Genomic DNA, 72089 nt, shown 5'->3' with positions numbered 1-72089 from the left:
ATATTTCGCTTATAATCGCTTATAATAAATAGGGGTAATTTAGTAATTTTTGCGCTATTATTTTAGAAATAATCTGTCATAGGGAACCCGAAAGGGGCGCTGTGGGGTGCTAACACCTTCCCCACGCGTAACCGACTCCCTTACCCGACTCTGGTTGTAATGGCCGAAGTCGATTTTTGAATCGATTGCCTTAAACCTCTTTTTCCAATGTTTTGAGTAAAACATTGGTGGCGACTCCATGAACCCTTCCTTTTATGAAAACCACTAATCCATAGAGGGTCCCGCTTGGGATTAACATGGATTGGTGAGCCTTTTAATAAAATTGCTCGTTTGACGAGGTCTCAGTTTGAGAATAAGTCATTCTAGCAATCCATATTTTTAAACAAATAAAAGAGTCCAATCATCCATCGCGAATGCCGAAAGCCCGTTTCGGGCCGGTGGCGACAAGCATGACCAAGCATTTCAATTACTTAAAGATCAACTTACTAATGCACCCATTTTAGCTCTACCTAATTTTGAAAAGACTTTTGAGTTAGAATGTGATGCATCAGGAGTTGGCATAGGAGCTGTGTTATTGCAAGGAGGACACCCCATTGCATATTTTAGTGAAAAACTAAAAGGTGCCTCCCTCAATTACCCTACCTATGATAAGGAGTTGTATGCCTTGGTTAGAGCTTTACAAACTTGGGAGCACTATCTTGTGTCCAAAGAGTTTGTCATCCATAGTGACCATGAGTCACTTAAATATTTAAGAGGTCAAGGTAAATTAAATAAGAGACATGCCAAATGGTTAGAGTTTCTTGAGCAATTTCCATATATTATTAAATTCAAGAAAGGAAAATCCAATGTTGTAGCTGATGCTTTATCTAGGAGACATACCTTGCTTGTGTCTCTAGGAACTCAAATTCTTGGATTTGATAATATTAGGGAATTGTATGAAGAAGATCTTGAATTTGGTGTTAATTATAAAAAATGTCAACAAAAAGCTTTTGATGGTTTCTATATGGCTGAGGGGTATTTATACAAAGAAGGAAGATTGTGTATACCCCAAGGATCCATTAGGAAACTATTAATTAAAGAGAGTCATGAAGGTGGGCTTATGGGGCACTTTGGTGTTGATAAAACCCTTAGTTTGCTAAAAGAAAAATTTTATTGGCCCCATATGCGAAAAGATGTCCAAAGGCATTGTTTTAGATGTTTAGCTTGTTTACAAGCTAAGTCTAAAGTAATGCCTCATGGAACATACACACCTTTGCCTGTTGCTTCTTCTCCTTGGGTGGATATTAGCATGGATTTTGTGCTAGGTTTACCTAGAACCCAAAGGGGAATGGATTCTATTTTTGTGGTAGTGGACCGTTTTAGTAAAATGGCTCATTTTATTCCATGCCACAAAGTAGATGATGCAAGCAACATTGCAAAACTCTTCTTTAGAGATGTGGTTAAACTTCATGGGCTTCCTAAAACTATAGTTTCAGATAGAGATACAAAGTTTCTAAGCCATTTTTGGCGTGTCTTATGGTCAAGACTAGGAACTAAACTCCTCTTTTCAACTACTTGTCATCCTCAAACAGATGGCCAAACTGAGGTAGTGAATAGATCTCTGTCTACTATGCTTAGGGCAGTCCTAAAGGGTAATCACAAATCTTGGGATGAGTTTTTACCTCATATTGAATTTGCCTACAATAGGGTAGTTCATAAAACTACCAATATTTCTCCTTTTGAGGCTGTTTATGGGTTTAATCCTTTAACTCCTTTGGACTTGATACCTCTTCCTAATGTTGAACATTTCATTCATAAGGAAGGGGCTTCAAGGGCTGATTTTGTTAAGAAACTACATGAAAGGATTAAAATTCATATTCAAAATCAAAATGAGAAATATGCAAAACAAGGAAGTAAAGGCAAGAAGTCTATGATCTTCGAGGAAGGTGATTGGGTTTGGCTTCATTTAAGAAAAGAACGTTTTCCAAATCAAAGGAAGTCTAAACTCAGTCCTAGAGGAGATGGTCCCTTTCAGGTCTTACAGCGTATCAATGATAACGCCTATAGACTTGATTTACCCTCTGACTATGGAGTCAGCACCACTTTTAATGTCAGTGATCTTAAACCTTTTGTAGGTGCTAGTGATGATGAGGAAGAGTCTTCAGATTCGAGGACGAATCCTTCTCAAGAGGGAGGGAATGATGGAAGAGCATGGGCTAAAGGCCCAACCACTAGAGCTATGGCCAGGAGGTTACTTGAAGATTTGACTGCTTCAGAGCTTAGTGGGCCCAATGGGCTTGGTGGGCCTAGGGTGCTTCTTACTTGGGCTTAATTGATTATACACCATGTTTAATTGTACTTTCTTAGTTAGGAATCTATTTTCATGTTGGTCTTGTATTTTGACCATAGATTAGGGTTTAGGCTAGTTGGGCCTAGTTTTGAGTTTCATGGGCCTTTGGGCTTTTGGTACCCAATATTGGGCTCATTATTTTCCTTGTAATATTTCCTATTGATTGTATTCATTAGACCATTGTATTTTGGTCATTAGAATAGGATTATATGAAGAAAACATTAATAGGAGAATTAGGTTTCATTTAGACATCATTTAGAAGTAATTTAAGTTGAATTTGAGTCACATGGATTGCATGGGATGGATCCGGCCATGTGAGCTCCAAATTCACCTCAAATCACTTCTAAATGACTCCTAAATGAGGGTAGCATCTGATTTAGTCACGTTGGAAGCCAAAGTTTGAATTTCAAATTCAAACTTGAAATTCAAACTAGGCGCCAATTTGGTTGATTTGAAATTGCCGCCCAAAGTTAACCTAATTGCTTCCTATAAGTGTATCTTTTCCCACCTTTTGTAAACACTTTTGAATATATGAGATATCTGAATTGAATTCAGCCATTCAAGAGTCACCGAAATTCCAAGAGAGAGAGCTTTAGAGAGTGCCTTCAAATTCCTTAGGAAAACCTAGTTTCCTTCCCTTTGAAGTGTGCAATCCCTTGTAGCTTGAGCTTGGATACTTCCTTCTAAGGATTAGGTCATCTAATCCGCCATTCCTCTTCCATTTTGAGCTTCCATTCATTCGGTCTACATCTCCTTTGAAGAAGATCCGTGCCTAGAAGAAGCTTGGAGGAGTTCACATCTTCATTTCTCCTACTTTTTCTATCACACAACCTTTTCTCCCCCTTTGGCATTATCAAAAACAAGTCAAGCTATGTTTGTACAATAAAAGCCATATGCATAGATTCAATCTTTGTGAACAGCAATATCCAAAAAAAAATTGTAACCAAACTGATCACAAGTTATATACACAATTCAGAATAGTTCAATCCAAAATCATCAGCTAAATCAAAACAATCATTTATGCTCAAAACAGAGCATCCTATTCAGCCATCAACCAAGGCTCAATTTGCTCACAAGATATCAAATTTTAAAAATAGAACATCAACAAATATGCTCAAAACTAGAGCTTCAATGCACCAGCTAACCAAATCAGAATTTGGTACACAACTCAAATCATTATATCAGCAAAATAAACCTCAAATTTCATCAGAAATTTAATTGTTCACCAGATTAAAGCAGATAAAGTGTTCCAAACTTAGACTATTACAACCAAGTCAAAAATAATTGTTCAAAACTAGAATTTAAACTCCTAATTAAAACTAAGTATCAGAACAAAACATAAATTAATCTTCATCCTCCGATATGCCAAGGTGATCCTTGAGCAGCTTCACTTCATGATCAAGATCATCAAACCTGTCAAGAATACCAGAAAACAAAGATTCATGTCTTCTCGACATTTCCATCACCGCATCAAGTTTGTTTATAATGATATGCTCAAATGGTGAAAACGGTTTTGGTTCCGCTTCTGGCTCCCTTCCAGGTTCAGCTTCCACCTGTGGTGGCTGATCCTCGTCATGAGACGGAACACCGTCTTCGTCAGTTGCCGGCTCCGGGGTCGGGGGTACGTCACCTTTGAACACCCATTTGTCTTTTTGTTTAAGCATCCCCATATGATGCAAGGAAGACTTCTCAATCTTGTTCGAAGCATGTAAAACAATTTTTCTTTCCCCTTCCAAGTCTACACCAGCAATTTGAAAAATTTTAGACAACAAAAGAGCATACGAAATTGGTCCATCTTCCTTCCGCCTAGCCTTCCACATACAATCATTTACGACTGATACCCAATCAGTCTTGATTTTCTTTTTAATAACATGCATCAACAGAATGTCATCCCTTGACATTTGAGCATGATTATGCAACCTGGGTTTCAACATCCAAGCAATAATGAAAGAAATTAAATGGGAATTCTTTTTCATACCTCCCGCCAGGAACTTCTCATAGTTGGTGTTCACCGGGTTCCTTTGGCAGTCCCGGAAGGTAGTCAGCTCTTGAAAATCCCCAAAATTGAAGGGTTGGGGTTTTTCCTGTCTAGTGCCGCTCAGTCTCGCAGCAACCTTTAAAGTTGGCCCGTCCAACTTAATCAACTTTCCTTTTACCATTGATTTCATGATACCTTCATTGCTCGTGGCGAAACAGAGGAATAACCTGATCAACTCAGAATAATAGGGACCTTCCATTTCTAAAAACGTTTTCAGTTCTTGGTGCTCTAGAAGGTTTGGAAAACTAAAACCCTCATTCTTGAACCATTCAAGCTTAAGAGTCTTCGGAGGAATGATTCTCCTTCCGGCGTACCATTCAAAGTAGTACTCTTGCACTTTCTCATCAGCAAACCACTTCGTAATCAGTTGCCCAGAGGGTAGAGGACGTTTGCTCCCCCTCACTTCAAGCTTCTTTGGTCTCTTTGATGAAGAAGCCATGGATGGGTATTAAAGAAGATGAAGAAAAAATGAGAGATTTGAGAGGGTTTGAGAGAGTTAGGGTTTGTGGGTTTGAGAGAAAATGAGAGAATGAGAGAAGAGGAGGTTTATGCCCTAACAACTTCTGAGTGGGAGGTTATAGGAGGTTCCAAAGGTTTGGCGCGTATTTAACCGTTTAAACATTTCAGGAATTTTAAAAACCGCCCAGATAATCGATTATTTATGCAAATAATCGATTATTTGCATCAGCAAAAACCCCTTAAAAATACAATCTGTGGATAATCGATTATTTTCAAGATAATCGATTATTACAGAGGGTAATTTCTCCTATCCTTCCCCAGATAATCGATTATTTACAGAATAATCGATTATTCCAGTGGCCTTTCAGATTCCACTACTCAGATAATCGATTATTTCCCAAGATAATCGATTATTATAGTGACTCTTTAGATTCTTCTTGCCAGATAATCGATTATTGCCCAAACAATCGATTATTTCAGAGGCTCTTGGAATTCTTCATGTTCCAGATAATCGATTATTACCCAAATAATCGATTATTTTCATGGGTTTACTCAAAATAATCGATTATATTTTAAGATAATCGATTATTCCATAGAAGTTTTGCTTCTCAAAAATTTTAGCCTTTCAAAATACACCAAGTCTAATTTGCCACTGAATACTCTCTTCTAAACATTTCTAACTATCACTCTCAAAGTATAATCAATTCAAACATGATTCATTGATTATCCCTAATTCAATTCTCAATTGGTTGAATCTTTCCCTTGGTAGAGGTTTTGTAAAAATATCAGCTAATTGTTTGCTAGTTTCTACAAACTCTACAACACAATCATTCCTTTGAACATGATCTCTCAGAAAGTGGTGTCTTATCTCAATATGTTTTGTTCTAGAGTGCAAAATTGGATTCTTGGTCAAATTTATTGAACTAGTATTGTCACACCTCAAAGAAATTTTATTCAGCTCAACTCCATAATCTCTTAATTGTTGTTTCATCCAAAGAATTTGAGCACAACAACTTCCAGCAACTATATACTCAGCCTCAGCTGTACTCAAAGCAACACAAGCTTGCTTTTTGCTATGCCATGAGACAAGTGCACTACCTAGTAGATGACAAGTTCCACTTGTGCTCTTTCTATCTAGTCTACACCCAGCATAGTCTGAATCTGAGTAGCCTATCAGACTTAGTGAGACTCCCTTTGGATACCACAACCCCACATTGGTTGTACCTTTTAAGTATTTAAGAATTCTCTTTACACTCTTCATGTGAGATTCTTTAGGATTAGCCTGAAATCTTGCATATAGGCACACAACAAACATTATGTCAAGCCTACTTGCTGTCAAGTACAAGAGTGATCCAATTATACCTCTATACTTTGAACTATCAACAGCTATTCCTTTCTCATCTAAGTCAAGATTGCAATTGTTTGATATTGGTGTGGCAGCCTCCTTACAACCTTCCATACCAAACTTTTTCAGAAGTTAATTGCAATACTTGCTTTGACTTATGAATATTCCATCATGCATTTGTTTGATTTGCAACCCTAAAAAGAATGTAAGTTCTCCCATCATTGACATTTCAAATTCTCCTTGCATAGTTTTAGCAAATTCTTTGCATAATGAGGTATTAGTTGATCCAAATACAATATCATCCACATAGATTTGTACATACATTGTATCATTTTTAAACTTCTTGACAAACAATGTATTATGAACCTTCCCTCTCTCATAGTCATTCTCAATCAGAAATTTGCTTAACCTGTCATACCATAATCTAGGAGCTTGCTTCAAGCCATAAAGTGCCTTTTTGAGCTTATACACATGATTAGGATTCTTAAAGTCCACAAAGCCTGGTGGTTGTTCAACATACACTTCCTCTTGTATCAACCTATTGAGGAAAGCACTTTTCACATCCATTTGATAAAGCTTGAAATTCATTATAGAAGAATAAGCAAAAAGTAATCTAATGGCTTCTATCCTTGCTACAGGGGCAAAGGTTTCATCATAGTCAATTCCCTCTTCTTGATTATACTCCTTAGCCACTAGTCTTGCCTTATTTCTTAGAATTATTCCAGATTCATCAAGATTATTTCTAAAAACCCACTTGGTTCCAATACTTGGATGATCTTTTGGTAATGGTACTAAATCCCATACTTCATTTCTTTCAAACTGATTTAGTTCCTCTTGCATGGCCATTAACCAATGCTCATCTTTTAGTGCTTCATCAATGCTCTTAGGTTCAACTTGTGACACAAATGCCATAGTGTTACAGATATTTTTAATAGCACTCCTAGTTGAAACTCCCTTACCAATATTTCCAATTATATTATCCATTGATAAGTCTCTAGAAGTTTTCCATTCTTTGGGCAATTTTTCACTTGTTTCCTTTGCTTTCTCATGTGATTCACTCTCCTTAAGCATTTCATTTGGTTCATTCTCCAATAATGGTTGATCAAGCAACTCAGTTAAATCTTCAATTTCTGTTTGCCTTGTCTCTTGTTTATTAGACTCATCAAATACTACATGGACAGATTCTTCTACAACTAGAGTTCTCTTGTTATATATCCTATAGGCTTTACTATTTGTAGAGTATCCTAGAAAGATTGCCTCATCAGCATTTGCATCAAACTTTCCAAGTTGCTCTTTCCCATTGTTCAGCACATAGCACTTACACCCAAACATTCTAAAAATGAAATGTTAGGCTTCCTTCAATTATATATTTCATAGGGTGTTTTCTTTAATATAGGCCGAATCAGAACTTTGTTTAACACATGACAAGCTGTGTTAATAGCATCAGCCCAAAAATATTTTGGCAAGTTTGTTTCATTCAACATAGTACTAGCAAGTTCTTCTAAGGACCTATTTTTCCTCTCAACAACCCCATTTTGTTGAGGTGTCCTAGGTGCTGAGAAATTATGGTTTATACCATGTTCCTCACAGAATTTTTGAAACATCATGTTTTGAAACTCACCTCCATGATCACTTCTTGTAGAGGTGATGTTTGAACAATTCTCATTTTGAACAAGCTTGGCAAATTTTCTAAAGGCATTAAAAGCATCATTTTTGTTTGCAAGAAACATAACCCATGTGTTTCTTGAGTAGTCATCAACAATCACTAAACCATAGTAGTTTCCGCCTGAGCTCATGGTTCTTGAAGGACCAAACAAATCCATGTGAATTAATTGCAAAGGTCTAGTTGTGGAAATCTGATTTTTGCTTTTAAAGCTAGCCTTCACTTGCTTGCCCTTTTGACAAGCATCACATAGTGTGTCCTTTCCAAACTTGAGTTTAGGTAGACCAATCACTAATTCTTTACTACTCAGTTTATTCAAATGATCCATATGAATATGTGCAGCTCTCCTATGCCAAAGCCATATGTTTTCTTCTTGAGTTATTAGACACTTAGTACTTGAAATTGCTATTCAGTATTCTGAGTCAAGCATGTATATATTGTCAATTCTTTTTCCTATGAATCTGATTTCTTTAGTCTTTTTATCACATATCAAGCAACTTGTATTATCAAATTCAATTTTAAAACCTTTGTCACTTAGTTGACTTATACTCAGCAAATTATGTTTCAAACCATCAACAAGCAATACATTCTCAATCAATGTTTGAGAGGAGGGATTACCAACATTGCCATGGCCACTAGGTAACGTACCTTTCATTCTTCAATTTCAGACTTGAGAATTTTGAAGGATCCCCAGTCATATGCCTTGAGCAGCCACTATCAAGATACCAAAGTAGATTTTTGGCCCTCAAGCATTCCTACAACAAAGATTCAAACGAAAAATTTAGGTACCCATGTGAAGGGTCCTTATAGGTTAGTTCTCAGCCTTTGGCTCTTTTCAACCCAAACCATCTCTCCATTTGGAACTCCATACTTTCTAGAGTAGCAGTTCCTAATTGTATGGCCTCTTTTACACCAATAAAAACAAGTTGTTTGTCTAGAAAAATTGCTTTTAAGTTTTCTAAAATTTTGATTTTTCTTAAAAGCTTCTTTCCTTGACTTAAATGGCATGCTCATGCTTGGATTAAAACCAAGTCCACTCCTATCAAAAGTGTTTCTTTGTTTTCCCAAAAGAATGTTTAAGTTTGCATTTCCATTAGTGAATGTAGACCCCTAAAATTGTCCGGGTCGGAAATAAGACTCGAAGACTATCAAAGATCAATGGAAAGTCAGCCAGAAGGACTCCCAGAAGACCATAGGATGACTATCTGTAGGTTTAGAGGTCTTAGAGTAGCTAAAAATAAGAAAGTGAGAGGAGTGGAGCTCAATACGGCCTCTTTGGAGCTCAGTACGGCCCGTATTGCATTTTTGAACTGCAATACGGCCGTACTGAAACCAATACGGCCGTATTGATGTTTTTGAAATTCAATACGGCCGTATTGAATTCAATACGGCCGTATTGAAGTTCAAAACTTCAATACGGGCCGTATTGACACCAGGGGCCGTACTGCGCCTCACCTCTATAAATAAGACGTCATTTGGACGTCATTTGACACTTTTCCACACTTCTTGGACTCTCTCCTTGAGGATTCTGGGGTTTTTGAGCAGTGTTCTGCCCTAGGAATCTCTCTGAGAGCCGATCCGACGAAGTTCTTGAGTTCTAAGCATTTAGCTTGAGAATTCGAACTAGTCGAAGGGAAATCTTTTTGATTTCCATAGTAAAAATTAATTTTTAGGGAAGGAGCGAGCAAGCGTGTAGTGGGAGGGAGCGCCAAAAAGCCTCCTAACATCTGTTTAGATATATAAAAGCACGCTTCAAGAGGTTTTTCTTAAAATCCCTTCTTTTATTGCTTTCTGATTGTCGCATATTTAATATTGTCATCATGTAGATATTTAATTTATAATCGTTTATAATAAATAGGGGTAATTTAGTAATTTTACACTGTTATTTATAAAATAATCCGTCATAGGGAACCCTAATGGGGCGTTGTGGGGTGCTAACACCTTCCCCGCACGTAACCGACTCCCTTACCCAACTCTGGTTGTAATGGCCAAGGTTGATTTATAAAATCAATTGCCTTAAATCTTTTTCCAATGTTTTGAGTAAAACATTGGTGGCGACTCCAAGAACCCTACCTTTTGCGAAAACCACTAATCTATGGAGGGTCCCGCTTGGGATTAACATGGATTAGTGAATCATTTAATAAAATTGTTAGCTCGACAAGGTCTCAGTTTGAGAATAAGTCGTTCTAGCAATTCACCATTTTCCAAAACATTAAAAAGAGTCCGACCATCGTCGCGAATGCCAAGGTCCGTTTCGGCGGGTGGCGACAGATGGCGACTCCACTGGGGAAGCCTCGAGAGTCAGTCCCATTTAGTGATGGATTATTTCTAAAATAATAGTTTAAAATTACTTCATTACCCCTTACTTGTATGATAACATGCTTTATCTATTTGGCTTTAAATAACTGTTGTATGTTTAAATTCTCGCAATTGTTTGAAATACAAACTGCACACGAACCTTTGCACACAACAGTTCCCTCTATACCCGGGGGCATGAGTGATAAGCCATAGGGAGTGGATGTTAGTACGGCCGGTTGTCGAATGGGTCTATAGGTGCCCGTAGACCGTTGTCGGAAAGCATCACTCAAGATGATAACCATGAACTCAAGTCCGACAGTGCGTTGGAACTTTCCATCGACTTACGACGAGAGGAATTGGGTCCCTATAATGGGGGCACCTTGGGGGCCTCAGACCAGTGAGAACAGTTAAAACCTCCTTGAATATGCACTTTTCTGCAGGATACCCCTACCTCGTGATTCGCTCGTGACTGTTCGTGGATGAGTGAATTGTTTGTGCATCGTTTATGTGACATTGTTTGAGCATACATTGCATTCTTTAAACATACAACATTCCTTTTTAAAAATAAGAATAAATAGGAATAAGAATCTTCCATTACATGGTGTTAACATCTACCTTCATCACATTCATATAGGTAGTTTCCCTTTTCACCCAAAAAAAATACTCAAAGAAAAATATCCAAAAAAAAAAAAAAAAAAAGATATTTATCCAAACCAAGCAATATCATGCATCATCTTAGGAGCATCCCGAAAACATGATAATGCTTAGTTGAATAAACACAATGCATGCATATTCAACGCCATCATCACATATCATGCATTCTTATCAAAGATCATGGAGGGATCTAGGTTTACATTTCATACATCCCTCCTAGTAATTCATTTTAAATAAAAAGAAAGGATTAAGCGATGCGTATGTTCAGAATGGATCGCACGCCATTTGTTATTAAATGCAAGCCAACAACCGCGCCAAGCGAACACACGTCAACTCCGTTGTTGGTAATCAAGACAAACAAAGGGGAAGGTCCAACACCGTTAAGGATCACTGCTCCAAGACCTTTCCCCTACGAATCAAATAAGGCTGTGCCGTGGATATACGACATCCATTCTTCTGTCGACAGCGATATCTCTAACATCGCTGGATTTGGGGGCATGACTAGGAGTGGCAGGATCTACACTCCCGAAGATCTTCATGATAAAGCTCCCAAGAATAAAGGAAAAGAAAAAGAAAAAGAAAAAACCGAGGAAAATAAAGAATCCGAGGAGGAGACAGACGAGCTGTTAAAGTATATCCGACAGAGCGAGTACTCCATCATGGATCAACTTCATAAGACGCCAGCAAAGATTACTCTGTTGTCGTTGATCCTATGCTCCGAACCGCATCGGCAAGCTCTGTTGAAAGTCTTGAACGAGGCATATGTGTCGCACACCATCTCCCAAGACAAGTTTGAGGGGATTGTTAGTCATATCACGGCTAACGATCACCTCACTTTCACCGATGAAGAGATCCCCGCTGAGGGACCGAACCACAACAAGCCCTTGCACATCTCTGTAAAGTGCAAGGAGTATCACATCGCTAAAGTCTTGGTAGACAATGGATCTTCCTTGAATGTGATGCCAAAAAGAACGCTTGATCAAGTGGCAATCAAGGGAGTCCAAATGCGCCCAAGCAACATGATCGTCCGAGCTTTCGACGGTTCTAAAAGAGAAGTGGTGGGAGAAGTCAATCTCCCAATCCAAATTGGGCCCACCATCTTCAACGTCGAATTTCAAGTGATGGACATTACTCCCGCATACAGCTGTCTCCTCGGCCGACCTTGGATTCATAATGCGAAAGCTGTTCCTTCTACGCTCCACCAAAAAGTCAAATTCATTGTGGGTGACAAGCTGGTGACTGTACAAGCTGAAGATGACATACTCATCAGCAAGCCATCCACCATACCTTACGTGGATGCAGCAGAGGAAGCTTTAGAAACCGCCTTCCAAGCATTGGAGATCGCCAATGTCGAAACGTTTCCCCGAGAAATGAAGAAGGTAGCCTACACGCTCACCAAGAACGGATACTTGCCCGGACAAGGACTTGGCAAGGATTCCCAAGGAATTCCCGAGCTACCCATTATCAAGGATAATCCGGGGAAACAAGGGTTAGGATACAACCCTAATAAAGATCAAAGGACGAAGAGGAACCAAGATCCTTCTCAACGTTCTTTAAGCCAGATCTTTAGGAAGGCCGGTTCACAAGCGTTAAGGCCGGTCGTCGTCGTCAAGTGTTTTTCTCCTTCCGATAGGGATGTATAGACCTGATGACTATTAGAGATTACTCCTCGGGGACAGCCCGACCCCCGAGCCTCGATAGGGCACATGTTTCCACTATGATTATAATAAAATCATTCTTTATTATTTCTTATTGCTTCTTTTCTTGCTTGCAATAAATTTCTAGACCACATTATTTTAACCCTGTTTGAATAAGCATGAATGAGGTTAAAATCATCTTAATAATAATAAACCCGCATCATTTTTATGTGGAAGTGTGTGTGACAACTTGGAGCACCTTCCCTTGGCCTCGACAAGTGCCATCCTTTAAAAAAACAAAAATCATTAAAATAAAAGAAGCTCGGCAGGAAACCCAAAAAGAGGGCTGCGCAAAAATAAGAGCAAAAGACCCGCTAGGAATCCCACGAAAGGGTGACCTAGGCAAAAGTTAGGGTTGCAAAAATGAACAAAAACAAAAGTCCGCTAAAACACCACGAAAGGGTGTTTTAGGCAAAAAATAAAGACAATCAAAAAAGCATAAGAAATCCATGATGGTACCATGAGCCGAATTCAAAAAAGGTTCAAGGGAAGCTATCTAAGTTGTCAATAACAAGATTTTCTTAACTTCATAAGTGTTTAATCAAACAAGCCTAAACACATAAGCCTACCTTGGCCAGCCATTCTTACAAAAACCATTTTCGAAAAAAATAATCCCATCTAAAACACAAACTTCAGAACAAAAATATCTTTCCTTTCTTTTCTCTCTTGTCCCAAACGATTTTAGAATAATCTAGTGGAAACATGGAGATATAGTGGTCAATAAGAGGGTTGACATGTCTTCTAAAGGAAGGGAAGGATCACTTGGTTGATGACACCAATCTCGATATAACACGCATCATTCCTCGGTTACAGAAATCGGCATCGCACAGCCCGTCTGGAGGAATGGCAAAATTCAAACAGAGAAAACGCATCGGTTAATTCTTTTGAAAAATGAATCAAATAGAATTAGGTGCATCATACCGCATACATGCATACAGATGATAGGTGTACTGGAAGATCACTTATTCTCTGTTTATTGAAAAAACAAACAAAAAAACAAAAAAATAAAAAAACAAAAAATATAAACTTCAGAAAAAACAATGCGCCCGTACCATGTTTAGTACACCCGTACTAAAATCAGGGTTATGAACAAATTTTCAACTCAATACGGGCGTACCGAAATGAATACGGCAGCATTGGCCATAACATCCACACCAATACGGGCGTATTGAATTCAATACAGCCCGTATTGGCCCATTCTCATTCATCACAACATCTTCATTCCTCTGCATACTTCACTGTGAGTGTGTTTGAGATCCCTCCAACAGAAAAAGCCGAAAAAAACGACAAAAAAGGCAAAAATTCAGAAAATCCAACAAATGTACAGAATAACTGAGCCTGGAGAGGCTTGCCGAAATAATACTCCCCAAGAGACATCTCAGCTTGCATTCTCTGGCTGAACAGAAAATCAACAAATTATACAGAATAACTGAGCCTGGAGAGGCTTGCCGAAATAATACTCCCGCATCATACAGAATAACTGAGCCTGGAGAGGCTTGCCGAAATAATACTCCCCCATCGTACAGAATAACTGAGCCTGGAGAGGCTTGCCGAAATAATACTCCCCAAGAGACATTTCCGCTTGCACTCTTGGGCTGAACAAAAAACGTACAGAATAACTGAGCCTGGAGAGGCTTGCCGAAATAATACTCCCTCATCACACAGAATAATTGAGCCTGGAGAGGCTTGCCGAAATAATACTCCCACAGAATAATTGAGCCTGGAGAGGCTTGCCGAAATAATACTCCCACAGAATAATTGAGCCTGGAGAGGCTTGCCAAAATAATACTCCCCAGAGACTTCTCAGCTCACACTCTTGGACCAAATCCCCAGTAAGAGCTATCAAAGCAAGACCAGTAAAATTCCCCAATGGAAGCATGGTCGCCCAAACACGAAATATCCGAGCCAAAGGACTCAGACTTCCTCAGTGGAAGGTAGCTTTCCAACTCAAGCGATGAGTGAAGCTAAGCCTGCAGAGGCTTCCTAAATAATACTCTGGGATACGTCAAATCCTCAATCCACATTTGCCTACTCAGAGGCACTCCTTCAGAAAGCGGAAAAATCAAAAAGATTAATAATCATTCCCCAAGCGGAATCCGGTACTCAGAACATCAAGATCATTCGCCTACTCAGAGGCACTCCTTCAAAAAGAGGAAAAATCAAAAAAATCAATAATCATTCCCCAAGCGGAATCCGGCTTTCAGCCAATCACTGAACATCAAGATGATACGCCTAACAGAAGAGGCTAATCAAAATCAACGACAAAATCCCCCAGCGGATAACAGCCTACACAGAGGCAACAAAATCAGAAAATCAAAAAGAGTCACCCGAATAAGGATAACCGGGATACTCCACCAACGTCGAAAGGACGTCAGCCAAATCATAAGGCACCGCTCACATCAGAAAGAGCATCTTTGTGTCTACATCCCCAAGGAATCAGAAATTCCCCAGTGGGTACCAACTACGCAATGGAAAGTTGGGACACAAGAACTTATGAAATAACTGCACATCCCCTAGATGGATCCCTGCGTTATCCAGCCCTCAGCGGCATCAAAATCAAAAACAGTCGTCGAAGCAGCATCGTGGACTGTGGAGACAAAACTATCACAAATCCCTGGAGAGGGCAAACTCACATTACCAAAGTGACCAGAAGCACCGAGGTACGTAGCTTCCGGCTCGGGCGTCGAGTGAAGCTGACCCTGGAGAGGGCAAACTCATGCTACCGAGGTTGTCAGAAACACCGAGGTATGCAACGAGCCTGGAGAGGCGACGACTAATACTCACCATACCCCGTCGTCAGAAACACGGAGGTATGCAACTTCCAGCTCGGGCGTCGAGTGAAGTTGACCTTGGAGAGGGCAAACTCACATTACCAAAGTGACCAGAAGCACCGAGGTACGCAGCTTCCGGCTCGAGCGTCGAGTGAAGCTGACCCTGGAGAGGGCAAACTCATGCTACCGAGGTTGTCAGAAACACCGAGGTATGCAACGAGCCTGGAGAGGCGACGACTAATACTCACACTACCCCGTCGTCAGAAACATGGAGGTAGGCAACTTCCAGCTCGGGCGTCGAGTGAAGTTGAGCCTGGAGAGGCGGTACTCAGCTACCAAGGTTGTCAGAAACACCGAGGTATGCAACGAGCCTGGAGAGGCGACGACCAATACTCAACCTGGAGAGGCTACTCAACAATTTTCCACCGGAAGACACTACAAGTCGGAAGGGTGGCTTATTCCCCGGACAATTGGGTCAACTCCTTTACTTGTCAACCGGTACACTAAAAAGCCGCTTGACTAAGAAAAGGGGGGGCAGCTGTAGACCCCTAAAATTGTCCGGGTCAGAAATAAGACTCGAAGACTATCAAAGATCAATGGAAAGTCAGCCAGAAGGACTCCCAGAAGACCATAGGATGACTATCTGTAGGTTTAGAGGTCTTAGAGTAGCTAAAAATAAGAAAGTGAGAGGAGTGGAGCTCAATACGGCCTCTTTGGAGCTCAGTACGGCCCGTATTGCATTTTTGAACTGCAATACGGCCGTACTGAAACCAATACGGCCGTATTGATGTTTTTGAAATTCAATACGGCCGTATTGAATTCATGTCGCCACCGGCCCGAAACGGGCTTTCGGCATTCGCGAAGGATGGTTGGACTCTTTTATTTGTTTAAAAATATGGATTGCTAGAATGACTTATTCTCAAACTGAGACCTTGTCAAACGAGCAATTTTATTAAAAGGCTCACCAATCCATATTAATCCCAAGCGGGACTCTCCATGGATTAGCGGTTTTCATAAAAAGGAAGGGTTCATGGAGTCGCCACCAATGTTTTACTCAAAACATTGGAAAAAGAAGTTTAAGGCAATCGATTCAAAAATCGACTTCGGCCATGTCAACCAGAGTCGGGTAAGGGAGTCGGTTACGCGTGGGGAAGGTGTTAGCACCCCACAGCGCCCCTTTCGGGTTCCCTATGACAGATTATTTCTAAAAATAATAGTGCGAAATTACTAAATTACCCCTATTTATTCTAAACAATTATAAATTAACTATCTACATGATGACAGTTTAAATATGTACACACAGAAAGCGGTAAAAGAAGGGACTTTAAAGAGATAAACCTTTGAAGCGTGCTTTCTTATATATCTTGACGGAAATTGGGAAGCGTTTTGGCGTTCCCTCCCTCTACAAGACCGCTCGCTCCCTCCTATAAAATTTTAACTATGGAAATCCGGAGGATTTCCCTTCGACTAGGTTCGAGACTCAAGCAAATGGCTCGTGACTCAAGAACTTCGTCGGATCAACTCTCCGAGTGATTTCTAGGCAGAGCACTGCTCAAAAAAAACCCAGAATACTCAAGAAGAGGGTTAAAACTCAGTGTGAAAGTGTAGAATGACGTCCAATTGACGTCATATTTATAGGGATGAGGCGCAATACGGCCTCTGGGGGTCAATACGGTCCGTATTGAAGTTTTGAACTACAATACGGCCGTATTGAATTCAATACGGCCGTATTAAAGTTCAAAAAACCTCAATACGGCCGTATTGAGTTCAGTGCAGCCGTATTGAAGTTCAGTGCAGCCGTATTGAGTTCAGTGCAGCCGTATTGAAGTTCAGAAACTTCAATACGGCCGTATTGAGTTCAGTGCGGCCGTATTGTAGTTTAAAATGTTCAATACGGCCATACTGAACTTTTGGGAGGCCGTATTGGGCTTCATTCCCTCCACTTTCTTATTTTTTGCTACTCTAAGACCTCTAAACCTACGAATAATCATCCTAGGGTCTTCCAGGGTCTTCCAGGAGTCCTTCCGGCTGACTTTCCTTTGGTCTTCGAGAGTCTTCGAGTCTTATTTCCGACCCGGACAATTTTAGGGGTCTACAGCTGCCCCCCCTTTACTTAGTCAAACGGCCTTTTGGTGTACCGTTTGATAAGTAAAGGAGTTGACCCAATTGTCTGGGGAATAAGGCCATCCTTCCGACTTGTAGTGTCTTCAGGTGGGAAAATTGTTGAGTAGCCTCTCCAGGTTGAGTTTGCCCTCTCCAGGGTGAGTATTAGTCGTCGCCTCTCCAGGCTCATTGCATACCTCGGTGCTCTGGACATCTGGGTAGCTGAGTATTGCCTCTCCAGGCTTGTGCATACCTCGGTGCTCTGGACATCTGGGTAGCTGAGTATTGCCTCTCCAGGCTTGTGCATACCTCGGTGCTCTGGACATCTGGGTAGCTGAGTATTGCCTCTCCAGGCTTGTGCATACCTCGGTGCTCTGGACATCTGGGTAGCTGAGTATTGCCTCTCCAGGCTTGTGCATACCTCGGTGCTTTGGACATCTGGGTAGCTGAGTATTGCCTCTCCAGGCTTGTGCATACCTCGGTGCTCTGGACATCTGGGTAGCTAAGTATTGCCTCTCCAGGCTTTGTGCATACCTCGGTGCTCTGGTCATCTGGGTAGCTGAGTATTGCCTCTCCAGGCTTGTGCATACCTCGGTGCTCTGGACATCTGGGTAGCTAAGTATTGCCTCTCCAGGCTTTGTGCATACCTCGGTGCTCTGGACATCTGGGTAGCGTGAGTTTGCCCTCTCCAGGGATTTGTAATAGTTTTGTCTCCACAGTCCACGATGCTGCTTCGACGACTGTTTTTGATTTTGGTGCCGCTGAGGGCTGGATAACGCAGGGATCCGTCTAGGGGATGTGCAGTTACTCATAGGTTCTTGTGTCCCAATTTTGCATTGCGTAATTGGTGCCCATTGAGGAATTTCTGTTTCCTTGGGGTGTAGACACAAAGATGCTCTTTCTGAGATGAGCGGTGCCTTATGGTTGGCTGACGTCCTTTTGACGGTGGTGGAGTATCCCGGTTATCCTTATTCGGGCGACTCTTTTTGTTTTTCTGGTTTTGTTGCCTCTGTGTAGGCTATTATCCGCTGGGGATTTTGTCATTGATTTTGTCTCCACAGTCCACGATGCTGCTTCGACGATTGTTTTTTATTTTGATGCCGCTGAGGGCTGGATAACGCAGGGATCCGTCTAGGGGATGTGCAGTCATTCATAGGTTTTTGTGCCCCAACTTGCATTGCTTAGTTGGTACCCATGGAGAATTTCTGACTCCTTGAGGTGTAGACACAGATGCTCTCTCTCTGAGTTGAGCGATGCCTTATGCTTGGCTGTCGTCCTTTCGACGTTGTGGAGTATCCCGGTTATCCTTATTCGGGTATCTCTTTTGGGTTTTTTTTTTTTTTTTTTTTTTTTTTTGATTTTTGTCGCCTCTGTGTAGGCTATTATCCGCTGGGGGATTTTGTCATTGATTGTGATTAGCCTCTTCTGTTAGGCAAATCATCTTGACGCTTGATGTTTGGCTGAAAAGCCAGATTCCGCTTGGGGAATTGTTATTGATCTTTTGGATTTTTGCTTTTTGTAGGAATGCCTCTGTGTAGGCGACTTATCTTGATGTTTGGTGTTCGGCTGAGTGCCGGATTCCGCTTGGGGAATGATTATTTGTCTTTTGTGATTTTTCTTGAGGGGGTGCCTCTGAGTAGGCGAGTGGGGATTTAAAGTTTATTTATCCCAGAGTATTATTTAGAAAGCCTCTTCAGGCTTAGCTTCACTCATCGCTTGAGTTGGAAAGCTACCTTCCACTGAGGAAGTTTAAGTCCTTTCGACTTGGATATTCTGTTTAGATGATCAAGCCTCCCTTGGGGAATTTTGCTGATCTTGGTTTGATAGCTTTCACTGGGGAATTTGGCCCGTGAGTGGAAGCTGAGATATCTCTGGGGAGTATTATTTCGGCGAGCCTCTCCAGGCTCAATTATTCTTATACGAGTATTATTTCGGCAAGCCTCTCCAGGCTCAATTATTCTGTATGATGAATTGGTTTTTTGTTCAGCCCAAGAATGCGAGCTGAGACGTCTTTTGGAGAGTATTATTTCGGCAAGCCTCTCCAGGCTTAATTATTTTGTGGGAGTATTATTTCAGCAAGCCTCTCCAGGCTCAGTTATTCTGTGGGAGTATTATTTCGGCAAGCCTCTCCAGGCTCAATTATTCTGATGAGGGAGTATTATTTCGGCGAGCCTCTCCAGGCTCAATTATTCTGAGAGAGTATTATTTCGGCGAGCCTCTCCAGGCTCAGTTATTCTGAGAGAGTATTATTTCGGCGAGCCTCTCCAGGCTCAGTTATTCTGAGAGAGTATTATTTCAGCGAGCCTCTCCAGGCTCAATTATTCTGAGAGAGTATTATTTCGGCGAGCCTCTCCAGGCTCAATTATTCTGTACGTTTTATTGATTTTCTGAATTTCTGCATTTTGTTTGCTGCTGTCATACACAAGCAATTTTTCTATTTTTTATTTTATGCAATTGCCTCATGATAAGGTCTTTGAATGTGCAACTAATGTGTGTGATGCACAAATGCAAGTTTTATTATTTAATGTTTTTAGAAAAATGAATGGCTCTCCCTATCCTCCTTTTCTTGGAGGAATTTCTGTCATCGACGTGAGGGAATATTTTTGTGAGCCTTTTATGCAGGAGATTATGGATTTTATAGGAACCCCTCCAATTTTCTTTATTGACCGATTATTAAGGAATTTCATACAATTTTTTAGAAATACCAATTTAGAGGCATAATCACATGGTCAAGAGAGAAAAGAAATGAATAGATATTTTATTAATATTCACAAGTGTTTTTACAGAAAGATATACAGAAGGAATTTCTGAAGAATGGCTGGCCAGGGTAGGCTATATACATTGGGCTTAACAATTATATCTGTAATTGTTGCTCTTTACATTCCCCTAATTGCTTCGGGTGAGATGCCTGAGCCAGGAGCGATGCTGCAAGACGCTTGCTTCTAGAAGATAATCACTTGAACCGCCTTTCGGTTTTCGATTCAAGTGACCGTTGCTTGCTTTGCTTTTACATCTTATTCTTTTGCCCCTAACTTTTGCCTAGGACGTATCCTAGCGGGGATAATTTTGCCTTTGTTTTGCCTAGTACCCTTGTACTGGCGGGCTTTTTGTTTTGCCCTAACTTTTGCCTAGGATGCCCTTTTTCGGGTTTTCATCCTAGCGGGCTTATGCAAGCAACGTCTTCAAGCATAATACTTCTTTACCTCGTCAGCGTTGACTGGGTATCGAAGTTCTTTTCCATCCATGTCTGTGAGGATCAATGCTCCTCCTGAGAAGGCTCGTTTTTCCACGTATGGTCCTCCGTGATTTGGGGCATACTTTCCGATTTTGTCCTTTTGAGTTGGTAGCAATTTCTTCATTACCAACTCTCCCTCATGGTAGACTCGAGGGTGGACTTTCTTGTCAAAAGCCTTTTTTGATCTTCCTCTGATAGGCTTGACCATGGCATATGGCGTTCAGCCGTTTTTCTTCAATGAGGTTCAACTGGTCATACCGGCTTTGAACCCATTCTGCTTCGGAAAGTTTTGCTTCCATGATTACCCTTAGGGAAGGTATTTCGACTTCGACGGGTAGCACTGCCTCCATCCCATAGACGAGGGAGAATGGAGTAGCTCTTGTAGATGTGCGTACAGAAGTCCTATAACCATGGAAAGCGAAGGGTAACATCTCGTGCCAGTCCTTAAATGAGACAACCATCTTTTGCACTATTTTCTTGATGCTCTTATTGGTTGCCTTGACTGCCCCATTCATCTTTGGCCGATATGGGGAAGAGTTATGGTGTTGGATCTTGAATTCTTGGCACAGTTCTTCCACCATTTTGTTGTTCAGATTAGATCCATTATCAGTGATGATTTATTTCTCCGTGCTTCCACTAGATTATCCTAAAATCTTTTGGGACAAGAGAGAAAAGAAAAGAAAGATATTTTTGTTCTGAAGTTTGTGTTTTAGAGGGGATTTATTTTTCAAAAATGGTTTTTGTAAGAATGGATGGCCAAGGTAGGCTTATGTGTTTAGGCTTGTTTGATTAAACATTTATGAAGTTAAAAAGTCGTGTTGTGATTCGACAACTTGGATAGCTTCCCTTGAACTTTTCTTTTTGAATTCGGTTCATGGTACCATCATGGATTTATTTTTGTTTTTTGATTGTCCTTATTTTTGCCTAAAACACCCTTTTGTGGCGTTTTAGCGGACCTTTGTTTTTGTTTATTTTTGCAACCCTAACTTTTGCCTAGGTCACCCTTTCGTGGGATTCCTAGCGGGTCTTTTGCTCTTATTTTTGCGCAGTCCCCTTTTTGAGTTTCCTGCCGAGCTTCTTTTATTTTGAAAGATTTCTTTTTACCCATGATGGCACTTATCAAGGCCAAGGGAAGGTGCTCCAAGTCGTCACACACACCTCCACATGAAAATGATGTGGGTTTATTATTATTAAGATGATTTTAACCTCATTCATGTTTATTCAAACAGGGTTAAAAAATGATGTGGTTTAGAATTTTATTATAAGCAAGAAAAGAAGCAATGAAGAATGATTTTATTATAATCATAGTGGAAACATGTGTCCTTATTTCATCACTGATATGGGTCCCAATATTGACCTCTTTTATCTCTCGGCCCTGCCCCAAATTCACGGTCTCCAATTTCTCTTGACACGGTTGGAGTAGACGAGTTTCTTGATCTAGCAGTCTTTGCAGATCCGGAGAGATGGTCTCCTCATCACTGTCCAACTCAACCCATTCGTCCTCAACTTTGGATCTCGGTCAGAGCGAACAATTACAGACATAATTATTTTATTGGTTCTGTTTAGGTTTAGAATTATTAATGTTAATGAGGGAAGAGAGAAAAGAACAAAAGAGAGAGTGATGTGTGAAAAATGCCTCTTTATTGATATGTATTAAAATTTGTACAAAGACCCTTATTTACATGAAAAGGTTCTCATGATCTCGGGTACTGATCATGAGTCCCTAAAAGAAAAGAAAAGAAAAATATGAAGGGGCCCTATCGTGGCTTGCCATTCTCTACTCCTGCTTTGGTAGAGGATTCTTGCTCACGTCGGGCGCTGTCGAATCGAAGGTGACCCACCCAGCATCAATAAGGTCTTGGACCTTATATTTGAGAACTCTGCAGTTCTCCGTTGAGTGCCCCGGTGCCCCCGAATGGTATAGACATTTATCTTGTGGATTGTACCAATCGGGGTAGGGTGGATCCATTTTCTTTGGTGGAACATAAGCTAGAAGACGTGCTTCCACTAGCTTCGGTAGGAGGTCGCTATATGTGGTCGGAAGTTTATCAAACTTCCTCACAGGGTTGTATTGCGACTTTCCTGACTTCGAAGTGGAAGAAGATGAAGAAATATTTACGGCATTGACTCCTCTCTCCTTCTTCTTCCCGTAGGTCTTCTTGGCTTCAAATGATTGGGAAAGCCCAGCTAGCTTCCCACTTTTCAGCCCTTGTTCCACTCTTTCGCCAATGGTGATGATGTCCGAGAAGAGTGTCGTTGTGTTCCCTATCATTTTATCGTAATAGGGACCAGTCAACGAGTTGATGAATAAGGACACCGTCTCCTTATCTGACAGCGGGGGCTCTATCTGTGCCGCCAACTCCCTCCATCGTTGGGCGTACGCCTTGAAAGATTCATCATCTTTCTTACTCAAGGCTTGAAGATCTGACCTATCGGGTGTTAGGTCGATGTTGTATTTATAGCGCTTGAGAAAGGCGTCGGCCAACTGCCTCCATGTATGTACTAGATTTCCATCTAGCTGCATATACCAATTGAGCGCAGTATCGGCTAAGCTCTCTTGGAAGCAATGGATCAAGAGCTTTTCATTTGTGGCATATGCAGCCATTTTGCGACAGTACATGGTGAGATGACTCTTAGGGCAAGTCGATCCCACGTACTTTGGGAAATCCGGCACTTTAAATTTAGGAGGGAATTGGATGTCCCTCACTAAACACATGTCGGCGGCATCTTTAATATCGAAGTCATGCCCCTCCATAGCCCTTAGCCGATCCTCTAGGGCGTGGAATTGTTCCTTTGAAACTTCGGGCTCTTTAATCATGATCCCCGCCCCAAGGGGTACAGCTCGTGGAGGTTCTTCCTCGTGCTCCTCCTCCTCATGATGATGGGACTCATGGTCACTGTGGTGAGACCCATGTACATTATGATGACGCATGAGCTCCATCATTTGCGCCATCTGCTCTTTAAGCTGTGAAAGCTCGGTTGTGAGCTTCTTAATTTGCTCCTCCAATGCTTCCATTTTCTTGATTTTCTGCGCGCGTGTGAGGACAGAGAGATGACCAGTCACTTTCTAAAATGAATGTTTTATTCTAATTAGTTTATTCATGGTATGAATACACTCTCGATGTGAGCTTGATAAGACTCCATCTTTAAGGCGCTGCCTTTTTAAGATGAAGGTTTATCACCCTCCCTAGCCTATGATCTCTCCCCAACGGAGAATCTCAATAGTCATGGGTCCCTTTTACTCACATCGAGAGGGTATTGGTGATCCTAAAATGAATAATTGATGAGGATGCATGAGGTCTTATTGGCAATGATGTACATGCTCCTCGCTTTTTATTATATTTTCACACATGGTCTTTTCCCTCATGTCATGGCATTTTCATGCATGGGGATTTATTCTTAGACCTTATCACGAGGTTATTTATTAATGCACAAACAATTGCACATAAGCATTTACACAAACAATTCACTCATCCACGAACAGTCACGAGCGAATCACGAGGTAGGGGTATCCTGCAGAAAAGTGCATATTCAAGGTGGTTCTAACTGTTCTCACCGGTCTGAGGCCCCCAAGGTGCCCCCATTATAGGGACCCAATTCCTCTCGTCGTAAGCCGATGGAAAGCTCCAACGCACTGTCGGACTCGAGTTCATGGTTATCACCTTGAGTGATGCTTTCCGACAACGGTCTACGGGCACCTATAGACCCATTCGACAACCGGCCGTACTAACATCCACTCCCTATGGCTTACCACTCATGCCCCCGGGTATAGAGGGAACTGTTGTGTGCAAAGGTTCGTGTGCAGTTTGTATTTCAAACAATTGCGGAAAATTAAACAAACAACAGTTATTAAAGCCAAATAAATAAAGCATGTTATCATACAAACAAGGGGTAATGAAGTAATTTTAACTATTATTTGTTAAAAATAATCTGTCACTAAATGGGACTGACTCTCGAGGCTTCCCCAGTGGAGTCGCCATCTGTCGCCACCGGCCCGAAACGGGCTTTCGGCATTCGCGAAGGATGGTTGGACTCTTTTATTTGTTTAAAAATATGGATTGCTAGAATGACTTATTCTCAAACTGAGACCTTGTCAAACGAGCAATTTTATTAAAAGGCTCACCAATCCATATTAATCCCAAGCGGGACCCTCCATGGAATAGCGGTTTTCATAAAAAGGAAGGGTTCATGGAGTCGCCACCAATGTTTTACTCAAAACATTGGAAAAAGAAGTTTAAGGCAATCGATTCAAAAATCGACTTCGGCCATGACAACCAGAGTCGGGTAAGGGAGTCGGTTACGCGTGGGGAAGGTGTTAGCACCCCACAGCGCCCCTTTCGGGTTCCCTATGACAGATTATTTCTAAAAATAATAGTGCGAAATTACTAAATTACCCCTATTTATTCTAAACAATTATAAATTAACTATCTACATGATGACAGTTTAAATATGTACACACAGAAAGCAGTAAAAGAAGGGACTTTAAAGAGATAAACCTTTGAAGCGTGCTTTCTTATATATCTTGACAGAAATTGGGAAGCGTTTTGGCGTTCCCTCCCTCTACAAGACCGCTCGCTCCCTCCTATAAAATTTTAACTATGGAAATCCGGAGGATTTCCCTTCGACTAGGTTCGAGACTCAAGCAAATGGCTCATGACTCAAGAACTTCGTCGGATCAACTCTCCGAGTGATTTCTAGGCAGAACACTGCTCAAAAAAACCCAGAATACTCAAGAAGAGGGTTAAAACTCAGTGTGAAAGTGTAGAATGACGTCTAATTGACGTCATATTTATAGGGATTGTAGACCCCTAAAATTGCCCGGGTCGGAAATAAAGCTTGAAGACTCTCGAAGACTGAAGGAAGATCAGCCAGAAGGACTCCTGGAAGGCCCTAGGAGGGTTCTCTGTAGGTCTAGAGGTCTTAGAATAGCTCAAAATAAGGAAGTGGAGGGAATGAAGCCCAATACGGCCGTACTGAACTTAATACGGCCGTATTGAAGCTTCAATACGGCCGCAGTGAACTCAATACGGCGTATTGAAGTTTCTGAAACTTCAATACGGCCGTACTGAAATCAATACGGCCGTATTGAAGCTTCAATACAGCCGTATTGAACTCAATACGGCCGTATTGAAATTTCTGAATTTCAATACGGCCGTATTGAACTCAATACGGCCGTATTGAAGTTCAAAAATTTCAATACGGCCGTATTGATTCTGTAGCCCGTATTGCGCCTATTCCCTATAAATATGACGTCAATTGGACGTCATTCCACACTTTCATACTCAGTTTTGACTCCCTCCTTGAGTATTCTGGGGTTTTTGAGCAGTGTTCTGCCCTAGAAATCTCTCTGGGAGTCGATCCGACGAAGTTCTGGAATTCCGAGCACTTAGCTTGGAGATTCGAACCTAGTCGAAGGGAAATCCTCCGGATTTCCATAGTCAAAAGTTTTTAGGAAGGAGCGAGCGAGCTTGTAGAGCGAGGGAACGCCAAAAAGCTTCCCAGTTTTACTCAATATATAAAAGCACGCTTCAAGAGGTTTCTTCTTAAATCCTTCCTTTTACTGCTTTCTGTGTGCATATTTAAACTGTCATCATGTAGATAGTTAATTTATAATTGCTTAGAATAAATAGGGGTAATTTAGCAATTTTACACTGTTATTTTATAAATAATCTGTCATAGGGAACCCGAAAGGGGCGTTGTGGGGTGCTAACACCTTCCCCACGCGTAACCGACTCCCTTACCCAACTCTGGTTGTAATGGCCAAAGTTGATTTATAAAATCAATTGCCTTATCCCTTTTTCCAATGTTTTGAGTAAAACATTGGTGGCGACTCCACGAACCCTCCTTTTGCGAAAACCACTAATCCATGGAGGGTCCCGCTTGGGATTAATATGGATTGGTGAGACATTTAATAAATAAATTGGATAAGATCGACAAGGTCTCAGTTTGAGAACAAGTCGTTCTAATAATCCAATACATTTTCAAAACTAAAATAAAAGCGAGCTCGACCGTCTTCGCGACCGCCGAGGCCCGTTTGGGCCGGGTGGCGACAGATGGCGACTTCACTGGGGAAGCCTTGAGAGTCAGTCCCATTTAGTGACAGATTGTTTTTAATAAATAATAGTTGAAATTACTTCATTACCCCTCGTTTGTATTATAACATGCTTTATTACATGGCTTTAATAACTGTTGTTTGTTTAAATTCCGCAATTGTTTGAAATACAAACTGTACACAAACCTTTGCACACAACAGTTCCCTCTATACCCGGGGGCATGAGTGGTAATCCATAGGGAGTGGATGTTAGTACGGCCGGTTGATGGGTTTATAGGAGCCTATGAGACCGTTGTCGGAAAAACATCACTCAAGGTGATAACCATGAACTCGAGTCCGACAGTGCGTTGGAGCTTTCCATCGGCTTACGACAAGAGGAATTGGGTCCCTATAATGGGGGCACCTTGGGGGCCTTTGACCAAGTGAGAACAGTTAGATCCTCCTTGAATATGCACTTTTCTGCAGGAGACCCCTACCTCGTAATTTTCTCGTGACTGTTCGTGGATGAGTGAATTGTTTGTGCATTGACTATATGACATTGTATGAGCATACATTTGCATTTGTTAAACAAACAACATCCCTATTCTATTTAAATAAAAAGAATAAATAGAAATAAAGATCTTCTAGTACATGGTGTTAACATCTACCTTCATTTGCATTCATATAGGTAGTTTCCCTTTTCACCCAAAAAAATACAAAAATATACAAAATATTCAAAAGAAAAATATATATTTATCCCAAACCAAGCAATATCATGCATCATCTTAGGGATATCCTAAAAACATGATAATGCTTAGTTAAATAAACACTATGCATGCATATTCACCTTCATCATCTCATATCATGCATATAGATCATGGAGAGATCTAGGAGTCATTCATACATCTCTCCTAGTAATTCATTAATAAACATTAATAAAAAGAAAGAAATAATCGATGCGTATGTTCAAGATGGATCGCACGCCATTTGTTATTAAGTGTAAGCCAACAACCGCGCCAAGCGAGCGCACATCAACTCCGTTGTTGGTAATCAAGACAAACAAAGGGGAAGGTCCAACACCATTAAGGATCACAGTTCCAAGGCCTTTCCCTTGCAAATCAAATAAGGCTGTGCCGTGGATATACGACATCCACTCTTCTGCCGACAGCGATATCTCCAACATCGCTGGACTTGGGGGCATGACTAGGAGTGGCAGGATCTACACTCTCGAAGATCTTCATGATAAAGCCCCCAAGAATAAAGAAAAAGAAGAAAAGAAAACCGAGGAAAAAGAATCTGAGGAGGAGACAGACGAGCTGTTAAAGTATATCCGATAGAGCGAGTACTCCATCGAGGATCAACTTCATAAGACGCCAGCAAAGATTACGCTGTCATCGTTGATCCGAAGCTCCGAACCGCATCGACAAGATCTGTTGAAAGTCTTGAACGAGGCATACGTGTCGCACACTATCTCCCAAGACGAGTTTGAGGGGATTGTTAGTCACATCAAGGCTAATGATCACCTCACCTTCATCGATGAAGAAATCCCCGCAGAGGGATCAAACCACAACAAGCCCTTGCACATCTCTATAAAGTGCAAGGAGTATCACATCGCTAAAAGTCTTGGTAGATAATGGATCTTCCTTAAACGTAATGCCAAAAAGAACGCTCAAGCAATTGGCAATCAAGGGAGTCCAAATGCGCCCGAGCAACATGATCGTTCGAGCCTTCGATGGTTCTAAAAGAGAAGTGGTGGGAGAGATCAATTTTCCAATCCAAATTGGACCCACTATCTTCAACGTCGAATTCCAAGTGATGGATATTACTCCTGCATACAGCTGTCTCCTCGGCCGACCTTGGATTCATGATGCAAAAGCTGTACCCTCTACGCTCCACCAGAAAGTCAAATCCATTGTGGGTGACAAGCTGGTGACTGTACAAAATGAAGATGATATACTCATCAATAAGCCATCCGCCATACTCTATGTGGATGCAGCGGAGGAAGCTTTAGAAACCGCCTTCCAAGCATTGGAAATCGCCAATGTCGAAACGTTTCCCCGAGAAATGAAGAAGGTAGCCTCCATGCTCACCAAGAACGGATACTTGCCAGGACAAGGATTAGGCAAGGACTCCCAAGGAATCCCGGAGCTACCCATTATCAAGGATAATCCGGGGAAACAAGGGTTAGGATACAACCCTAACAAAGATCAAAGAACGAAGAGGAATCAAGATCCTTCTCGACGTTCTTTAAGCCAGATCTTTAGGAAGGCCGGTTCACAAGCGTCAAGGCCGGTCGTCGTCGTCAAAATGTTTTTTTTCCTTCTAATAGGGATGTGTAAATTCAGTGACTATTAGAGATCACTCCTCGGGGACAGCCCGACCCCCGAGCCTCGATAGGGCACATGTTTCCATCATGATTATAATAAAATCATTCTTCATTATTTCTTATTGCTTCTTTTCTCGCTTGCAATAAAATTCTAGACCACATTATTTTAACCCTGTTTGAATAAACATGAATGAGGTTAAAATCATCTTAATAATAATAAACCCACATCATTTTTATGTGGAAGTGTGCATGATAGCTTGGAGCACCTTTTCTTGGCATCAATAAGTGCCATCATGGATAAAAGAAATCCTAAAGATAATAAGCTCGGCAGGAAACCCAAAAAAGGGGACTGCGCAAAAATAAGAGCAAAAGACCTGCTAGGAATCCCACAAAAGGGTGACCTAGGCAAAAATTAGGGTTACAAAAATGAACAAAAAACAAAGGTCCGCTAAAACGCCACAAAAGGGGGTTTTAGGCAAAAATAAGGACAAACAGAAAAACAGAATAAATCCATGATGGTACCATCAATTGAATTCAACAAAGGGGCTCAAGAAAAGCTATCCAAGTTGTCAAAGCACAATCATTAATAACAAAGATGTGCTTAACCTCATAAGTGTTTAAACAAACAAACCTAAACACAATAAGCCTACCTTGGCCATCCATGCTTACAAAAACCATTTTTCAAAAATAAAATAATCCCCTCTAAAACACAAACTTTTGAAAATATATATCCTTTCCTTCTTTTCTCTCTTGTCCCAAGGATTTTTGAATAATCTAGTGGAAACATGGAGATATAGTGGTCAATAGGAGGGTTGACACATCTTCTAAAGAAAGGGAAGAATCATTTGGTTGATGACACCAAAATCAAATATGCATCATTCCTCGGTAACAGAAATCGGCAGAGCACAGTCCGTCTGGAGGAATGGCAAAATCCAAACACAAAAACGCATCGGTTAATTCTTTTGAAAAAAGAATCAAATAGAATTAGGTGCATCATACTGCATACATGCATACAGATGATAGGTGTACTGGAAGATCACTTATTCTCTGTTTATTGAAAAAACAAAAAATAATAAAAAATATAAAAAACAATGCGCCCGTACCATGTTCAGTACACCAGTACTAAAATCAGGGTTATGAACAAAATTTCAACTCAATACGGGCGTACTGAAATGGATGCGGCCGTATTGGCCATAAAGAAATTTTCAAAGACCTCGTCATGAGGCAACTACATAAAAGATAGAAAAATAGAAAATTGCTTGTGTATGACAGCAGCAAACGAAATGCAAAGATTCAGAAAATCAACAGCGTTATACAGAATAACTGAGCCTGGAGAGGCTTGCCGAAAGAATACTCTCAGAATAACTAAAGCCTGGAGAGGCTTGCCGAAAGAATACTCTCAAAATAACTGAGCCCGGAGAGGGCCGAAAGAATACTCTCTCAAAATAACTGAGCCTGGAGAGGCTCGCCGAAATAATACTCTCTCAAAATAACTGAGCCTGGAGAGGCTCGCCGAAATAATACTCTCTCAGAATAATTGAGCCTGGAGAGGCTCGCTGAAATAATACTCTCTCAGAATAACTGAGACATTTCTATACAGAAAAAGCCAAAACCAACAAAAAAGGCAAAAATACAGAAATCAACAAAAATACAGAAAAAGCCGAACTCAACAAAAAAGGCAAAAACACAGAAAAAGCCAAAATCAACAAAAAAGGCAAAAACACAGAAAAAGCCAAAATCGAAAAAAGGGCAAAATACAGAAAATCCAACAAATCATACAGAATAATTGAGCCTGGAGAGGCTCGCCGAAATAATACTCTCTCAGAATAACTGAGCCTGGAGAGGCTTGCCTAAATAATACTCCCGCAGAATAATTGAGCCTGGAGAGGCTTGCCGAAATAATACTCCTTCAGAATAATTGAGCCTGGAGAGGCTCGCCGAAATAATACTCTTTCATCATAACTAAAGCCTGGAGAGGCTTGCCTAAATAATACTCCTTCAGAATAATTGAGCCTGGAGAGGCTCGCCGAAATAATACTCTTTCATCATAACTAAAGCCTGGAGAGGCTTGCAGAAATAATACTCTCAGAATATTTGAGCCTGGAGAGGCTTGCTAAAATAATACTCTTTCAGAATAATTGAGCCTGGAGAGGCTTGCAGAAATAATACTTCCTCAGAATAACTAAAGCCTGGAGAGGCTTGCAGAAATAATACTCCCCCAACTGTACAGAATAAATGAGCCTGGAGAGGCTCGCAGAAATAATACTCCCCAGAGAAACCTCAACTCAAGCTCACGGAACGAATCCCCAGCGAGAGCTATCAAAGCAAAATCGACGCAATCCCCAATGGAAGTGCGATCATCCAAACAGTATATACAAGTCAAAGGACTTGACACTTCCTCAGTGGAAGATAGCTCTCCGACTCAAAGCGCTGAGTGAGGCTAAGCCTGCAGAGGCTTCCTAAATAATACTCTGGGATACATAAGATCCCTCATTCCCCAATCGCCTACTCAGAGGCATCCCTGCAAAAGGAGAAAAATCAAAAAATATCAATAAATATTCCCCAAGCGGAATCCGGCACTCAGCCAAACACTGAACATCAAGATAATTCGCCTACTTAGAGGCACTTCTTCAAAAAGAGAAAATCGAAAAGATCAATAATAATTCCCCAAGTGGAATCCGGCTCTTAGCCAAACATCAAGCGTCAAGATGATACGCCTAACAGAAGAGGCTAATCAAAATGAATGACAAAATCCCCCAGCGGATAATAGCCTACACAGAGGCGACAAAAATCAGAAAACCCAAAAGAGATACCCGAATAAAGATAACCGGGATACTCCACCAACGTCAAAGGACGTCAGCCAAACATAAGGCATCGCTCAATTCAAGAAGAGCATCTGTGTCTACACCCCAAGGAAACAGAAATTCCTCAATGGGTACCAACAATGCAATGCAAGTTGGGGCACAGGAACCTATGAATGACTGCACATCCCCTAGACGGATCCCTGCGTTATCCAGCCCTCAGTGGCACCAAAATCAAACCGTCGAAGCAGCATCGTGGACTGTGGAGACAAAAATCATCTCAAATCCCTGGAGAGGGCAAACTCACATTGCCAATGTCGTCAAGAACACGGAGGCAGACCCTGGAGAGGGCAAACTCACCCTGGAGAGGGCAAGACTCAGGCACAAGTCTGGAGAGGCGACGACTAATACTCACCCCGGAGAGGGCAAACTCACCCTGGAGAAGGGCAAGACTCACGCACAAGTCTGGAGAGGCGACGACTAATACTCACCCCGGAGAGGGCAAACTCACCCTGGAGAGGGCAAACTCACCCTGGAGAGGGCAAGACTCACGCACAAGTCTGGAGAGGCGACGACTAATACTCACCCCGGAGAGGGCAAACTCACCCTGGAGAGGGCAAGACTCACGCTACCAAAGTGACTAGAAGCGCGGAGGTATGCACCAACCTGGAGAGGCTACTCAACAATTTTCCCACCTGAAGACACTACAAGTCGGAAGGATGGCACATTACCCGGACAATTGGGTCAACTCCTTTACTTGTCAATCGGTACACCAAAAGACCGTTTGACTAAGTAAAGGGGGGGCAGCTGTAGACCCCTAAAATTGCCCGGGTCGGAAATAAAGCTTGAAGACTCTCGAAGACTGAAGCAAGATCAGCCAGAAGGACTCCTGGAAGGCCCTAGGAGGGTTCTCTGTAGGTCTAGAGGTCTTAGAATAGCTCAAAATAAGGAAGTGGAGGGAATGAAGCCCAATACGGCCGTACTGAACTTAATACGGCCGTATTGAAGCTTCAATACGGCCGCAGTGAACTCAATACGGCGTATTGAAGTTTCTGAAACTTCAATACGGCCGTACTGAAATCAATACGGCCGTATTGAAGCTTCAATACAGCCGTATTGAACTCAATACGGCCGTATTGAAATTTCTGAATTTCAATACGGCCGTATTGAACTCAATATGGCCGTATTGAAGTTCAAAAATTTCAATACGGCCGTATTGATTCTGTAGCCCGTATTGCGCCTATTCCCTATAAATATGACGTCAATTGGACGTCATTCCACACTTTCATACTCAGTTTTGACTCCCTCCTTGAGTATTCTGGGGTTTTTGAGCAGTGTTCTGCCCTAGAAATCTCTCTGGGAGTCGATCCGACGAAGTTCTGGAATTCCGAGCACTTAGCTTGGAGATTCGAACCTAGTCGAAGGGAAATCCTCCGGATTTCCATAGTCAAAAGTTTTTAGGAAGGAGCGAGCGAGCTTGTAGAGCGAGGGAACGCCAAAAAGCTTCCCAGTTTTACTCAATATATAAAAGCACGCTTCAAGAGGTTTCTTCTTAAATCCTTCCTTTTACTGCTTTCTGTGTGCATATTTAAACTGTCATCATGTAGATAGTTAATTTATAATTGCTTAGAATAAATAGGGGTAATTTAGCAATTTTACACTGTTATTTTATAAATAATCTGTCATAGGGAACCCGAAAGGGGCGTTGTGGGGTGCTAACACCTTCCCCACGCGTAACCGACTCCCTTACCCAACTCTGGTTGTAATGGCCAAAGTTGATTTATAAAATCAATTGCCTTATCCCTTTTTCCAATGTTTTGAGTAAAACATTGGTGGCGACTCCACGAACCCTCCTTTTGCGAAAACCACTAATCCATGGAGGGTCCCGCTTGGGATTAATATGGATTGGTGAGACATTTAATAAATAAATTGGATAAGATCGACAAGGTCTCAGTTTGAGAACAAGTCGTTCTAATAATCCAATACATTTTCAAAACTAAAATAAAAGCGAGCTCGACCGTCTTCGCGACCGCCGAGGCCCGTTTGGGCCGGTGGCGACAGGGATGAGGCGCAATACGGCCTCTGGGGGTCAATACGGTCCGTATTGAAGTTTTGAACTACAATACGGCCGTATTGAATTCAATACGGCCGTATTGAAGTTCAAAAAACCTCAATACGGCCGTATTGAGTTCAGTGCAGCCGTATTGAAGTTTAGTGCAGCCGTATTGAGTTCAGTGCAGCCGTATTGAAGTTCAGAAACTTCAATACGGCCGTATTGAGTTCAGTGCGGCCGTATTGTAGTTTAAAATGTTCAATACGGCCGTACTGAACTTTTGGGAGGCCGTATTTGGCTTCATTCCCTCCACTTTCTTATTTTTTGCTACTCTAAGACCTCTAAACCTACGAATAATCATCCTAGGGTCTTCCAGGGTCTTCCAGGAGTCCTTCCGGCTGACTTTCCTTTGGTCTTCGAGAGTCTTCGAGTCTTATTTCCGACCCGGACAATTTTAGGGGTCTACAATTCAATACGGCCGTATTGAAGTTCAAAACTTCAATACGGGCCGTATTGACACCAAGGGCCGTACTGCGCCTCACCTCTATAAATAAGACGTCATTTGGACGTCATTTGACACTTTTCCACACTTCTTGGACTCTCTCCTTGAGGATTCTGGGGTTTTTGAGCAGTGTTCTGCCTTAGGAATCTCTCTGAGAGCCGATCCGACGAAGTTCTTGAGTTCTAAGCATTTAGCTTGAGAATTCGAACTAGTCGAAGGGAAATCTTTTTGATTTCCATAGTAAAAATTAATTTTTAGGGAAGGAGCGAGCAAGCGTGTAGTGGGAGGGAGCGCCAAAAAGCCTCCTAACATCTGTTTAGATATATAAAAGCACGCTTCAAGAGGTTTTTCTTAAAATCCCTTCTTTTATTGCTTTCTGATTGTCGCATATTTAATATTGTCATCATGTAGATATTTAATTTATAATCGTTTATAATAAATAGGGGTAATTTAGTAATTTTACACTGTTATTTATAAAATAATCCGTCATAGGGAACCCTAATGGGGCGTTGTGGGGTGCTAACACCTTCCCCGCACGTAACCGACTCCCTTACCCAACTCTGGTTGTAATGGCCAAGGTTGATTTATAAAATCAATTGCCTTAAATCTTTTTCCAATGTTTTGAGTAAAACATTGGTGGCGACTCCAAGAACCCTACCTTTTGCGAAAACCACTAATCTATGGAGGGTCCCGCTTGGGATTAACATGGATTAGTGAATCATTTAATAAAATTGTTAGCTCGACAAGGTCTCAGTTTGAGAATAAGTCGTTCTAGCAATTCACCATTTTCCAAAACATTAAAAAGAGTCCGACCATCGTCGCGAATGCCAAGGTCCGTTTCGGCGGGTGGCGACAGTGAACTTTGCAAGAGTGGATTTTAAATCAGCATTTTCTTTTTCAAAGGTCTTGCAATTTTCACAAACATCTTTTGATGAGGTGGAGTTTTCACAATGAGCTTCACTAAAGTTAAACATAGTTTGAAGATTTTCATGCTCATGCTTCAAATCCTCAAGCTCTTGTTCAGCTTTAATTAAAGCATTTTCATACCATTTCAGCTTGTTTTTCAACTTTTAATTTAAAGCACCTAATTTGACAGCTTCTTTATGGATTTGAATAAAAGCTTCTTGGAGTTGATCATAATCCGGATTGGATTCAAGGTCAGAATCACTTACAATTGTGTCTTGGTCAGTTCCAACCATCAAGCACAAGTTGTTCTCCTCATATTCGGATTCATCACTTGATGTGCTTGAGTCATTATCTTCCCAAGCAATGTAGGCTCTCTTCCCTTTTCCATTTTTCTTGCTTTTCTTCTCCTCTTGTTGCTTCTTCAAGAGGTTTGGACACTCAGCTTTCATGTGTCCCGGTTTTCCACATTCAAAGCAATTGAAGGAGGATGTGCTTGCTTCCTCTTTCTTGTTTGTCCTCTTATTAAATTTGTAGGGGGAATTTTTCTTTCTTCTCATGAACTTTCTGAACTTCTTCACCAACAAGTTGAAGTTCTCAGTCTCGGAATCATCGGAGCTTGTTTCTTCACACACCTTTTTTCCTTTGGCTGATTTCAAGGCTTTCAATGACACTCCTTTGCCTTTCTTATCCTGCTGCTCATGTTCATCAAATACGTGCAGCTTTTGCTCATGCTCTCTCAGCTTCCCAAAGAGAGTAGCTAGTGTCAAGGAGGTCAAATCCTTTGATTCTTCAATGGCTATCACCTTTGCTTGCCATGATCTGTCCAAGCATTGCAGCACTTTCAAATTCAGCTCTTCTTTCTCAAATTTCCTGCCAAGGTCAACAAGGTGATTTATCAAGTGTGTAAATCTCTTTTGAAAATCAGAAATAGATTCACCATTTTGCATTCTAAACAGCTCATATTCTCTAATGAGAGTATGCTTTCTTGATGTCTTTACATCACTTGTTCCTTCATGAGTGACTTACAAAGTATCCCACATTTCTTTAGCAGATATGCATTGTGAAATTCTAAAAAATTCATCAATAGACAATGCAGATGTTATGATGTTTTTGGCTCTTTTATCATGCTGGGATCTTTTCTTTTCCTCATCACTCCATTCGCTCCAATGTTTTTCTTTAAGCTCATCACCATCTTTTGTCATAGGGATATAGGGTCCATTTTCTATAGCATCCCATACAGCAATATCAATAGCTTCAATGAAAATTCTCATCCTAATTTTCCAGTAGTCATAGTTTTCACCATTGAAAACAGGAGGTCTATGAATAGACACACCCTCACCATGGGGTAAGTTGTTGTTGGCCATTTTTGAAATCTTGAATAACTCTCAAGAACCTTGCTCTAGATACCGATTGTTAGAAAAGAATGGCACAATCCAAGAGGGGGGGTGAATTGGATTCTATGACCTTTTAAAAATTTATCAGAGTATTTAGGATCTTTATTTCACTTAAACTTTTCTAAGACTGAATTTTCAAATGAAGCTCCTTTAAAGACTTGTTATAGAAGTATGAATGCAATATGCTTTCTTGATTACAAAATAATGAGGTTCAAATGTAATGCTCTAATTTAGATCAAACCATCAATATTTACTCACACATGTTAATCAAGAATTATCTTCTTTAAATTTAAACCAAGAAATTACTCAAAGTAAAAGATAAGGTAGAAGAAGATTGCACAAGTCTTCTATACTGGTTCAGCCACTCCACATGTGACCTACATCCAGTCCTTAATCAACACCTGATTAAGATTTGTTCCACTATCTTAAGTAAGAAGGTTTACAAGCACACCACACATGCATATACTTCAACACTTAAAGATAACCACTTTCTTGACCCCAAGAAAGCTCCCCTTGTAGAAACCCACTACAAGAAACCTTACCACTTGAGAAACCCTTCTCAAGATTTTACAAGTATTCACACAGAATAAAGGAACGAATTCACCTGGAATTCTTGACACAAATCTTAATCTTCCCCTTTCAAGAATGATTTGATGATGATGATCTCCTTTCAATGTTTTTCATAAACGTTTCTCTTCTTGGATTCACAAAGAAAACTCTCCAAGATGTCACAAAGACTCCACAAAAACGTTTTTCTCAATTTGATTATCAGTTCTAACTCATGTCTGAAGTTTCTCAAAGTTCAAACTATTTATAAAAGTCTCAGACCCAGATAATCGATTATTTTAAAGAATAATCGATTATTTTGTTCTTCAGGTTTTCTGGAAACCAACCAAGAACAATATAATCGATTATTTTGGTGGATAATCGATTATTCCAGAGAGTTATTTCTGGGATAATCGATTATTTTGGCAAATAATCGATTATTGCAACAAGGCATCCCATTTTGCCTATTGCTGGAATAATCGATTATATTTAACGATAATCGATTATTTTGAGTTAGTTTTTAAAACTTCGTTTTAAGCCTCAAAATAACTTTCCAATCTTTTCAACTCATCATCATACACTCTCTACTTAGCTTAGATATAGATTTGCTCATGCACACAGCATACCAAGCACACACAACATAAAAACTCATTCAAAACAATTTATTTTCTAAACTTTATTACATAGAACTTATTACATAACATTTTCTTGACTTTATGTATATATATGTATGTATATATGTGTATGTTGTTTATTTGGATTTGGATTGGATTTGGAGGTGTGGATTTGAAATGTACTTATGTTGTGCATGTTGTATGTTTATGTAATTTTGATTGGTTGTTTGGATATAGTAGTGATTTTGTAGTATAAGATGAGAGATTTATATAGGCATGTGTGTGCATGAATTGGTGAATGATGCATTGTACACCATTATACTAAATTGGTACTAAGAGGGAAGAAGACTGATCACCTTCCTTCTCATCTTAGTTAAGTGATGTAATATGGCATACAACTCATTATTCCAAGCATATGTATCTGAAAGTGATGTTTGTTTGTGTGTTGATACATGTTGCATTCCATATGGTGGTGAGTTGTGAGTATTGCATGGAAAGGAATAGGATGGGTAGGAGATTGAAGAATAGGAACATAAGATAAATATGGTCTTTCTGAGTGAATTTGAGGTTGCTTTAGAGCTTAGGGAGTTGAAATACTTCAAGGAATAGAATATTTGAGGTGAATAGGTACTAAGGGTGAAATTTGGAAATTTTGGAAAATGGCTATATGTAGGCACTTAGGACCGGAGTGTCTCATTTGTCAAATAGAGACAATTTCTAGAGAGAGGAAGTAGAGAGAGAGGCTTTGGTCTGGAGGGAAACTGAGGACACATTTGGGAAGCTTATCATGCCAGGATCAATCTTCACAACTGGAGTTTCAAGAGATTTGGCCTCTAAATCCTTGAAAAGGGGGATTAAAGTTTGAGTTGGGATTTGAGGGTTTTGTTCAAACCTTGCATTTCTGAGGTTTCTAAGGTAAGGGTAGTACTTATAAGACTTAATCTAGTATGTATGGATTTGAAATATCACATTGATTCCATGATTTATGCCTGATTAAAGATGGATTGAGGGGAAAGGGCTTTGGTTGGTGTTTCTCCATGATTTCCCCGAATTAGTGGTTAAGACTTGATTTCATTGCTTAATATGTTGTTTTTGGATAGTGTTTATGCTTTGTAATGGTTCAAACTTGTGTATTTTGGACTGGGTTCATGTTGGAAGGAATTTTCGAGGTTTTCAAGGGTTTCTGGTTGTAAATGCGCCAGGTGCAGTTCTTGGTGCCAGGTGCAGTTCTTGGCGCCAGGCGTGAATTCATCATATAAAATCATTGCCAAATCATGCCAGGCATAAGGCTAGTCGCGCCGGGTGCAATTTGAAATGAGAATCCCTGGATGAATCATGTCGGACGCACTATCAGACGTGGTCCTTGTATTTTGGTTACTAATATTGCGCCAGGCGTGATCTGAGGATGATAGGCGTAATCTGACCACGCTGGGCAGGAGACTCATTGGGAGTCTCTGTTTCGAATTGCGCCGGGCCTAGGATAACATCGAGACCTCTATAGGCCTCTGTTTGAGTTTTGAGCCGGGCGTAACATTAGTGCGCCGGGCGTGAGTATGTTGGTCTTTAAGTCTTCATAAAAGTTGTAGCCTTGGATGTTAGCTTTTTAATGGCGTTGGAATCACCCAAAAAGGAGGTCTAGAACTCCAGATATGACTGTTTTAGTCAACATGGATCAAGCTGCCAACATTGGTTATAGCTGTTGCAGTTTTTAGAATTTTTAACAAAGTAGATGATGGAATTGAGACCTGATGTCTTCATAAGAGTTATAGGAAATCTTATTATATTTCATATGAGATAAATATGAGCATGATAGGAGTAGTATAACTCTTGATATCTTGTTTTATGTGAAGATTGCCATTTCACAAAGAGTGATTTGGTTAAATTGATAGTTATTTTGGGTGTTTAATTATTTATGTTGTTATATTGAGTAATTTGGCATGGTTATGGAAAAGTTTGTATGTAATTATGTAATATGCTATGTGTGTTTGGTTTGGAAAGCTAATAGGACTTAGAGGAGTAAGGTTATGGTATGGATTGAGAGATCTCTTGGTGAGATCAGGATATAATCTTTGGGAAAATATGGAATTTGGGAGTCCCATTGTGAGGATTCCAATATGGAACTTTTCCAAAGATTATATAATAAACCACTTCAGATGTTAGGTGGATTCTGAAGTACTCCTCTAAGTATTCTATTTGCTACCGGTATGAGGGCAAGGCTGAGTCATACCGATGGATGAAGTGGCCGCGATCACCAGGGTTACGTGACGACGTAACCCAACTGTATATTTTCCATGAGAGGTTAGATGTGTGACATGGGCAGGTGACATGTTCGCGAATTCAACACTTGGTTTGGATGTGTTGAGGTCAACATTTGGTTTGGATGTGTTGGCTACTTCATGGGATTATACAGTGGTGCGACTTTGGTTTGGATGTGGAATATGTATGCATTTGGTATGGATTGTATACATTGGTTATGGATTCTTTATTATCATAGAATATGTATGCATTGGCATGGATGTGTATACATTGGATTTTGGATTGGTTTATGTTTGGCATGGAAATGACTTGTTATAATGTTGTCATTCCTTTGGTATGGATACCTACTGTTGATGAATATCTAGTTTAATGATATTTCATTTCATTGTACTATGGTTGGTTTTATACGTGATAACCCTTATATTTCTATGATGTGGACTGTGATGATCTCACTATGTGGGGGAGCAGATCAGGTGTGAGGCTTTAGGATGGCAAGGAGTCTTTTGGTAGTTGCTTTGAGAAGTGGCTAGACTTAGAGCTTGACCAGCACCTACGGTGTCCCTTTTGATACTTTCATGATGTTGTAATTATATTATTTTTTTGGATGACTATATAACCTTGCTGATGATGACCCTTTTATAAAATTGTTTTATATGATGAAAACAATTTCTACATCATTGTATATTTACACTCTAGTGTAGCTGGCCTTTGCTCTATTTTCTTTATTATATATTATTTAATTTTAGTTGTCTTATTGGTTGTTGATGTGATGGCCTAAGACGGGTCGTTACAGCAACGTTCTAGCCAAAGGTTCATAATATAGTGTGTGTTGTGTTATGTTATGTTCGTGTTCATGTTTGTGTATGTCAGTGTGTATCTGTTCGTGTGTTCATTGTGTTGTGAAGTGTAGTGTGTTAGTAGTGTAGTGAGTTAGTAGTGTGTGTAGGGTAACTTTGTTTGGTGCATGTATGCTCTCTGTTTGGTGCATGTATGCTTTGTTTTGGTGCGTGTATGCTTTGTTTTGGTGCGCCATGCTCTATTTTCCCTCTCCACTAGTCCTCTGTTTGGGTTCCAAAAACTTGGAAAATTTTGTGCTGATGAATAGTAGCTGAATTTTCCAATTAATTGTGATTTTTGGTTTTGATAGCTAGACTTATTTTTTTTTCCTTCAAATTAATTTGGTGTGAACACTTCTTTCAACTTATATTTTGTGTAAAAAATCCCAGCGACACTTATAATGGTCCTGATTTGAAGATACACAAAATTTTGAAACCAGTTTTCAGCAAAACTTCAAATTTCCATAACTTTTGCTCTAGTTATCAGAATTAGACATATTATATATGCATTTGGGGTAGAAAAAAAAAAGATCTATCAAACCCAGCCCGTTTTGCTGGCTGGTGTAGACCCCTAAAATTGTCCGGGTCGGAAATAAAACTCGAAGACCCTCAAAGATCGAAGGAAAAGTCAGCCAGAAGGACTCCTAGAAGACCATAGGATGGCTATTTGTAGATTTAGAGGTCTTAGAGTAGCTTAAAATAAGGAAGTGGAGGGAATGAAGCCCAATACGGCCGTACTACACTTAATACGGCCGTATTGAAGCTTCAACACGGCCGCAGCGAACTCAATACGGCGTATTGAAGTTTCTGAAACTTCAATACGGCCGTACTGAAATCAATACGGCCGTATTGAAGCTTCAATACAGCCGCAGTGAACTCAATACGGGCGCATTGAAATTTCTGAATTTCAATACGGCCGTATTGAACTTCAATACGACCGTATTGAAGTTCAAAAATTTCAATACGGCCGTATTGAACTTCAATACGACCGTATTGAAGTTCAAAAATTTCAATACGGCCGTATTGATTCTGTAGCCCGTATTGCGCCTATTCCCTATAAATATGACGTCAATTGGACGTCATTCCACACTTTTACAATCAGTTTTGACTCCCTCCTTGAGTATTCTGGGGTTTTTGAGCAGTGTTCTGCCCTAGAAATCTCTCTGGGAGTCGATCCGACGAAGTTCTGGAATTCCGAGCACTTAGCTTGGAGATTCGAACCTAGTCGAAGGGAAATCCTCTGGATTTCCATAGTTAAAATTTTATAGGAGGGAGCGAGCGGGCTTGTAGAGCGAGGGAACGCCAAAAAGCTTCCCAGTTTTACGAAATATATAAAAGCACGCTTCAAAGGTTTCTTCTTAAATCCTTCCTTTTACTGCTTTCTGTGTGCATATTTAAACTGTCATCATGTAGATAGTTAATTTATAATTGCTTAGAATAAATAGGGGTAATTTAGTAATTTTTGTACTATTATTTTTAGAAATAATCTGTCATAGGGAACCCGAAAGGGGCGCTGTGGGGTGCTAACACCTTCCCCACGCGTAACCGACTCCCTTACCCAACTCTGGTTGTAATGGCCAAAGTTGATTTATAAAATCAATTGCCTTATCCCTTTTTCCAATGTTTTGAGTAAAACATTGGTGGCGACTCCACGAACCCTCCTTTTGCGAAAACCACTAATCCATGGAGGGTCTCGCTTGGGATTAATATGGATTGGTGAGACTTTTAATAAATAAAATTGGATAAGATCGACAAGGTCTCAGTTTGAGAACAAGTCGTTCTAATAATCTAATACATTTTTAAAACTAAAATAAAAACGAGCTCGACCGTCTTCGCGACCGCCGAGGCCCGTTTCGGGCCGGTGGCGACAGATGGCGACTCCACTGGGGAAGCTTCGAGAGTCAGTCCCATTTAGTGACAGATTGTTTTTAACAAATAATAGTTAAAAATTACTTCGTTACCCCTTGCTTGTATGATAACATGATTTATTATATGGCTTTAAATAACTGTTGTATGTTTAATTTACGCAATTGTTTGAAATAAAAACTGCACACAAACCTTTGCACACAACAGTTCCCTCTATACCCGGGGGCATGAGTGATTAACCATAGGGAGTGGATGTTAGTACGGCCGGTTGTCGAATGGGTCTATAGGTGCCCGTAGACCGTTGTCGGAAAACATCACTCAAGGTGATAACCATGAACTTGAGTCCGACGGTGCGTTGGAGCTTTCCATCGACCCACGACGAGAGGAATTGGGTCCCTATAATGGGGGCACCTTGGGGGCCTTGGACTGGTGAGAACAGTTAGAACCTACCTTGAATATGCACCTTTCTGCAGGATACCCCTACCTCGTGATTCGCTCGTGACTGTTCGTGGATGAGTGAATTGTTTGTGTTAATGCTTATGTGCAATTGTTTGTGCATTAATAAATAACCTCGTGATAAGGTCTAAAGAATAATCCCCACACATGAAAAAACCATGACATGAGAGGAAAGACCATGTGTGAAAATATAATAAAAGTGAGGAGCATGTACATCATTACCAATAAGACATCATGCATCCTCATAGACCATGCATTTTAGGTTCACCAATACCTCTTGACATGAGTAAAAGAAACCCATAATTATCGAGATTCTCCGTTGAGGAGAGATCATAAGTCAAGGAGGGTGATAACAATCTGTTTTAAAAAGGCAGCGCCTTAAAAATGGAGGGTTATCAAGCTCATGTCAAGAGCGTATTCATCCCATAAATAAACTAATTAAAACATTCATTTTAGAAAGTGGCTGGTCATCTCTCTGTCCTCACACGCGCACAGAAAATCAAGAAGATGGAAGCGCTGGAGGAACAATATAAGAAGCTCACAACCGAGCTCTCACAGCTCAAGGAGCAAATGGCGCAAATGATGGAACTCATGCGTCACCACAACATACAAGGGGCTGAGCACAGTGACCATGAGTCCCATCATGTTGGAGGAAGAGTGGAACAAGAAAGTGGGAAGCTAGCTAAACCCTCCCAATCATTTAAAGCTAAGAAGACCTTTGGGAAGAAGAAGGAGGGAGGAGTCAGTGCCATAACCATTTCCTCATCTTCCTCCACTTCGAAGTCAGGAAGATCGCAATTCACCCCTGTGAAGAAGTTTGATAAACTTCCGACCACCTACAGCGATCTCCTGCCGAAGCTAGTGGAAGCACGTCTTCTAGCTTACGTTCCACCAAAAAAGATGGATCCACCTTATCCCGGGTGGTACAAACCACAAGATAAATGCCTATACCACTCGGGGGCACCAGGGCATTCAACAGAGAACTGCCTAGCTCTCAAACACAAGGTCCAAAGCCTTATTGATGCCGGGTGGATCACTTTTGATTCAACAGCACCCGACGTGAGCAAGAATCCTCGACCAAAGCAGGATTAGAGAGAAGAACAAGCCATGATAGGGCCCCTCCTTAATTTTCCATATTCTTCTTTTAGGGACTCATGATCAGTACCCGAGATCATGAGAACCTTTTCATGTAAATAAGGGTTTTACAGTTTTAATACATATCAATAAAGAGGCATTTTTCACATATCATTCTCTCTTTTGTTCTTTTCTTTCTTTCCTCATTAAAAATTCTAAACCTAAACAGAACCAATAAAATAATTATGTCTGTAATTGTTCGCTCTGACCGGGATCCAAAAGTGAATGGGTTGAGTTGGAGAGTGATGAGGAGACCATCTCTCCGGATCTGCAAAGACTGCTAGAACGAGAAGCTCGCTTACTCCAACTCGTCAAGAGAAATTGGAGACTGTGAATGGCCGAGAGATATAAGAGGTCAACATTGGGACCCATATCAGTGATGAAATAAGGACATATGTTTCCGCTATGATTATAATAAAATCATTCTTCATTGCTTCTTTTCTTGCTTATAATAAAATTCTAAACCACATTATTTTTTAACCCTGTTTGAATAAACATGAATGAGGTTAAAATCATCTTAATAATAATAAACCCACATCATTTTTATGTGGAGGTATGTGTGACAACTTGGAGCACCTTCCCTTGGCCTTGACAAGTGCCATCATGGGTAAAAAGAAATCTTTCAAAATAAAAGAAGCTCGGCAGGAAACTCAAAAAGAGGACTGCGCAAAAATAAGAGCAAAAGACCCGCTAGGAATCCCACAAAAGGGTGACCTAGGCAAAAGTTAGGGTTACAAAAATAAACAAAAACAAAGGTCCGCTAAAACGCCACAAAAGGGTGTTTTAGGCAAAAATAAGGACAATCAAAAAACAAAAAAGAAATCCATGATGGTACCACGAGCCGAATTCAAGAAGGGGCTCAAGAAAAGCTATCCAAGTTGTCAAAGCACAATCATTAATAACAAAGATGTGCTTAACCTCATAAGTGTTTAATCGAACAAGCCTAAACACATAAGCCTACCTTGGCCATCCATGCTTACAAAAACAATTTTTCAAAAATAAAATAATCCCCTCTAAAACACAAACTTTTGAAAATATATCTTTCCTTTCTCTTCTCTCTAGTCCCAAATGATTTTAGAATAATCTAGTGGAAGCATGGAGAAATAAATCATCACTGAAAATGGATCTAATCTGAATAATAAAATGGTGGAAGAACTGTGCCAAGAATTCAAGATCCAACACCGCAACTCTTCCCCATATCGGCCAAAGATGAATGGGGCAGTCGAGGCAACCAAAAAGAACATCAAGAAAATAGTGCAAAAGATGGTTGTCTCATTTAAAGACTGACACGAGATATTACCCTTTGCTCTTCATGGTTATAGGACTTCAGGAGGCAGTTCTACCCGTCGAAGTCGAAAAAACTTATATAAGGGTAATCATGGAAGCAAAACTTTCCGAGGCAGAAAGGGTTCAAAGCCGATACGACCGGTTGAACCTTATCCAAGAGAAATGGCTGAACGCCATATGCCATGGTCAAGCCTATCAGAGGAAGATCAAAAAGGCTCTTGACAAGAAAGTCCACCCTCGAGTCTACCATGAGGGAGAGTTGGTAACGAAGAAATTACTACCAACTCAAAAGGACAAAATCGGAAAGTGTGCCCCAAATCACGGAGGACCATAAGTGATAAAACGAGTCTTCTCAGCAGGAGCATTAATCCTCACAGACACGAATGGAGAAGAACTTCGATACCCAGTCAACATTGACGTGGTAAAGAAGTATTATGCTTGAAGACGTTGCTTGCATAAGCCCGCTGGGATGAAAACCCGAAAAGGGCGTCCTAGGCAAAAATTAGGGAGAAATAAAAGCCCGCCAGTACAAGGGTACTAGGCAAAACAAAGGCAAAATTATCCCCGCTAGGATACGTCCTAGGCAAAAGTTAGGGGCAAAAGAATAAGATGTAAAAGCAAAGCAAGCAACGATCGCTTGAATCGAAAACCGAAAGGCGGTTCAAGTGATTATCTTCTAGAAGCAAGCATCTTGCAGCATCTACACTCCTGGCTCAGGCCGAAGCAATTAGGGGAACATAAAGAGCAACAATTACAGATATAATTGTTAAGCCCAATGTATATAGCCTACCCTGGCCAGCCATTCTTCAGAAATTCCCTTTGCAAATCTTTCTGTAAAAACATTTTTGAATATCAAATAAAATATCCATTTGTTTCTTTTCTCTCTTGACCATGTGATTATGCCTCTAAATTGATGTTTCAAAAATTGTACGAAACTCTCTTAATAATCGGTCAAATAAAGAAAATTGGAGGGGTTCCTCCAAGAAGAGGAAGATAGGGAGAGCCATTCATGTTTCTAAAAAGCATTAATAAACAAACTTGCATTTGTGCATCACACACATTAGTTGCACATTCAAAGACCTTAGCATGAGGCAATTGCATAAAATAGAAAAAATAGAAAAAATTGCTTGTGTATGACAGCAGCAAACAAAATGCAAAGATTCAGAAAATCAACAGCGTCATACAGAATAACTGAGCCTGGAGAGGCTTGCCGAAAGAATACTCTCAGAATAACTGAGCCTGGAGAGGCTTGCCGAAAGAATACTCTCAGAATAACTGAGCCTGGAGAGGCTTGCCGAAAGAATACTCTCAGAATAACTGAGCTTGGAGAGGCTTGCCGAAAGAATACTCTCAAAATAACTGAGCCTGGAGAGGCTCGCCGAAATAATACTCTCTCAAAATAATTGAGCCTGGAGAGGCTCGCCGAAATAATACTCTCTCAGAATAACTGAGACATTTCTGTACAGAAAAAGCCGAAAAACAACAGAAAAGGCAAAAATACAGAAAAAGCCAAAAAATGACAAAAAAGGCAAACATACAGAAAAAGTCAAAAGTCGACAAAAAAGACAAAGATTTCACATCCCGCAGAATAACCGAGCCTGGAGAGGCTTGCCGAAATAATACTCCCGCAGAATAACCGAGCCTGGAGAGGCTTGCCGAAAAAATACTCCCAGAATAACTGAGCCTGGAGAGGCTTGCCGAAACAATACTCTCAGAATAACTGAGCCTGGAGAGGCTTGCCAAAATAATACTCCTTCAGAATAACTGAGCCTGGAGAGGCTTGCAAAAATAATACTCCTTCAGAATAACTGAGCCTAGAGAGGCTTGCAAAAATAATACTCCTTCAGAATAACTAAGCCTGGAGAGGCTTGCAGAAATAATACTCCCCAACTGTACAGAATAAATGAGCCTGGAGAGGCTCGCAGAAATAATACTCCCCAGAGGGAACCTCAACTCATGCTCTTGGATTCAAAATCCCCAGCAAGAGCTATCAAGCAAGATCGTCAAAATCCCCAATGGAAGTACGATCTCCCAAGCAGAATATCCAAGTCAAAGGACTTAAACTTCCTCAGTGAAGATAGCTCTCCCACTCAAGTGTCGAGTGAGGCTAAGCCTGTAGAGGCTTCCTAAATAATACTCTGGGATACATAAGATCCCTCATTCCCCAATCGCCTACTCAGAGGCATCCCTGCAAAAGGAGAAAAATCAAAAAACATCAATAACCATTCCCCAAGCGGAATTTGGCACTCAGCCGAACACTGAACTTCAAATCCCCAGTCGCCTACTCAAGAGGCACCCCTTCAAAAAAGAGAAAAAATCGAAAAGATCAATAATCATTCCCCAAGCGGAATCCGGCTCTCAGCCTATCATTGAACATCAAGATGATCTGCCTAACAGAAGAGGCCAATCACAACCAATGACAAAATCCCCTGGCGGATAACAGCCTACACAGAGGCAACAAAATCCAAAAATTAAAAAGAGTTACCCGAATAAGGATAACCGGGATACTCCACCAACGTCAAAGGACGTCAGCCAAACATAAGGCATCGCTCAACTCAGAGAGAAAGAGCATCTGTGTCTATACCCCAAGGAGTCAGAAATTCCCCAAGGGTACCAACAATGCAATGCAAGTTGGGGCACAGGAACCTGTGAATGACTGCACATCCCCTAGACGGATCCCTGCGTTATCCAGCCCTCAGTGGCACAAAAATCAAAAAACAATCGTCGAAGCAGCATCGTGGACTGTGGAGACAAAATCAACATCCAGAATCCCCAGCGGATAACAGCCTACACAGAGGCAGCAAAAAATCAGAAAATCAAAAAGAGTTACCCGAATAAGGATAACCGGGATACTCCACCAAACGTCGAAAGGACGTCAGCCAATCATAAGGCACCGCTCACATCAGAAAGAGCATCTTTGTGTCTGCACCCCAAAGGAATCAGAAATTCCCCAGTGGGCACCAACTACGCAATGGAAAGTTGGGACACAAGAACCTATGAGTAACTGCACATCCCCTAGACGGATCCCTGCGTTATCCAGCCCTCAGTGGCACAAAAATCGAAAAACAACCGTCGAAGCAGCATCGTGGACTGTGGAGACAAAATCATCACAAATCCCTGAAAAGGAGATATTCACGCTACCCCGTCGTCACAAACACGGAGGTATGCAGCTTCCGGCTCGAGCAATGAGCGAAGCTATCTCTGGAAAGGAGGTACTCACTGCTTACCGTTATCACAAGGGTACTTAGCTTCCGGCTCGAACAAAGAGTGAAGCTAAGCCTGGAGAGGCGGTACTCACAGCTTCCAGCTTGGGCAGCAAGCAAAGCAAAGCCTGGAGAGGCGAAACTCACACTGCTCACCGTCGTCACAAAGGTGCTTAGCTTCCGGCTCGAACAAAGAGCGAGACTAAGCCTGGAGAGGCGAAACTCACACTGCTCACGTCGTCACAAAGGTGCTTAGTTTCCGGCTCGAACAAAGAGCGAGACTAAGCCTGGAGAGGCGAAGCTCACACTGCTACCGTTGTCACAAGGGTACTTAGCTTCCGGCTCGAACAAAGAGTGAAGCTAAGCCTGGAGAGGCGGGTACTCACAGCTTCCAGCTTGGGCAGCAAGCAAAGCAAAACCTGGAGAGGCTACTCGACAATTTTCCACCGGAAGACGCTACAAGTCAGAAGGTCGGCGCATCACCCGGACAATTGGGTCAACTCCTTTACTTGTCAGCCGGTACACCAAAAGGCCGTCCGACTAAGTAAAGGGGGGGCAGCTGTAGACCCCTAAAATTGTCCGGGTCGGAAATAAAACTCGAAGACCCTCAAAGATCGAAGGAAAAATCAGCCAGAAGGACTCCTAGAAGACCATAGGATGGCTATTTGTAGATTTAGAGGTCTTAGAGTAGCTTAAAATAAGGAAGTGGAGGGAATGAAGCCCAATACGGCCGTACTACACTTAATACGGCCGTATTGAAGCTTCAACACGGCCGCAGCGAACTCAATACGGCGTATTGAAGTTTCTGAAACTTCAATACGGCCGTACTGAAATCAATACGGCCGTATTGAAGCTTCAATACAGCCGCAGTGAACTCAATACGGGCGCATTGAAATTTCTGAATTTCAATACGGCCGTATTGAACTTCAATACGACCGTATTGAAGTTCAAAAATTTCAATACGGCCGTATTGATTCTGTAGCCCGTATTGCGCCTATTCCCTATAAATATGACGTCAATTGGACGTCATTCCACACTTTTACACTCAGTTTTGACTCCCTCCTTGAGTATTCTGGGGTTTTTGAGCAGTGTTCTGCCTTAGAAATCTCTCTGGGAGTCGATCCGACGAAGTTCTGGAATTCCGAGCACTTAGCTTGGAGATTCGAACCTAGTCGAAGGGAAATCCTCTGGATTTCCATAGTTAAAATTTTATAGGAGCGAGCGAGCGGGCTTGTAGAGCGAGGGAACGCCAAAAAGCTTCCCAGTTTTACGAAATATATAAAAGCACGCTTCAAAGGTTTCTTCTTAAATCCTTCCTTTTACTGCTTTCTGTGTGCATATTTAAACTGTCATCATGTAGATAGTTAATTTATAATTGCTTAGAATAAATAGGGGTAATTTAGTAATTTTTGTACTATTATTTTTAGAAATAATCTGTCATAGGGAACCCGAAAGGGGCGCTGTGGGGTGCTAACACCTTCCCCACGCGTAACCGACTCCCTTACCCAACTCTGGTTGTAATGGCCAAAGTTGATTTATAAAATCAATTGCCTTATCCCTTTTTCCAATGTTTTGAGTAAAACATTGGTGGCGACTCCACGAACCCTCCTTTTGCGAAAACCACTAATCCATGGAGGGTCTCGCTTGGGATTAATATGGATTGGTGAGACTTTTAATAAATAAAATTGGATAAGATCGACAAGGTCTCAGTTTGAGAACAAGTCGTTCTAATAATCCAATACATTTTCAAAACTAAAATAAAAACGAGCTCGACCGTCTTCGCGACCGCCGAGGCCCGTTTTGGGCCGGTGGCGACAGCTGGTCCCACTTAGATTTTCAAAAAAGGTCGTTTACTATTTTTTTTCTTTTAATTTTGAAGTTTTATTTCCCTATTTTTCCAAACTTTTCATAGGTGGTTCATATAGTTAGGCTTTGAATTTTACTTTGAAATTTTTTGTGGTAGTTTCTAATAATTTTAGGATGATATTGGTGCATTATTTTTGATGGTTTCCAAGTTTGCATTAAAATTCCCATTTTACCTCTACTGTTCACGTAGTAGTTGCATGTGATTGCATGTAGTGCATGACTAGGAATAATCCAAGCATATTGCATCCATTTGATCCTAAAATAGATAAGACCTTCCTTGGATTAGTTAGAGAACACATAGTCCCACCTTCTAAGAGTGATAACCATAGTGTGAGTGTAGCATCTGAAGTTGACTCAATTGAAAATATGGGTGACCAACCTGCACCTCGAGAGAGAACACTTAGGGAGATGGCTGCACCTGATTTCACATATGAGAGTTTATGAATTCAATACCTTGAGGAAGATGTTCCTTTTGTGCTTAAAACTGAACTAATCCATTTGTTACCTAAGTTTCATGGTCGTGCAAGTGAGGATCCACACAAGCATCTCAAGGAGTTTCACATAGTCTGTTCCACCATGAGACCACATAATGTCCCTGGAGATCACTTGATGAGGTTCTACTTGAAGAAACCTCAAGGAATGATTCAATTCTTCTCGGATCCTTGGAAGAAATGCAAGGACTAGGAGCTCCAAGAAGAACAAGAGTAGCCAAGTCTTGACCTAGCTAAGTCCGGATAGAAGAAAGAGAGCCTAACTCTACAAGGAGAGGATCTCAAGTAGGGTAGAGTTTAGGCTTAGGAAACTTTCGGAGGAGAGAGTTCAAAGTGAAGAATTCTCATTCAATTAATTTCCAAAAGTGTTTACAAACTCGGCCAAATAGAATTTATAGGAAAAATTAGGTTAAAGGTGTACCATGGGTTAGCCTAAGGTTAAGTGAAACCATGGTGTGGTTTACTTAACCTTAGGCGCCAAAATTTGAATTCAAAAATTCAAATTTTGGTGCCAACCGGTCACCAACCCATGTGCACTCATTTGTGATGTAATTTAGCATCCATTTGAGTTGCATTTCAGTCACACCATGTGCATGTGTGCACATGGCCGAAATGCATACCAAATACTATGCTAATTACATGCAAATGACTAAGCTCATGTAATCCTAAATTATCCCTAAATTCAAATGACCATGAAATGAAATTCCTAGTCTAAGTGGCCAAAATACAAGGCCCAAAATACAATACAAGCCCAAAGGCCCAAACCTATACTACAAAACATAAGAACAAAATGAACATACAAGATAGGCCCATGATAAGCTCAACTTGGACCTTCCAAGCCCATCGGGCCTATTGGACCTTGACTGGCCCAAGCCTTCATGCCTAACCCACTCCTCTTGGCTCTTTTAGGATGTCCCCTCTTGCCTTCTTAAGCATGATTCCATCATCCCCTCCCTCTTGAAAAGGATTTGTCCTCAAATCTCGAGGATGCATGGAATAAGAATGATCACCTATATACACAACATGCCAAGTATAGAATGTAAGATTTTCATAGGAAGAAAATGAATTATAGATCCTAAGAGGAATCTTTCTATCTAGCCTAACAAAGAAGAATAAACTATCAAAAGTAGACTCCCTAAAAGTAGAAATAGGATCCTCTTCTAAGCATAACCTAGAATGAAAGCCTAGAAATGTAGTGACACTATGATTCAGACAATGAAAAGAATGATCTTTATAAACTACAACATCTTGCCTAAAATACCCTAAATGGTAACCTAGGCTTGTCCTAAAATAAAAAGAAAAAATACTAGAAAACATCCTAAACAATTTTGAATCATATTGTTTATTAGAGATTCATAATCATATAAGCTACATTTGTCTTGTAGGGAAGGAATCAATTTAAGATCAAAAGAGTAAGGACTTCCCATAAAAGCAAACATAGAATATAGATTATTACAATTTGTGTCCACCAAACAATGTAATCCAAAGATTGGGTGCTTTATTAAGACTATAGAAATACTTTCTTCTGTGTGCACCTTCAAAGAAGTTGTATAAGGAATAAAACTAGAATTAATCCATTCCTTCTTCACAATATCTTGAAGTTGAAGATGCTTCATTTGAAAATTGTGTTGTTCTTCATCTTTAACTTCAAGATTAGTGGCAACATTAGGATAAGAGTTAAGACTTTTATGAATAAGAAGAGTACTTTTCAATGCTTGTTTGAGGGTTAAATAACTCTCATTGGTCACAAATTCTTTAGAGGAGATCCCTTTATCCTCACTCTTGCCTAATAATTTATTTCCCTCTTATTTTTCTAGATCTTGTATGGTCTTCATTTGCACTTGATCTTCCATCACATGTGAAGATGATAGAGGATGAAGCACAAACTTCTTACCCTTGTGAGTGAAATTTATTTTATTAGTTAGGCCATCATGGTGTGTTTGCTTATCAAATTGCCATGGCCTACCTAACAAAATATGACAAGCTTCCATGGGAACTACATCACATTTGACTTTATCTTGATAGTTCCCTATGGAAAACTCTACTTCCACTTGTTGGTTAACCACCATATCCCCATCATCATTCAACCAATGAAGTTGATAAGGTTTGGGATGAGGTGTGGTAGTTAATCCCAACTTCTCAACCATCCTAGTGCTACAACAATTGCACCAAGATCCACTATCCACAATTAGAGAACAAGCTTTGTTGGAAATATTACATCTTGTGTGAAAAATGTTCTCTCTTTGGGATTGTGTATCACTAGGTTGGTTATTGAGGACCCTTCTCATCATAAGAAGTTCCCCATTGTAAGGGTAAGTGACCTCACATTACTCTCCCTCACTTGCTTCTTCTTCATCCTCACTTGAAGATGAAGAAGTAGTAGCTTCATCTTGGCTACTATAATTGTCTTGGCCCCTTTGATGGAATAACACTAAGGTCGAGAAGACCAAGAGGTGATATACTAAAGGAGGCAAGAGGAATGGGATAGTAAGGCCATTTTTGGACCTTAGCTCCTAGGTTTTATAGCATTTATTTCTTTATTCCTATTTTGCCCTTATCTTTAATTTCCTATTTTACCCTTGTATTTTGGGGTATTTTAGTCATACAATTTATTTTACTTGTATTTCCAATTTTACCCTTGTATTTTGGGGTATTTTAGTCCTAGGGTTTATTTCTTTGTATTTCCCATTTTGCCCTTGTATTTTGGGGTGTTTAGATGCTTAGGTTAATTTCAAAATGGGCTAGGCGTGTCCATTAGGAGGGTGACGCACACTTAGTGGAATTGTTTGGACATTTTTGGTGTTAGGTAGGCTTAGGCCCAATTGGAGGGCCAAGGTGCATAGACTTATCATGCACCTTGTTGTAGCCAACCTAAACCCTTAGATGCCAAACTTGGCCACCAAGTAGCATCTAGGGTTAATTTGCATCTCATTTAGTATGCATTTGGCTTGATGAATTTCGGCCAATGCAACACCAAATGAAACCCTAGATGCTAGCACTCCTATTTATACCCTAGCCTATCACCTTGTACATACTTTGGATCATATTGAATTTGAGTGTGCATTTTTTGCCTCAACTTCTCTTCCATAGTCTCTAGGAACTCCACGGCCCTTCCTTTCTCCTCCTCCCTAACCACCATGAGTGAGTTGAGCTTGGCCTTCCTTGGTTGGCCTTCACCCTCCTTAGTGAAGTGAGCTAGCCAAAAGGAGCAACACCCCCACCAAACACCTTCCTCCCCTTAAGCGTGACCACCACCACCCTAAACACCCACTCTTCCCTAGTTTCTAGGTTGCCTTTGGCTAACCTCCTCCCATCTCCACCCTAAGAGAGCAAAACCCTACATAGGTTTCATCCTACACTTGGATGAAACAACCTTGAGCAAACCATCCTCTTTTGTGCTTCCGCCAACATCACCACCATTCTTCCATCATTTTGGAGTCTCCTTGTTGAACCAAGATCAAGGGCGTGCATGGAACTAAGCCACCTTCCATCAAGTGGTATCTAGAGCCATGGTTCTTCAAGGGTAAACGTTTTCTTTCTTTGTCTTTCTTTGAGTCTTCTTGGTTCTCTCTTTTGATTCGGTCATTTCTTCTCCTTCTCCTTGTGACCGAATATTTTCTTTGTGTTTTGGTTCATATTTTGCTTCCTTGAACCTTCCTTGATGCTTTAGGTTTCCTTGTTTTTAGGGTTGTCATATTCCATGTTAGGTTGAGTATCACATGTTCATGCATTTTATTTTTGGAATCTACCTATAGTTTTGTCATTTTACCTCCTATATTTTGTCTTCCATTATATCCTTGTATGTGCCCAAACACCTTGCATGAAAACATGAAAAATACCATGATGCATACATCTTAAGTGGGCGTGCCATATAGAATACTATCTAGGTCATTCATGCATGCTATTAGCTTCTAGCATGTTCTATATGTTGCCATGATTTTCCATGTGTGAACTTCTTGCACATGCTAAAAACCGCCCACCTTACCCTTGCATTTTCACTTGTTTAAGTTGATTTCTTGTTTGCCAAGAACCCTAAAAGAATCTAAGAGGTGTGCTGGACATTTTGTGCTAAACAACTTGACCTAATAGTACAAAACCATTTCCACTCAAAAATATTCCCTATAAACCTCTAAGAAAACGCCACTTGTCTTTGTCTCCTTCTCCTAAGAATTTGACCTAATTTTTGTGCCACCACAAGTGCAAAACCTAAGCAACAAATTGGGCTGAAAATTTAAAAAAAATTTGGACCCAAGGACAATTAAAAAGCCAATTGCCGTGACCAAAAAGAACAAGAACAAAAATCTTGGACAAAAAAAAAATTTATTGGACAAAAAGGACTTGTTGCTAGACTTGTGGACTTGGACCATTACCTTTGCATTTGGAGTTGGACATTTGACAATTTGGACATATTTTTTTGGGACTTATACCTTGGCTGGACCGAAAACACTAAAAGACTTAAGCAAGTGAAACTTAAACACAAACCCATTCTAGTGCCATTCTAGGTTTATTCTTTTGAGTGCTATCTTTTATTGATTGAGTCTTAATTTTTGCTTGTCTTTCTTTTGGCCTCTTTTGTTTGTCTCCATAAATTCTCTTTGAGTTTAGCTTTCCTAATTGTGCCTTTTCAGTTTTATCTTTTTGGAACTCTTGCTCTTGGTTGGTTTTCATTGATTGTAGGTGAAGCACCTATCTAGCAAAGTAGCAATCCTTTGGTGGATTGAGTGGAGGAGTGAACCAAAACCCCACCTAGCCTTTGGAAGGGTTTTCACTAAACCAAAGGAGAGTAAACACTTTGGAGAGGTGCTAATACGTTTGCTCATTGTGAAGGAACCACAAGAGGAGGAGTTGAAGACTTAATTTCTTGTTTACCTTGTTTTACTTGCTTTCGGCCTCTTTGTTTTAGGCCATTCATTTCTTCCATTTGGTTTGTAATTTTGGCCATTTTAAACCTCTTCAACTTGGGTTTTAGAGCGTGTAGAGAAGGTGATTTGAAAACCTTCACTAGGACCTCGACTAGTGTATGTTCTAAATTGCTTTCCATAGCATGCTTTATAGCTTTACTAGTATAATTGTCTAGGATTTTTTTACTTTTGCTTCCAAAACGTTTAGAAGGCTTAATTCTTTTGCCTACTAGGGGTGCGTGCACACACACACTTGGTAGTGTCAAAATTGTTTTTTGTAAGAAAGGTAAAAAGGGCTTAGTAATTTTTACTTGAAAAGGGCTTGGTTATTAAGTGATTCTTTGTAGTCCACCTCCCCTTGAAGGTTCAATTTGTATACTTAGGCCTTTTCTACTTATCTTGCACCTTCAAAACTTTTTTTGTGAAAAACCTTTTTATCACTCAATCTTTGTGAAAACCTTTTTAACTCTTTGTGAAAATTTTGTGAAAACCTTTTGATCAAAGATGAGTGAGCATTCTAGTGTACATGGTCATAATTCTTGTAGTACTAGGTATAGTGTTAGGGATGAACTTAGGCAACTCAAGGAGTACCTAAAAAAAAATATAAAAAGAGAGGAAGAATTAAGACAAAAAGAAAAAGAGTTTGAAAAGAATAATGAGGAAATAAGAAATTTACTTGCAAAGTTGGTAGAAACTAGTGGATCCAAACCTAGGATTGTTCCAACTAGATCTCAAATAGGAAAAGAAGTTAGAGTCCCTAGGAGTATGCATGAGGAGGAAAATACAAAAAGAGAGGAAGAACTTAGAAGAAAAGAAAAAGAAAAGAAAATAGAAAAGAAAGAAAAAATAAAGAAAAGCATAGAAAAAGTTCAAGAGTGGTTAGAAAATGAAAAACAACAAACACTCTTAGAAAAGAGTAAGGAGGATAATGTTTCCTCCAAAGGGCTTATGCTTGAAGAGAGTCACTTTCCCATTGAAAATGATTTAAAAGAAACTCTCTTTATTCATCAAGACCTCAACTCTTTCTCCCATGTTGCCACTAGTCATGAAGTGGAGATTCAAAAACAAACCCTTTTTAAAGAAAAAGAATCTCAATTTCAAGATTTAGTGAAGAAGAAATGGACTTCACTTAGTTCCACTTCTTGTGCTACTTCCTTGGTGGTGCCCAAGGTAGATAGCCTTCCTTTGTGTAGGACTTTTCCTACCTTAGTTGTGTCAATAATGCACCCAATTTATGGAATATATTATTTGTTGGATATAACATATAAACCTTCAAGGTTCCTTGTGACAAACTCTTTTCATAACTATCCAACAAATAATATAATCCAAAATTGCTTAGGAAATTTTCTAGTTGTATTTCCTTTGTTTTCTAGGAAATGCCTAGGTTACCACATAGGGTACTTTAGGCAAGATGTTCTAGTTTTTAGGACTAATGCATTAGTGTGCTATAGTTTTAGTCTTTTTACCTTTTTAGGTTTTAGTTATACACCTAGACTTCATCATGGGGAGGATCCTATCCTTAGCATTAGGGAGTCTAGTCTTTTTAGTTTAGAAAATCTTTCTAGCATTTTTAGTGGCACTCCTCTTAGGATGCACTTTCCATCTATATCATATACTATTACCTCTCATGCTTACTTTTATGTTTTTGTTGGTCATGACGTCCACCATAAAGAACCTCTTGATTTGAGGTCAAATCCTTTTCAAGAGGGAGGGAATGATGGAATAACACTAAGGTCGAGAAGACCAAGAGGTGATATACTAAAGGAGGCAAGAGGAATGGGATAGTAAGGCCATTTTTGGACCTTAGCTCCTAGGTTTTATAGCATTTATTTCTTTATTCCTATTTTGCCCTTATCTTTAATTTCCTATTTTACCCTTGTATTTTGGGGTATTTTAGTCATACAATTTATTTTACTTGTATTTCCAATTTTACCCTTGTATTTTGGGGTATTTTAGTCCTAGGGTTTATTTCTTTGTATTTCCCATTTTGCCCTTGTATTTTGGGGTGTTTAGATGCTTAGGTTAATTTCAAAATGGGCTAGGCGTGTCCATTAGGAGGGTGACGCACACTTAGTGGAATTGTTTGGACATTTTTGGTGTTAGGTAGGCTTAGGCCCAATTGGAGGGCCAAGGTGCATAGACTTATCATGCACCTTGTTGTAGCCAACCTAAACCCTTAGATGCCAAACTTGGCCACCAAGTAGCATCTAGGGTTAATTTGCATCTCATTTAGTATGCATTTGGCTTGATGAATTTCGGCCAATGCAACACCAAATGAAACCCTAGATGCTAGCACTCCTATTTATACCCTAGCCTATCACCTTGTACATACTTTGGATCATATTGAATTTGAGTGTGCATTTTTTGCCTCAACTTCTCTTCCATAGTCTCTAGGAACTCCACGGCCCTTCCTTTCTCCTCCTCCCTAACCACCATGAGTGAGTTGAGCTTGGCCTTCCTTGGTTGGCCTTCACCCTCCTTAGTGAAGTGAGCTAGCCAAAAGGAGCAACACCCCCACCAAACACCTTCCTCCCCTTGAACGTGACCACCACCACCCTAAACACCCACTCTTCCCTAGTTTCTAGGTTGCCTTTGGCTAACCTCCTCCCATCTCCACCCTAAGAGAGCAAAACCCTACATAGGTTTCATCCTACACTTGGATGAAACAACCTTGAGCAAACCATCCTCTTTTGTGCTTCCGCCAACATCACCACCATTCTTCCATCATTTTGGAGTCTCCTTGTTGAACCAAGATCAAGGGCGTGCATGGAACTAAGCCACCTTCCATCACCCTTAGTATCATAACATTTTTATTAGGGCATTGAGAAGCAATGTGGCCTCTCCCAAGACACTTAAAGCACTTTATGTCACTAGATTTGGTGCTAGTGTGTGAGGTGTTTTTCTTTTCTTTTTCTTCTTTTGTTTTACCCTTGTCTAGATTTTTGGAGGAATCAAAAGTATTTTTCTTTTCAAAAGTTTTCCCCTCCCTCTTGTAGTCAACCTTTGAATAAGAAGATGAGTATGAGCTTGTTTTGAAATTCTTTATCAAATTTTGTTGCTCAACCTTATACAAAGTTGAACCAAATCATTCAAATCTCTATAAGGTAGAAGCTCAACCTTATCTCTTATCTCAAAAGTTAAACCACTCAAAAATCTAGCAATGGTAATATCTTCTTCCCCCCTAATACCAGCCCTCATCAAATACAACTCCATGGTTTGTCTATATTCCTCAACAGTCATGTTCCTTTGATGGAGTCTTTGGAGCTTGTTAATAAGCTCCCTAGTGTAGTATGGGGGAATGTGTCTCCTTCTCAAAGCACTCCTTAATTCATTCCAATATTGAATTGGAGGGTCATTATGGAGTCGCCTATCCCTAACAAGGGATGTCCACCAATACATGGCATGGCCTTGGAAACTCAAGGTGGCTAGAGACACTTTTCTTTCTTCACTCACTTGATGGTAAGTGAAGATTTGTTCAACCTTCATTTCCCAATCAAGGTACCCCTCCACATCATCTTTGCCATGAAAATAAGGGAGATCTACTCTAGATTCCCTAGTTTTGGGGGTCCTATGAACTCTCCTAGGAGGTTGTTGATAATGATCACCTAAGGCTAGGCTATCATCATGCATGGACTCTCCTATGGTTGAACTATGAGCTTGGGAACTATGTCGATTTCGGTGTCTATTGTGCAATTTTTCCTCTTTTTCCTTCAATAGACGAATTTCCTCCTCTAAAAGAGCAAGTTGAGCCTCCCTTTCAAGTTTTTCTTTAAGTCTATGTTTAGCCTCTTGCTCTTTCCAAATTTTAAGTGATCTTAATTCATGTGCTACTTTGGAAATGTCATTGTAGTCACTTGAATTACTATCACTATGAGGAGTAGAAAATTCCTCCATTAAAGGTGAAAGATTTCTTTTGATGAAAGATGTTTTTAAAGCAATTTTTAAAGGTTAAGACTAAATACTTGGAGGACTAAGTATACAAATTGAACTTTGGAGGGAGGTGAGCTACTAAGAGCCACTTAATAACTAAGCCTCTTCAAGTAAAAATTACTAATCCCCCTTGTAGTTAATCCTCACCAAAAATATTTTTAATGAAAATATTTTTTTGTGATTTGTGATATGTAGAATAGCTAGACGAGATAAGAACTTAAACAAAGTAAAATTGCAAGAAATTAAAAGCTACCTACACGTATTCCTAAGGTGAAAGCTTGAGAAGTACCAAAGACCAATCAAGGACCACTTTCACCAAGTCTAACGAAAGTAAGGTTCCTAAGGAGAGATGGTTGTGTACCAAAGACACTCCCAAGACACTCCTAAAATGGCCAATTCAATTACAATTGAATTAAAAGCTAAACAGAAAATTAAACAAGTGGCTTCAAGGCAATGCAAAACAACCACCAAAATTAGTGAAGGAATTAGAGAGTCTTTGAGCTACTCTAAGACTTCTAGACCTACAAAGAATCATCCTAGGGTCTTCCAGGAGTCCTTCCGGCTGACTTTCCTTCGGTCTTCGAGAGTCTTTGAGTCTTATTTCCGACTCGGACAATTTTAGGGGTCTACAGCTACCCCCCCTTTACTTAGTCTATCGGTTTTTTTTGTGTACCGGTTGACAAGTAAAGGAGTTGACCCAATTGTCCGGGGAGTAAGCCATCCTTCCGACTTGTAGTGTCTTCAGGTGGGAAAATTGTTGAGTAGCCTCTCCAGGTTGAGTTTGCCCTCTCCAGGGTGAGTATTAGTCGTCGCCTCTCCAGGCTCGTGCATACCTCGGTGTTTCTGACGACCTCGGTAGCGTGAGTTTGCCCTCTCCAGGGTCTGCATGCCTCCATGTTTCTGACGACGTTGGCAGCTGCATACCTCCGTGTTTCTGACGACGTCGGTAGCTGAGTATTAGTCGTCGCCTCTCCAGGCTCGTGCATACCTCGGTGTTTCTGACGACCTCGGTAGCGTGAGTTTGCCCTTTCCAGGGTCTGCGGTTTGCCCTCCCCAGGGTTGCATACCTTCGTGCTTCTGGTCACTTTGGTAGCGTGAGTTTGCCCTCTCCAGGGATTTGTGATGATTTTGTCTCCACAGTCCACGATGCTGCTTCGACGGTTGTTTTTGATTTTGGTGCCGCTGAGGGCTGGATAACGCAGGGATCCATCTAGGGGATGTGCAGTTACTCATAGGTTCTTGTGTCCCAACTTTCCATTGCGTAGTTGGTGCCCACTGGGGAAATTCTGATTCCTTGGGGATGCAGACACAAAGATGCTCTTTCTGAGGTGAGCGATGCCTTATGGTTGGCTGACGTCCTTTCGACGTTGGTGGAGTATCCCGGTTATCCTTATTCGGGTGACTTTTTTGATTTTCTGGTTTTGTTGCCTCTGCGTAGGCTGTTATCCGCTGGGGGATTCTGTCGTATTGATCTTGATTGGCCTCTTCTGTTAGGCGGATTATCTTGACGTTCGGTGTTTAGCTGAATACCGAATTCTGCTTGGGGAATGGTTATTGATCTTTTCGGATTTTCTCTTTTTGAAGGAGTGCCTCTGAGTAGGCGAATGGGGATTGAGGATCTTATGTATCCCAGAGTATTATTTAGAAAGCCTCTTCAGGCTTAGCTTCACTCGTCGCTCGAGTTGGAAAGCTATCTTCCACTGAGGAAGTCTAAGTCCTTTGACTCGGATATTTTGTTTGGATGATCATGCTTCCATTGGGGAATCTTGCTGATCTTGCTCTGATAGCTTTCACTGGGAATTCGGCCCAAGAGTGCAAGCTGAGATGTCTCTGGGGAGTATTATTTCGGCAAGCCTCTCCAGGCTCAGTTATTCTGTACGATTGTTGGATTTTCTGAATTTTTTGCCTTTTCTGTCGATTTCGGCTATTTTTTCGGAATCGGAGGGATCTCAGACACACTCACAGATAAAGTATGCAGAGGAATGAAGATGTTGTGATGAATGAGAGGAGGAGGGACGTATTTATAGAAAAAATTAGGTCAGTACGGCCGTACTGATCTTACTGTTGATGTACAAAAGAATGGGCCAATACGGGCCGTATTGAATTCAATACACCCGTATTGGTGTGGACGTTATGGCCAATACGGCCGTATTCATTTCAGTACGCCCGTATTGAGTTGAAAATTTGTTCATAACCCTAATTTTAGTACGGGCGTACTGAACATGGTACGGGCGCATTGTTTTTTCTGAAGTTCATTTTTTTTTTTCAATAAACAGAGAATAAGTGATCTTCCAGTACACCTATCATCTGTATGCATGTATGCGGTATGATGCACCTAATTCTATTTGATTTATTTTTCAAAAGAATTAACCGATGCGTTTCTTTGCTTGGATTTTTGCCATTCCTCTAGACGGGCTGTGCGCTGCCGATTTCTGTAACCGAGTGTCGCCACCCGCCGAAACGGACCTTGGCATTCGCGACGATGGTTGGACTCTTTTTAAGTTTTGAAAGATGATGGATTGTTAGAACGACTTATTCTCAAACTGAGACCTCATCGAGCTAACAATTTTGTTTAAATGGCTCTCACCAATCCATGTTAATCCCAAGCGGGACTGATGGAAAGAGTAAGAAGAAGTGAAGAACTAGCTTCTCCTAAGCTCCTCCTAGGCACGGATCAACTTCAATGGAGATAAACCGAATGTAGAACACCTCTAGAAGATGTAACCTGCGGATTAGGATTCCTAATCCATAGAAGGAAGCATCCAAGCTCAAGCCTCAAGGGATTGCACACTTCAAAGAGAAGGAAAATAGGTTTTCCTAGGGTATTTTGAAGGCACTCTCTAAGACTTTCTCTCTTGGAATTTCGGTGACTTTGAGGGAGAAACTTGGCTCAATGGCTCTCAAATTTCTGAATATTTAAAGTGAATACAAATGGTGAATGAAACACTTAAGTAAGCATGGTTTTGCACACTTTGGGCGCCTAAATCAAAAGGTGACATGTGGCGCCCAAAATTTGAATTCAAATTTGAAATTTGAATTCAAATTTTGGCTCCCATGTGCTACTCCGAAAATTCAGGTACCTAAGGTGCATCTAAGTGTAATTTGGAGTGTCATTTAGGGTTAATTTGAGGTCACATGTTCAGCCACCAAAGGTGCAAAACATGTGACTCAAATGTTCCTTGTATTTTCCTAATCTAATGACCTAAATACAATGGTCAAACAAATACAATGGAAAGGAAAAATTACAAGAATGAAAATGAGCCCAATATTGGGTACCAAAAGCCCAAAGGCCCATGAAGCCCAAAACTAGGCCCAACTAGCCTAAAACCTAAAATGCTATTCTATGTGGTCCAAAATACAAGACCAAAATATATGATACCTATACTAACATCATGTATACAAAACATATGAAATTAGCTATAACAAAATATGGCCCATGAAAAGTTCAACTTGGGCCTTCCCAGGCCCAATGGGCCCGATGGGCCCTGACAGGCCCAAACCTTCATGTCTAGCCAACTCCTCTTGGATCTTTGAGTATGTCACCTCTTGCACTCCAAAGTATGATTCCATCAGGGACCCTCCATGGATTAGTGGTTTTCGCAAAAAGAAGGGGTTCTTGGAGTCGCCACCAATGTTTTACTCAAAACATTGGAAAAAGATATAAGGCAATTGATTTTCACAAATCAACTTTGGCCATTACAACCAGAGTCGGGTAAGGGAGTCGGTTACGTGCGAGGAAGGTGTTAGCACCCCACAACGCCCCTTTCGGGTTCCCTATGACGGATTATTTCATGAATAATAGTGTAAAGTTACTAAATTACCCCTATTTATTAGAAACGATTATAAGTAAAATATTTACATGATGAAAACTCTAAACATGCAATGCAACAATCAAAAAGCAATAAATAAAAGCGGTAAAAGAAGGGATTTGGAAAGAAACCTTCGAAGCGGGCTTTTATATATTCAAAACGAAGTTTAGGAGGCTTTTTGGCGCTCCTTCCCACTACACGTCCGCTCGCTCCTTTCCCTAAAGATAATTTTTACTATGGAAATCAAAGAGATTTCCCTTCGACTTGTTCGAGTCTCAAGCTAATGGCTCATGACTCAAGAACTTCGTCGGATTGGCTCTCGGAGAGACTTCTAGGGCAGAGAATAGCTCAAAAACCCAAGAATACTCAGCACGAGGGTCCAAAAGTGTGGAAAAAGTGTGGAATGACGTGCAAATGACGTCCTATTTATAGGATTGAGGCGCAATACGGCCTGGGAGGTCAATACGGCCCGTACTGGGTTTTTGAACTACAGTACGGCCGTATTGAATTTGGTACGGCCGTACTGAAGTTCAAAAACTTCAGTACGGCCATATTGAGTTCACTACGGCCGTATTGCAGTTCAAATGGCTCAGTACGGCCGTACTGAACCTCTGGGAGGGTGTATTGAGCTCCAATCCTCGCACACCCTTATTCTAAGCTACTCTAAGACTTCTAGACCTACAAAGAATCATCCTAGGGTCTTCCAGGAGTCCTTCCGGCTGACTTTCCTTCGGTCTTCGAGAGTCTTTGAGTCTTATTTCCGACCCGGACAATTTTAGGGGTCTACAGCTGCCCCCCCTTTACTTAGTCGAACGGCTTTTTTGGTGTACCGGTTGACAAGTAAAGGAGTTGACCCAATTGTCCGGGGAGTAGGCCATCCTTCCGACTTGTAGTGTCTTCAGGTGGGAAAATTGTTGAGTGGCCTCTCGAGGTTGAGTATTAGTCGTCGCCTCTCCAGGCTCGTGCATACCTCGGTGTTTTTGACAACCTTGGTAGCGTGAGTTTGCCCTCTCCAGGGTCTGCATGCCTCCGTGTTTCTGACGACGTTGGCAGCTGCATACCTCCGTGTTTCTGACGACGTCGGTAGCTGAGTATTGGTCGTTGCCTCTCCAGGCTCGTGCATACCTCGGTGTTTCTGACAACCTCGGTAGCTGCATACCTCCGTGTTTCTGACGACGGGGTAGCTGAGTATTAGTCGTCGCCTCTCCAGGCTCATGCATACCTCGGTGTTTCTGACAACCTCGGTAGCTGCATACCTCCGTGTTTCTGACGACGGGGTAGCTGAGTATTAGTCGTCGCCTCTCCAGGCTCGTGCATACCTCGGTGTTTCTGACAACCTCGATAGCTGCATACCTCCGTGTTTCTGACGACGGGGTAGCTGAGTATTAGTCGTCGCCTCTCCAGGCTCGTGCATACCTCGGTGTTTCTGACAACCTTGGTAGCGTGAGTTTGCCCTCTCCAGGGTCTGCATGCCTCCGTGTTTCTAACGACGTTTGCAGCTGCATACCTCCGTGTTTCTGACGACGTCGGTAGCTGAGTATTAGTCGTCGCCTCTCCAGGCTCGTGCATACCTCGGTGTTTCTGACAACCTTGGTAGCGTGAGTTTGCCCTCTCCAGGGTCTGCATGCCTCCGTGTTTCTGACGACGTTGGCAGCTGCATACCTCCGTGTTTCTGACGATGTCGGTAGCTGAGTATTAGTCGTCGCCTCTCCAGGCTCGTGCATACCTCGGTGTTTCTGACAACCTCGGTAGCTGCATACCTCCGTGTTTCTGACGACGGGGTAGGTGAGTATTAGTCGTCGCCTCTCCAGGCTCATGCATACCTCGGTGTTTCTGACAACCTCGGTAGCTGCATACCTCCGTGTTTCTGACGACGGGGTAGCTGAGTATTAGTCGTCGCCTCTCCAGGCTCGTGCATACCTCGGTGTTTCTGACAACCTCGATAGCTGCATACCTCCGTGTTTCTGACGACGGGGTAGCTGAGTATTAGTCGTCGCCTCTCCAGGCTCGTGCATACCTCGGTGTTTCTGACAACCTTGGTAGCGTGAGTTTGCCCTCTCCAGGGTCTGCATGCCTCCGTGTTTCTAACGACGTTTGCAGCTGCATACCTCCGTGTTTCTGACGACGTCGGTAGCTGAGTATTAGTCGTCGCCTCTCCAGGCTCGTGCATACCTCGGTGTTTCTGACAACCTTGGTAGCGTGAGTTTGCCCTCTCCAGGGTCTGCATGCCTCCGTGTTTCTGACGACGTTGGCAGCTGCATACCTCCGTGTTTCTGACGATGTCGGTAGCTGAGTATTAGTCGTTGCCTCTCCAGGCTCGTGCATACCTCGGTGTTTCTGACAACCTCGGTAGCGTGAGTTTGCCCTCTCCAGGGTCTGCATGCCTCCGTGTTTCTGACGACGTTGGCAGTTGCATACCTCCGTGCTTCTGGTCACTTTGGTAGCGTGAGTTTGCCCTCTCCAGGGATGCATACCTCCGTGCTTCTGGTCACTTTGGTAGCGTGAGTTTGCCCTCTCCAGGGATTTGTGATGATTTTGTCTCCACAGTCCACGATGCTGCTTCGACGGTTGTTTTTGATTTTAGTGCCGCTGAGGGCTGGATAACGCAGGGATCCGTCTAGGGGATGTGCAGTTACTCATAGGTTCTTGTGTCCCAACTTTCCATTGCGTAGTTGGTGCCCACTGGGGAAATTCTGGTTCCTTGGGGATGCAAACACAAAGATGCTCTTTCTGAGGTGAGCGATGCCTTATGATTGGCTGACGTCCTTTCGACGTTGGTGGAGTATCCCGGTTATCCTTATTCGGGTGACTCTTTTGATTTTATGGTTTTGTTGCCTCTGCATAGGCTGTTATCCACTGAGGGATTCTGTCGTATTGATCTTGATTGGCCTCTTCTGTTAGGCGGATTATCTTGACGTTCGAATTCTGCTTGGGGAACGATTATTGATCTTTTCGGATTTTTCTCTTTTTTGAAGGAATTCCTCTGAGTAGGCGAATGGGGATTGAGGATCGTATGTATCCCAGAGTATTATTTAGAAAGCCTCTTCAGGCTTAGCTTCACTCGTCGCTCGAGTTGGAAAGCCATCTTCCACTGAGGAAGTCTAAGTCCTTTGACTCGGATATTTTGTTTGGATGATCATGCTTCCATTGGGGAATCTTGCTGATCTTGCTCAGATAGCTTTCACTGGGAATTCGGCCCAAGAGTGCAAGCTGAGATGTCTCTGGGGAGTATTATTTCGGCAAGCCTCTCCAGGCTCAGTTATTCTGTACGATTTGTTGGATTTTCTGAATTTTTGCCTTTTTTGTTGATTTCGGCTTTTCCTGTTGGCTGCTGTCATACACAAGAAATTTTTCCTATTTTTCTATTTTATGCGACTGTCTCATGATAAGGTCTTTGAATGTGCAACTAATGTGGTGGACGTTATGGCCAATACGGCCGTATTCATTTCAGTACGCCTGTATTGAGTTGAAAATTTGTTCATAACCATAATTTTAGTACGGGCGTACTGAACATGGTACGGGCGCATTGTTTTTTCTGAAGTTCTCTTTTTTTTTTTTTTTTTTTTGGAATAAACAGAGAATAAGTGATCTTCCAGTACACCTATCATCTGTATGCATGTATGCGGTATGATGCACCTAATTCTATTTGATTTATTTTTCAAAAGAATTAACCGATGCGTTTCTTTGCTTGGATTTTGCCATTCCTCTAGACGGGCTGTGCGCTGCCGATTTCTGTAACCGAGGAATGATGCATGTTATATCAGGATTGGTGTCATCAACCCAGTGATCCTTCCCTTCCTTTAGAAGACGTATTAACCCTCCTACTGACCACTATATCTCCATGTTTCCACTAGATTATTCTAAAATCGTTTGGGACAAGAGAAAAGAAAGGAAAGATATTTTTGTTCAAAAGTTTGTGTTTTAGAGGGGATTATTATTGTTTTGAAAACGGTTTTTGTAAGAATGGCTGGCCAAGGTAGGCTCATGTGTTTAGGCTTGTTTGATTAAACACTTATGAAGTTAAGAAAGTCTTGTTATTGACGTTGTGATTCGACAACTTAGATAGTTTCCCTTGAACCTTTCTTTTTGAATTCAGCTCATGGTACCATCATGGATTTCTTTTGCTTTTTGATTGTCCTTATTTTTGCCTAAAACACCCCTTTGTGGCGTCTCAGCTGTAGACCCCTAAAATTGTCCGGGTCGAAAATAAAGCTTAAAGACTCTCGAAGACTGAAGGATAATCAGCCAGAAGGACTCCGCGAAGGCCCTAGGAGGGTTCTCTGTAAGTCTAGAGGTCTTAGAATAGCTCAAAATAAAGAAGTGGAGGGAAAAAGCCCAATACGGCCGTACTGAACTTAATACGGCCGTATTGAAGCTTCAATACGGCCATACTGAAGTCAGTACGACCGTATTGACACTTCAATACAACCGCAGCGAACTCAATACGGGCGTATTGAAATTTCTGAACTTCAATACGACCGTACTGAACTTCAATACGACCGTATTGAAGTTCAAAAATTTCAATACGGCCGTATTGCCCCTGTAGGCCGTATTGCGCCTATTCCCTATAAATATGACGTCAATTGGACGTCATTCCACACTTTCACACTCAGTTTTGACTCCCTCCTTGAGTATTCTGGGGTTTTTGAGCAGTGTTCTGCCCTAGAAATCTCTCTGGGAGTCGATCCGACGAAGTTCTGGAATTCCGAGCACTTAGCTTGGAGATTCGAACCTAGTCGAAGGGAAATCCTCCGGATTTCCATAGTCAAAATTTTATAGGAGAGAGCGAGCGAGCTTGTAGAGCGAGGGAACGCCAAAAAGCTTCCCAGTTTTACTCAATATATAAAAGCACGCTTCAAGAGGTTTCTTCTTAAATCCTTCCTTTTACTGCTTTCTGTGTGCATATTTAAACTGTCATCATGTAGATAGTTAATTTATAATCGCTTATAATAAATAGGGGTAATTTAGTAATTTTATACTGTTATTTTAGAATATAATCTGTCATAGGGAACCCGAAAGGGGCGCTGTGGGGTGCTAACACCTTCCCCACGCGTAACCGACTCCCTTACCCGACTCTGGTTGTAATGGCCAAAGTTGATTTATAAAATCAATTGCCTTATCCCTTTTTCCAATGTTTTGAGTAAAACATTGGTGGCGACTCCACGAACCCTCCTTTTGCGAAAACCACTAATCCATGGAGGGTCCCGCTTGGGATTAATATGGGTTGGTGAATCATTTAATAAAATTGCTCGTTTGACAAAGGTCTCAGTTTGAGAATACGTCATTCTAGCAAACCATATTTTTAAACAATTAAACGAGTCCAACCATCCTTCGCGAATGCCGAAAGCCCGCTTCGGGCCGGTGGCGACAGATGGCGACTCCACTGGGGAAGCTTCGAGAGTCAGTCCCATTTAGTGACAGATTATTTTTAACAAATAATAGTTAAAATTACTTCATTACCCCTCACTTGTATGATAACATGTTTATCTATTTGGCTTTAATAACTGTTGTATGTTTAAATTCTCGCAATTGTTTGAAATATAAATTGCACACAAACCTTTGCACACAACAGTTCCCTCTATACCCGGGGGCATGAGTGGTAATCCATAGGGAGTGGATGTTAGTACGGCCGGTTGATGGGTTTATAGGAGCCTATGAGACCGTTGTCGGAAAACATCACTCAAGGTGATAACCATGAACTTGAGTCCGACGGTGCGTTGGAACTTTCCATCGACCTACGACGAGAGGAATTGGGTCCCTATAATGGGGGCACCTTGGGGGCCTTTGACCAAGTGAGAACAGTTAGATCCTCCTTGAATATGCACTTTTCTGCAGGAGACCCCTACCTCGTGATTCGCTCGTGACTGTTCGTGGATGAGTGAATTGTGTGTGCATTTTTATGTGACATTGTATGAGCATACATTTGCACCTTTTAAACATACAACATTCTTTTTTTAAAATAAAAAGAATAAATAGAAATAAAGATCTTCTAGTACATGGTGTTAACATCTACCTTCATTGCATTCATATAGGTAGTTTCCCTTTTCACTCAAAAAATACAAAAAAGATACAAAATATTCAAAAGAAAAATATGTATTTACCCAAACCAAGCAATATCATGCATCATCTTAGGAAAAACCTAAAAACATGATAATGCTTAGTTCAATGAACACAATGCATGCATATTCAACATCATCATCTCATGCATATAGATCATGGAGGGATCTAGGAATCATTCATTTCATACATCCCTCCTAGTAATTCAGTAATAAACATTAAATAAAAAGAAAGAAATAATCGATTACTCTGTTGTCGTTGATCCTATGCTCCGAACCGCATCGGCAAGCTCTGTTGAAAGTCTTGAACGAGGCATACGTGTCGCACACTATCTCCCAAGACAAGTTTGAGGGGATTGTTAGTCATATCACGGCTAATGATCACCTCACCTTCATCGATGAAGAAATCCCCACCGAGGGATCAAACCACAACAAGCCCTTGCACATCTCTATAAAGTGCAAGGAGTATCACATCACTAAAAGTCTTGGTAGATAATGGATCTTCCTTGAAAGTGATGCCAAAAAGAATGCTCAAGCAATTGGCAATCAAGGGAGTCCAAACGCGCCCGAGCAACATGATCGTTCGAGCTTTCGACGGTTCTAAAAGAGAAGTAGTGGGAGAAATCAATCTTCCAATCCAAATTGGACCCACTTTCTTCAACGTCGAATTTCAAGTGATGGATATCACTCCCGCATACAGCTGTCTCCTCGGCCGACCTTGGATTCATGATGCGAAAGCTATTCCTTTTACGCTCCACCAGAAAGTCAAGTTCATAGTGGGTGACAAACTGGTGACCGAACAAGCTAAAGATGACATACTCATCAGCAAGCCATCCAACATACTTTATGTGGATGCAGCAGAGGAAGCTTTAGAAACCGCCTTCCAAGCATTGGAAATCGCCAATGTTGAAACGTTTCCCCGAGAAATGAAGAAGGTAGCTCATATGCTCACAAAGAAAGGATACTTGCCAAGACAAGAATTAGGCAAGGACTCCCAAGGAATCCCGGAACTACCCATTATCAAAGACAATCCGGGGAAACAAGTGTTAAGATACAACCCTAACAAAGATCAAAGGACGAAGAGGAACCAAGATCCTTCTCGACGTTCTTTAAGCCAGATCTTTAGGAAGGCTGGTTCACAAACGTCAAGGCCAGCTGTTGTCGTCAAAATGTTTTTCTCCTTCCGATAGGGATGTATAGACTCAGTGACTATTAGAGATCACTCCTCGGGGACAGCCCGACCCCCGAGCCTCGATAGGGCACATGTTTCCATTATGATTATAATAAAATCATTCTTTATTAATTCTTTATTGCTTCTTTTCTTGCTTGCAATAAAATTCTAGACCGCATTATTTAACCCTGTTTGAATGAACATGAGTGAGGTTAAAATCGTCTTAATAATCAATAAACCCACATCATTTTTATGTGGAAGTGTGTGTGTCAACTTGGAGCACCTTTTCTTGGCCTCAATAAGTGCCATCATGGATAAAGAAATCCTAAAGAGCAAAAGACCCGCTAGGAATCCCACAAAAGGGTGACCTAGGCAAAAGTTAGGGTTACAAAATAAGACCAAAAGACCCGCTAGGAATCCCACAAAAGGGTGACCTAGGCAAAAGTTAGGGTTACAAAATAAAAACAAAAGCCCGCTAAGACACCACAAATGGGTGTTTTAGGCAAAAGTAAGAGCCATCAAAAAAGAAAAAAACAGAATAAATCCATGATGGTACCATCAATTGAATTCAACAAAGGGGCTCAAGAAAAGCTATCCAAGTTGTCAAAGCACAATCATTAATAACAAAGATGTGCTTAACCTCATAAGTGTTTAAAACAAACCTAAACACAATAAGCCTACCATGGCCAGCCATTCTTACAAAAACCATTTTTCAAAAATAAAATAATCCCCTCTAAAACACAAACCTTTGAAAATATATATCCTTTCCTTCTTTTCTCTCTTGTCCCAACGATTTTTGAATAATCTAGTGGAAACATGGAGATATAGTGGTCAATAGGAGGGTTGACACATCTTCTAAAGAAAGGGAAAGAATCATTTGGTTGATGACACCAAATCTCAAATATAATACGCATCATTCCTCGGTTACAGAAGTCGGCAGCGCACAGTCCGTCTGGAGGAATGGCAAAATCCAAACACAAAAACGCATCGGTTAATTCTTTTGAAAAAAGAATCAAATAGAATTAGGTGCATCATACTGCATACATGCATACAGATGATAGG

Source organism: Cajanus cajan, chromosome 11 (assembly GCF_000230855.2).
Source record: "Cajanus cajan strain Asha chromosome 11, NIPB_CcT2T_4, whole genome shotgun sequence".
Taxonomy (NCBI): domain Eukaryota; kingdom Viridiplantae; phylum Streptophyta; class Magnoliopsida; order Fabales; family Fabaceae; genus Cajanus; species Cajanus cajan.
Note: the sequence above shows the minus strand (reverse complement) of the source record.